Source organism: Microcaecilia unicolor, chromosome 11 (genome assembly GCF_901765095.1).
Source record: "Microcaecilia unicolor chromosome 11, aMicUni1.1, whole genome shotgun sequence".
Taxonomy (NCBI): domain Eukaryota; kingdom Metazoa; phylum Chordata; class Amphibia; order Gymnophiona; family Siphonopidae; genus Microcaecilia; species Microcaecilia unicolor.
In genome coordinates this window covers 165,653,137-165,708,406 of record NC_044041.1, presented here as the reverse complement: position 1 = coordinate 165,708,406, position 55,270 = coordinate 165,653,137, and the positions used below count along the sequence as shown (strand labels likewise).

General features: G+C 44.3%; 1 protein-coding gene across 1 annotated transcript; it reads right to left on the bottom strand.

Moving 5' to 3' along the window:
• Positions 1 to 13,043: 13,043 nt before the first annotated feature.
• LOC115480864 lies at positions 13,044 to 54,404 on the bottom strand. Its single transcript, XM_030219822.1, has 4 exons — positions 54,313 to 54,404; positions 44,122 to 44,434; positions 37,032 to 37,231; positions 13,044 to 14,052 (listed from the first exon to the last, which is right to left on the bottom strand). The coding sequence occupies exons 2-4, from the start codon at positions 44,417 to 44,419 to the stop codon at positions 13,942 to 13,944; spliced, it is 609 nt and encodes a 202-aa protein (XP_030075682.1). The 5' UTR covers positions 44,420 to 44,434; positions 54,313 to 54,404; the 3' UTR covers positions 13,044 to 13,941.
• Positions 54,405 to 55,270: the final 866 nt, after the last annotated feature.

The window sequence follows — 55,270 nt, the reverse complement described above, 5'->3', positions numbered from 1 at the left end:
AGTTGTCTCCTTCTCGCCCAGCGTCTTACTGATGGTTTTGTAGCCCATTCCAGCCTTGTGCAGGTGTATGATCTTGTCCCTGACATCCTTAGACAGCTCCTTGCTCTTGGCCATTTTGTAGAGGTTAGAGTCTGACTGATTCACTGAGTCTGTGGACAGGTGTCTTTCATACAGGTGACCATTGCCGACAGCTGTCTGTCATGCAGGTAACGAGTTGATTTGGAGCATCTACCTGGTCTGTAGGGGCCAGATCTCTTACTGGTTGGTGGGGGATCAAATACTTATTTCCCTCTGCAGAATGCAAATAAATTCATATACTTTCCACAATGTGATTTTCCGGATTTAATTTGTGATGTGCTATCTCTCACTGTTACCAATAACCTACCCTTCAATTATGGGCTGCTCATGTCTTTGTCAGTGGGCAAACTTACAAAATCAGCAAGGGATCAAATACTTATTTCCACCACTGTAACACAAATTACAATAACTTAAAAGCAAATTAATACATGTGCAGTAAGTAACCAAGGATTTAGACTATCTCAAGGACAAACAGCTATTAAGTGTGGAAAAGTGAGAGCATAATTAGGCAGGACTAGATGGGAAAAAAAAGACGAAACAAGATTGAGAAAAGGATGTGGGTAAAGTTCAAATAGAGTTCTTTGTATTCAGGAAGGCCAGACTGGAGAAATGTGTTTTGAGAAGATTTCTGAAAGTTTGGTAATTATCTGTAAACTTGATTGATTGATTAGGAAGATAATTCCAAAGTTTGGTACCTTGATATGAGAAATTAGCAGAGTGAATTATTTTATATATCACATTCTTACAAGTAGGGAAATGTAAGATAAGATATTCTTTAGATGATGAAACAGCATTACAAGTGGGTAATTCAGTAAGATTATTCATATATGATGGGGCTTGACCAAACAGGATTTGGTGAATGAAAACACATAATTTGAAAGATATTCTCTCTCTTTTTTGGTAACCAGTGTAGCTCATATAAAAGAGGAGTGGCTTCGGCGAAGCAAGGAGATATACATATAAGACGAGTAGCAGTATTTTGAGCTGTTTGTAATTTTTTGAGAAGACCACCTTAAAGTCCAGCATAGATGGAATTGCAATAGTCGAATTTGGTGAGGACAAGGGATTGAACGAAAGTACAAAAGACAGATTTAGAGAAAAATGGCCTCAATCTCTTTAGCTTCCAAAGTATGTGAAAGACACTCGAGGTCAACTTTGAGACTTGGTTTTCAAGGGTGAGGAAACGATCTGTTGTAACTCCCAAGATTTTCATTGGTGACTCAAGGGAATAGGTTTTGTTCTTAATGGTAAAGTTACTAAGATTCATAGGATGGTGAGGGTTAGTTATTATTAGGAACTTAGTTTTATCTGTGTTAAATTTTAATTTGAAATTAAAAGCCCATACTAGCCTGTATGCCTAGGACTATACCAAGTGAGAGTAGAGAGGAGGTATCTGCCATCTGGTAACAGCATTCCCCTCTTCAGATGCAGGGGACACACCCAGTCAGTCAGGTTAGATCAGGGGTGTCCAACCTCAGTCCACAATGGCCTCCATTGTATGCAAATAGATCTCATGCATATTCATTGCAGAAATCCTGAAAACCCGGCGCTCTAGAGTATGGTCTGGTTTTCACCACATCCAGTCCATGGTTCATCACCGCTCCAAAAGCAAATTGTTTACTCTCTGTGAATTATTAGATGTGCAATCTTGTTGAATTGACCCCCGAGGAGGGCGTTGTTTTATGCCGAAACACGGCCCATGTTGGGTCTTAATAAAGCACATTCGTACCTTTTCTTGAGAGCCCGCTGTGCTTTTTTCTGGATTGGAATTTCAATGTGAAATTTTACAGCCTTAGTTGTTATTATGCTTATCTACCAAATGGAATGAGATTATCTTTAAACATCCTGAATTTATAGGCTTTTTAGCATAACCACCCAGTGATTTTCACAAGTGTTTGCACTGTAAAACTACCATTATCTGAAGAAAAAAAAGATGAAGTACTAGCTTTCTGTTAATGATGTCACAGTGACACAGAATTTTGCCTGGGGAGCAATGTTGGAGGCTGATCACAAGCTCCACCTAAAGCAGCAAACAAATCGCTGAACTCAAGGAAGCGCTGGAGATCATCTGGGACAGCCTGCCACAGGGACCAATCGACAAGGCTGTTAAGAACTTCCCAAAGCGACTGAAGGCCTAGGTTAAAGCTGGGGGCTGACACTTTGAACATTCACAGTGACTGCGAAACTCTGACACATTGTTAATTGTATTGTTTGAATGACATTATTTTACTGTGTTTTAGCTCAAACATTTTTAACGTGCAAAAATCGCTAGGTAATAACACTAAACTGTCAGTATCAACATAGCTTAATATAATTAAATGTTTAATAGTAAATATGATGACTAAATAAGTACGTAAAATTTCGATTTTTATTGATGACATTCCTAAACAAAATTTCTCATCCACATTTAGAATATACAATAACACAAACATGTGTAGGTGAACAATCAAAACAGTATGCTGCAAACAATAACATTGCAACAACGAGTTATCCCACTTAGAGTCACATAAGTTGTCTATCACCTTGTCTTCTCTGTGGGTACATTTTCAACCTGTCATCAATTTTTATATATAAATCACTCTTTTCCCCTCCCTCCCCTTACCCTTCCCTCCTCTCCCTACTAGTGTGAGAATAATCTATTACAATTCTTGTTTGTTTTTTAAAAAATACCAATTCTATCTACCTTCCTAAGCTCTCATTGAAATTTAAAGTGGTTGCTGAGAAAACAGCAAAAAAAAACCTTTAGGGGATTACTTTTTTTTTGGTCTCACATTGTAGTGTGAAGTGAATGTGACAGGGACAGTGGGTTTTACCCACCCCTATGCCTGCTATCTATTCAAGGAATGGCCTTAATGCAACAGCACCAGCACAGAGATGCCCCACTCAGGAGCTGGACTAGAGGAGATAGGGGATAATTCTCAAAAGCTCTCCTAAAGTTACATGCTGGGATGATGTGTACTATGCGCCAATTCTATCATGGTGTGTCTTTTGTATGCCTTGTAGCGCTATAGAAATGATAAGTAGTAGTAGTGTAACTGCCATTTTAGAATACTAGCTTAAGTCCACAGTTGTGTGCCTAACTTTAGATGCAAGCAGTTATGCCAGCTGCCTGGTGTAAAAAATGCTTGCTCCTAACTGTAGGCAGTTAGGCATGTAACTGGAGGAGTGGCCTAGTGGTTAGGGTGGTGAACTTTGGTCCTGGGGAACTGAGGAACTGAGTTCGATTCCCACTTCAGGCACAGGCAGCTCCTTGTAACTCTGGTCAAGTCACTTAACCCTCCATTGCCCCATGTAAGCCGCATTGAGCCTGCCATGAGTGGGAAAGCGTGGGGTACAAATGTAACCAAAAAAAAACCTGTTAGCTCTGGAACTTGTTTGCCAGAGGATGTGGTAACAGTAGTTAGCGTATCTGGGTTTAAAAAAAGGTTTGGACAAGTTCCTGGAGGAAATGTCCATAGTCTGTTATTGAGATGGACATGGGAGAAGCCACTGCTTGCACCAAGATTGGTAGCATGGAATGTTGCCACTAATTGGGTACCTGCCAGATACTTATGACCTGGATTGGCCACTGTTGGAAGCAGGACACTGGGCTACGGATCATTGGTCTGACCTAGTATGGCTATACTTATGAAACCCTCCCAGGTCCACACTCCACGCTATGGGATTTTCTATGCACAATTTACAGAATCCTAAGAGCAGTTATGTGCTAATTAGTACCCACTAATACCAATAATTGGTAGTTAATGCCAATTACACACTCAACTGACCGTATGCTATAAATTGCACATGCAACTTTGTACCTAAGTGTACACTTGTGCACACAAGCTTAGAATTATGGGGATAGTATGCAAGATTATTCCTCTTTAGAAGTGTGGAAGTGGATCCCAAGAACGAGAGACTGTGTGACTTACCCCCAAAAGATTGCAGATTATACAGAAAGAGCTCAGAGGAGACACAGATAGAGGATGAACATGGAGTATGACAGGGTTTATTTAATGCTGTACAACCTCAGGACACAGACTACCTTGCTCAGAAGCAAATGCTGGCGCTAGAGGCCCTTAGCGCTAGACTAGCGCCCGCATTTAATGCTGAATGATCGGAGGGCTCCAGCATTGGGAACGATCGCGGCACAGGTTAGCACAATTAGCATGCAAATCACATTAAAATTAGGTCATTCTTGATGCACCATGATGCTCAAAGAAGAGCGCCCTGAATAAGGGCGCTCTTACTGCCCGGAACCTTACACTAGCTTGGAGCTGGTGTTAGGTAAGTAACCCAACAAATTCCTTTGAAGAGGTAGTTTTGCATATTTGTATCACAAACAAGAAAAACCCAATAATAACAAGGCTTCGGGGCTTCCTAGTAGAAAAAGTTGCATTTTACAAGATAGCAGAAAAAAAGAGAGACAATGAAACCACCTGAATTCTGCACCGTTGCTGCCTTTCTTCCTGTCTGCTGAGGAGCATCACAAGGAGGTTTCCTTGAGGCCTCCTTTCAGTACCCTTCTCCACCACCGCCAACTCTAGGCTCCGCCCTTTCTGCCTCGCCTCACCCCATGCTTGGAACAAACTCCATGAGCACATACGCCAGGCCCCCTCCCTACCCATCTTCAAATCATTGCTCAAAGCCCACCTCTGCAATGTCGCTTTCGGCACCTAATAACAACACCTCTATTCAGGAAATCTAGACTACCCCAACTTGACATTTCGTCCTTTAGATTGTAAGCTCTTCTGAGCAGGGACCGTCCTTAGTTATTAATCTGTACAGCGCTGCGTAACCCTAGTAGCGCTCTAGAAATGTTAAGTAGTAGTAGTAGGCCAGAGGTGAGCCTTACATCCCCCCAATCCCCATTCCCACTGCTGCTTTCCCTCACATCGGGGCTGGGGCCTCCTTCTGGCCATGCAGGACTCCCTTTTGTGCACATGTGCTGGGCAAATACCCTCCCCCCCCCCTCCCCCCCTTTACTTCTCAATGATCAGCACTAACAGCATGTAAGCTCTTTTGCCGCGCTGTAGCGGTGGCATTTTCCAGCACTGTTTTGTACAGCGCCAGAGTTTTGAGCATCTGGGTTTTAAAGCAGTACTTATCTTGCATTTAAATTCAGTAAAGAGCGGTGCTCACCCCCCCCCCCCCCCCCCCCCCAATATCTGTCTCAGAGTTATCTTTTGGAAGGATTTCTACTCTTCCCCTCCCTGAGCCTGCTCCCTTAGATAAGAGTTTGTGTGCTGAGAGCAAAGTGGGGAGAGGACCTTGGAAGAAATAAATGTTTTGTGGGGGCCCTGGGATATGACTCCATAATGGACCACCCCATGAGCAGGATACCCCCCTCTTTTTATACTTATTCCCACTGTACAGCACTGCATAAAATGATAAATAGCTGAATTATTAAAGAATGAAAGGTAAGTATTCCCTCAAGGAATGATTAATTATATCACAGTCTAGCTCTCTACATGTGGTATAGCAGAATTTACAGTTTTGCAGTGCCAGACCTCCTCGCTTACATATCAGAGCCCATGTATTGTACATAAGCTTTGACTTGATTTCGCAACAGAAATGTGATTAGAATTAGAGACTGTACTAGCCTTTTACTCCAAGGCACATTTAATCATCTCTTCCCAAAACAAAACTATTCCATTGTAGTTGGGACTGGCATGCCCGTGTTTTGGAAAGAGGCAGTGGAGTATTTTTAAAGGTCATGGACAGCATTTAAGGGAATGCTAGTGGGGGAGGGGGAATCCCTTAAGGTTAACTGGGGCAAGAGAGCTTCCTGTTAGCAAGGGTCTTAATTAAAACCAGAGCCCTGCATCTGTCTGTTCTAAATATCACTTGGAGAGAATGTTGTCGCATCTTCCCACTGCTACAAAGGTTGTTCTCTCAAGAGAGATCTTCAGATCCTGCACTTTAGAAAGTTCTGTGACTGATGGTCTCCACTATGCAATATTTAGGGGGTACAAGTGACAGACCTAGACTGTCCTTCAATGGTGTCTGCTGAAGAGGAGCTGATGACGGTGGTATTGAATTTGCAAGAGGAAATCGTACAAAAAGCCTGATCCAGTTGCCTGCATAAGGCTTTAAACATTTCCTGTAATGTCAAAAATCCACAGAAAACCTGTTTGGGATTATACCAATGAAGGAAGAATTACCAAGGGCTGATAAGCTTTTATACCCAATGAAACACTCTATAGCACTTTCCGTGTATTGAGCAGAACTATGAAGTAGGAAATCAACCAGTGCAGGATTACAATGGATGGGGGAGGAAGATGAATTAGCTGAAGATCCCAGAGTGTGTGTGTGTGTGTGTGTGTGGGGGGGGGGGGGGGGGGGGGGGGGGGGGGGGGAGAGCAATAGCATAGTGATAAACTGGAGAAGAAAGAGGGATTTTGGTAAAATATTTCATGAGATGCCTACCTCATACAAAAGATGGTGGAGGGCCAGGAGGGGGGCTAATGCAGAAAGCTAGGGATAGACCGTGTGTAATGTCAACTTCTTCTACCAGTGTAATACTGTTACTTGCACAGACCTTATATTCAAATAGGGAGGGTGGGGAACTTATCGGACACAGTCGCACAAAGGTTTTGTTTTAAGTGCGGCTCTTAGTGTGTGTTTGTGTGTGTGTCAGGACAAAAACGAAAGGATCTACGGTGCCTATTCTGCATGTAAATGAGCCTCACAAAACTTTCTAGTACATAAAAACTTTGCGAGACTGATTTTATATGCACCAGCTCTGTTACCTCTCATCAGTCTTAAACTTGCAGGCACTGCTGGCTGCAGAAGACACAACAAAACAGGCACTTAAATCTTAAGTCCTGGAAGTCACTTTGACTGAAACTAGCCATGCGCAGGAGCAAGTGGGGACGCTACTAAACCCATTACCCACCAGACAAGTTAGGCCTTGCCGTTGACCCTTCTACCCTGTGCCAGACCTGGTAAAAATATTTTTGCACCATCCATGCAGAAAAAGCCACTGCTCCATTCTCTGCCTAACATGAAATACTTAATAGCCTCATTAGCATACATTGTAACACAAGCTGCAGCCATGTCTTCTGGGCCAGTTAGCAGCACCTGAACTTAGCTACTCTGTGCATTGCTCGGACATTAACCATTAACGGGCGCATACAACCCCATGGCTAAGCTTGCTGCAGCATTCTGCATCAGACCCAGCCGTATCTCCCAACAGAAACTTAAAGGCTGAAAAGGTGATGGGGCTGGTGTAATATGAAGAGGGAGGGAGCTTCAGTTGCCCATCATATAACAATAGGAGTCATTCTGCCTCACTGCACATTGGAGCTAGAGGCAGGGAATGTTCAGGCAGCTAATTGGCCAGTGGGGCCACCATGCCCTAGAATGAGAGACAGCTGTCTCTGGAGCAAGGGTTGTCCTGAGATAAACTTTGTATCCTGGGTTACTGAGGACAAGGCAGCGAAAATCCAGCCTCCTTCCCCCACCTTTTGTATTCTATTGCATAAGATGGCTAGGAGTAGGCCCCCCCAAAAAATGGAAATAAGCACGAGCTAAGCTGCTTTTACACAAATTCAACCAAGTGAGAAAAGAAGGAGAGAGTTCCAGCCTACATAGGGCAAGGACGACAGTCTTACAAGCGCCTGCCTCAGAAAAGGATCTACTCAGTGTTACTGTTTTTGTTAATACCAGATTTAATGTTAACAGGCTAGCAGGATATCTGCGTAGCAATGGTGTACCATGTCTCCAGTACCTGGGGGCCAACGTTTACATTTGTCCCCCTCTCCACAACATCCATCACCTGCTGCACCCCTCCAATACAAGCTTGCTGTGTCCAGGGCTGGCCCAACCATTAGGCAGGATTAGGCTGTTGCCTAGGACTGCAGCTTCTGGCGGACAGCACACAGCATCTGCAATCAGAGCAAAAACAATACATTCCGACAGCCACTGAAATGCAAAGAACACAGTGCACACTTACTGCTGGAAGAATGGATAATTTTCAAATAGAATTCCTTAAAACACTCTTCTCAAAGATAGCAATAATTTATCATTTGTAATATAAGCAATAGTGTAGCAGAATAGGGTGATCAATGTAAAGGGGAAACAGGGCCACCGAGAGACCAAGCCGGGACAGGGCTACCTCCGGGCCCGGGGTTGCGCCACCGCCGCCCTCCCCCAGGATCGCTGCCACTGCCGCCTCCCCTATACCTTGGCTGGCAGGAATCACAAGGCCCCACCAGCAAGTCTTTCTCCAGCACTGCTCTTCACTCTCCGCCGCCTCTTCTGCTGGGGGGGGGGGGGGACTCCCGCCAGCCAAACCAGAGGCCCTGGCCCGAAGCCCTGCTGTGTCCGTTCCTCCCCAGCCTCCAAGGAGGGGCCAGCACCAGAGTTTTCTTCAGGAGCAGGAGACCCCGGTGCTGGTGCCGGGCCCCCCTTGGGAGGCCAGGCCTGGGGAATTTTGCCCCCCCCCCCCTCTCGGCAGCCCTGGGGGGAAAACCCTCAGAACCCAACCTGCCTTTTATAGCAGGAATTAGAATGGTTCCAGTCATTGGTACAAGAAAAAGAACTACTACTACTACTACTATTTAGCATTTCTATAGCGCTACAAGGTGTACGCAGCGCTGCACAAATATAGAAGAAAGACAGTCCCTGCTCAAAGAGCTTACAATCTAATAGACAAAAAATAAATGAAGTAAGCAAATCAAATCAATTAATGTGAACGGGAAGGAAGAGAGGAGGGTAGGTGGAGGCGAGTGGTTACAAGTGGTTACGAGTCAAAAGCAATGTTAAAGAGGTGGGCTTTCAGTCTAGAAAGAAAAAGAAAACCCTTTGCCAATCAGATCACTAAATCTATCTGCTATAACAGCAGCGGCTGGTTACCATATAAAAAGTGACTAAAAAATGTATGGAAAAGTGCAAAATAAGTGTAGCTTGTTCCAAAGATGTGTGCCGTTTTACAAAAACATATGCTGTAAACCACATCATTTTTCAGTTGTCCATTTACACTTGCTAAAGGGCTTGTAGGTTTAAAACCCTTTAGTGTCCAATGTTCCCGTAATAAGCCAAATGGGGACAGATTGATGGGAACATTGGACACTAAAGGGTTAATATTTAGTATAAGGCTAGATTCAGTAAATGGCTCTCAAAAATCAGCAGTGAAAAAAATTGTCTCTCAACGCTGTTCTATAATGGCCACTCAAAGTTGAGCGCTCATTAAAGAATAGGATTGAGTAACGATTTTGGTGCCCAAAGTTGGGCATCAGAACTTATGCCTGCTGAAACCAGGTGTTATTATTGGCGCCCAATTTAGGCACAATCCCTGGTATTCTGTAACAGTGTGCAAATTTTAGAAACTCCCCTGACACACCCATGCACCTCTCATGGCCATGCCTCCCTTTTGGGTTGCATGCTATGGGATTTGGCACACGTTGTTATAGAATAGCATATAACAAGATATGCGTACAATTCTAAATTAATGCTTTGTGCCAGTTAACACCTAGTTATTAATTGAATTGTGAGCCAGTTCAGTTGGGCGCATATCATAAAATCAACACTCAATTTTGGGCTCCATATAAAGAATCTGGGAGATAATATCCAATATCAGTTTCTAATCAGATTGTTCCCGGAGGAATGGTGTTGAGATGATCATGATTGTTGAGGTTAGTTATCAAAATCTTGGGAAAGGGGTCTAGGGGTATATAAGTTAATTGAAATGGGGGCACAAGACTCATGATTCACATCATCATCATTACTCCCCATAGTCTTTATGGACTGTAGGCGCCAACGATGGGGAGCCATCCTTGTCTGATGTCCTTTCCTGTCCTGTGTACTACACTTTGGATGTCCAGTTCAGTCCACTTCACTCCTGGATATCATTTAGTCATCTTTTTTTGTCTTCCTCTTTTCCTCATTCCTTTGGCTTTTCCAAGCATCATTGTTTATCAACCTGTTTTTTTCCCCTACAAATGTGTCCAAACATCACCAGTTTCTTTGCTTAGATCTTGTCCACAATCACTACTTTCCTGTTCAAATCCTCTTGGATCTCTATTGCTCACCATATCCTTCCAACTTATTTTTCTTATTTTGCTGTAACACTTCATTTGAAGTGAATTCAACTTCACAACAAGACTCACATACAGACCTCACGCATGCATCCAGTATTTGCAGTTTGGTTTTTGTGTTAATGTTTTTACTCTTCCATATTGTAGTCAGATTTATGAAAGCACTGCTTGCTATTCTGAATGTCCTTTATATTTTCTTGCTCTCCATTATCTTAAATATCCTTCCATCTGCACTGCCTGTTTCCAAGGGGTGGATACACAGCAGGGCCTTGAGCACGTGAATGGTTCAAAAGTCCTATGATTACTTTTGATTTCAGCAGTGCTGGGGTCTCCTTGAGCGTTCCCCTCCCTTCAGGCCTCCACATGAGGCCATGCCGCCATGCCCCCATTCCCCCCCCCCCCCCCCACACACACACACAATACTCCTGCTGTGTATTATTGGGGTTGACTGAAGCCATTTTGGGCAGCCCACGGACACACAGAGTCTTGAGGAAGAGTGAACATGAATGCCTTTCTTCACTTCTGGAAGTTTCCATGCATTCCTAATGCCAGATTATAGGCTAAAAGCTCATCTATCCTAGAAGTGGCGGTGTGCACCTTTGATGCATTAAACTGCAAAGACCTAGTGGTCCTGTTCAAAAGGGCCTCGGGGTCTCAACCCCCCAGAGAATCTGGGGCTTGGAATGTCATGGTGGCAGTGTTCATAGCCCTGTTAGATGAAAGGGGTGGGTGGGGAAGAAGGTGGTAACTTCACTCATTGCATACAAGCAGCAACTAGTGCCTGGATTTGGGACCCAGGATTTCAGGGGTCCAGATGTAACTCTGGTGCAGGGTCCCTGACTGAGGTCTGTCACTGAAATGAATAGACTGAGGGCGGTGAGAGGGGCCATAAAACCAGGACAAAAATCCAGATAACTGCCTTCAGCCAAAAGCCCAAACAAGCAAGGAAAACCCTCCTTTGTCCCTTTCCACTCCTTAAAAGAACTATTCAAATCCCCAAATTAACCAGAAAACCAAGTGGTGCTCCCCTTTTTAAGTGGAGAGAAGGTGCAAGATTCCTCTTCAAAAGACAGCAGTAATGGATGTGCCCAGTTTTCTGAAATCCAGTTTTATTGAAAAGCTATACAAAAACAAAAATCAAAATATGTACAGGAAATGTATATACAGAAATGTATGTACAGTACAGAATTATACAGCTTAAACACAAGAGCCTGCTCCTACCCAAATTGAGTGCATTGTCTTGTCCCAGATTTAGGGAACAGTTCCCACAAGGGTCCAGCCCTTGACAGGCCATTAATAACTCATCGCTGTTTCCGCCAGGAGGAAAGGGAGGGACAAAGCCCCAGACCCATCAGAGTAAGCTTGAAGCAACAAAACCAGCTTCTGTCTCACATCCTCCCCACCTCCTAGTGCACTCACATTTAGAAACATGGGCCACTTATGTTCACGTTTCTGCTGCTACAGACATTATCAAAGGAAGAACATTTTGCCAAATGGATCTTGGGGGGGGGGGGGGGGGGGGGGAGTGGAGATATCACAGTTCTACCAATATATTTCTGCTTTTCCTGGAAAAAAAAATTCCACCTGAAATTTTGGTCTCTGTATAGGCAGAGCTCTCCTTGAGCTGTGCAGTCTACAAAAAAGCGCTAAGCTCTGGGAGAGACTAAGGAAAGAGACATATCTTGGGCTTTCTAGTCCATATTATCTGTGTAGTAACTTAACATGTCATTAGAAAATAGGGAGGGAGGGAAATTTTAAAACAGAAAACTGCCAATCCAAAGGAGGTCAGGACGATTTAGATTGACAGTCTAGTTTCATACAGCATCATCTCTCTCTGTCTCATTAATAAATGTGATATGCATTTCCAAAATTCATTGGTGCACTATCCAGGCAGTAATCAATACCCTTCAAAATGTTGAGCTACTGCTCCTATCATATCAGTTCTTTATTCCCCACAGAAACGAACACAGGATCTATTATCTCTCCATTTCCTTCATGCAGTTCATTTAATTTCAGCCACAGACTACCTTTATTTGGTTTGTTTCTCCATTTTTATAATGGTTTTGTCTTATTGAAGAGGGCTGCTTATAAAAAAAAAACAAACAAACCCAAAAACAATGAAAAAATGCTTTCAAAACCCTTGTCATTACCCCAGGCACAGATATTGACTTTTGCCTTTACTGCGATAGTTTTTAATTTCAGGATCAAGCTTGTCCAATAAAAATACATGTAACAAAACCAAAACAATAATAATTTAAATCCCTCACCCCCCCCCCCCCCCCCCAACAAAAAAACTTTTTTTTCTTTGCAATAAATTACAGAGAACATGTGGAATGTTCTCTTGCATCATCCGCCAAGTCTTAAAGAAAAATTTCATAATTAAAAGAAAAATGCACTGCAGAGTTCCAGGGGATAAGAGATCCAACTGTGTTTCTTTATTTGTTCAACTTTCATCTGTTTTCCTTTCTGTGTCTTGTCTTTTAAAATCACTGTTATTGATTTCATCTCCCTGTATGATCACTAGTTCTACAGACAGCTTTCTTCCCAGCCTCCATCTACCAGCACTCCAATCCAAGGACCAATTCAGCAGATTATTGCATTTTTTACACATATACCCCCAAATTTTATAAATGGTGCTTAAAAATGACGCACGTGTAATTTAAATGAACAAGCTAATTAGTTCCAATAAATGAATGGTAATTATTGGCGCTAATTGGCATTAAATTTTAAATGCACATTTTTAGTTGTGGAGATCCACATGTAAATTTTACATATGGCTCCAAAAAGGTGGCTCGGCCATGGAAGGGTCAGGGGCATTCCTACAATTTATGCGTGCCGTTATAAAACAAGGGTGATCCGTGCCTAATTCGGGAACGAGGATTTACACCAGGGTTTACTTGGTGCAAATCTTCATGTCTAAAAAACACTATTCTATAAATGGCGCCTAACTTTTAGCACCTCTTATAAAATAGCACTTAGCGTGTTTTTTTTCAGCACTATTTATAGAATTTGGTCCATAATGCATGTTGTTATATGTGTTCTTACAAATTGCGCCTACCCCCTGCGTACTATACCGGTGTATTTTTACCAAGACACAAACTGCAAAATTAGCACATTTATTTTTCTAAAAACACACTAATTACAAAAATTAGTGTTTTTTAGGCATTTTCTTTTTAGGTTTTTGCAGTAATTATTAGTGCACAAAACCTGCAAAAAAGCTAAAAAGAAGAGGCCTTAAAAACGCACTAATTTTAAAATTAGTGTGTTTTAGAAAAATAAATTAGTATAGCGCTCGTTATACGAGTTTATTTTTACATAGGCATGCAATTTGCGTGTGTCATATGTGCAAAAATACAGTAATTCTATACCATCCAGTAGCAGAAAAAAAATAGCCCACAAGTATAGAATAGATTAACTGGACCATGTTTCAGTCCTGGGCTAAACCAAAATGCTGCATTTTGTGATTTCACTTGCAACCAGCAATAGTGAATTTGAGGTACTGACATGGGTGATAGGAAAAAAAAACCCTCTCAACCAGAGTCTGTAGTGCCAGGGTGCCCTTGTGCATAAATATGGCTCTAGGTGAAATGGTAGGGCAGGATGGCAGCTGGCTTCAGAAACCACTAGCCCCCCCCACCCCGGAGTCCCCAACATCCAGTCCGGCATATGCAATTTGCCTTTTCTTCTGCTACAATTGTCGCTCGCTCCTGTCCAGCAGTAATGACGGCATGAAACCCGTTCTGTCCGTAGCACCAGCTGACGTGGAGCCATCCATGGCTCACGCGCTTATCTTCCAGTCATTGGAAGGATTCTTAGTTCAGTCTTTTTGCTACTTGGGCTTTGTTTACTGTGCAATGTCCATTTGAGGGTCCCAGAATATGGCCAGTGCCTCCGAGATGACATTGTACAAGTACCGCCACCAGGGATCCCAGTGCTGCTCAACTGGTATTGGTCTCTGGGGAGAAATAAAGCAAAATGTTTAAGACTTTCCTCCCTTCCACACACATTGTTTTGGCGTAACAGAAGAGACAGCACCAATCATATGTAATATGGGTTTTAATAAGATCATAGTATATGCTAATAAGCGTGCTATGCTAAGATAGAAATTGTTTCCATTTTCTACATTACTTTAGGTACAAATCTTTTACTGAGTAACCAACACAATTAAAACAATAGAAGGCATTCCAACAGGTATAAGGTATCAGATATAAGTCTGCATCTATGACTAAAATGTGTGTCTTTTTAGAATGAGATTCTAGCAGTAGTCATAATATCGAGCATAGAATGAAATATAACTAGCAGATTTTCCAAAAGTAAAGCAAGGGCCAAGCATTTTCTCTCTGTTCTCCTTCCCACCCCTACACCCCACGAAGTATACCTTTGCTGGCGGGAACACTCAAACCCCCACCAAAGAGTTTTGCAACGCGAGTCCCTAATTGTGCTGCCTGAGCAGCAAGAAAGCCGGCAGGGCGCTCTAGCCTCCAACACTGGTACTTCTGTGCATGCTCAGTTTAAGGCATGCACGCCGGAATTAGCAGCTAGAGCACCCGGCCGACTTCCTGCTGCTCAGGCAGCACAGGCGGGGGCTTGGGTAGCAATTCGCTTTGGCTGGCAAGGCTTCAGCATCCTTGCCAGACAGGCATCCGGTGCTGCAGTTCTGGAGGGGACCACTGAACCCATTTTCTGTGTAAATTCAATCTGTTTCAAAACCTTCCCCCTCCCCCCCCCCCCATCCCTTCCTTAAACCAAATATGTGAGGTTTTGGTTCTTATAACCCCAAACAAACACCTACTGATCCCATAACCCTCCCCACCCTCAACCCCCTTCTACATTTCATTAAACAGCTCCTTAATGCTTTGAGAAATCATTTTGGCTATCAGTACATGGGATGTCACTGGCAGCAGACTGGTTTGTGGACTGTGTACAATGGTGATGCCATAAATGGCACTCCAAAGTGTCTTACTAGCAATTTTGCTTTATTTTTACTCTAGAGAACTGACTTTAAGCTTGAGGGAGATTACTGAAAGGCTTATGAAAACAATTTAGAAAGAAAGAAAGAAAAAAAAAATCCCCAACCATAGCTTTGTACAACGCATCCCGTGTCTCTGCTCAGGAGGGTAAGCGAGTGCACATGAGTTTCAGGACTGGAAAAACAGGCTTTGTGACTTAAGCCTGAGGTACATTCAGGGATAGACAATGCTGAACCTCTTATGGTATGACTAAATACAACACATACACACGTATTACCTGAACAGAGACACATACACTCAACCTTTAACACAACTGTTCACTTCTATTTTACAGAGAATCTTTCATGTCTGTCTCCCTAACTTTTTTAAATGCCAAAGGTATGCTTAATGTGAAGGCTTTTTTTTTTTTAATATTACAAGATGTAAAGGATTTTTTTTTAATACACAAACAACTAGAAGGAAAGGCGGGTTAAGAAAAGTTTCCCCACTGTTTAGTTGGGGAGCAACAGTGCTACACCTAGATATTAAAGGGCCTATAGACTCAATGGGTATTAACTTAACTACCAAGCCCATTACTGAATACATGTTCCATCTTCCTTACTAGTGCCAGAGTTCCCATAGTATATATTTAAATTAGTTTATTAGGTACTAATGCTGGTTAAACCACAGATAGCTGGATATTCCTGAATATTCAGCAGGATATAACAGGTTACCTCTGCTGAATACTCAGTTAACACATAAACGCGAGCTGGCTATCTCGGGGGGGGGGGGGGGGGGGGGGGGGAATCAAAGTTATGTCCTGACATTTAACGCTGACCAGGCAAGGTTAGCACACAGTTGTGACAGCATAAATAGCTGTCCTATCTTTATGCGCTAGCCGATGACCGGTTAAATACTGAATATCAGCTTAACTGGGCATGTGCTAGCCAACCAGCGAAAACTCAGATATTCAATGCCGGTCACTGGAAATGGCCCAGCATTGAATATCTGGGGTCAACGCCAACCCCAGCACTGATGCAGGCTGCCTCCCGCTGGCTGAATATCAGCTCCAGTACCTTTAAGGATTAGTTATAGTGTTGTAAAATTATTTACACTTCCCCATGAGCACAAGGAGTTCAAAGTACAAGGTGACAAGACAAGGGGACTGGTAACACAGCAGAATGCAATTGGGCTAAGGTAGGGAGTAGCACCTTACTTTTGGGCTGGCTAATGTGAGAAGACAGCGCCTCCTACTGACATGCAGTACTGTTGTGTTAGAATAGCTGCTCTCACTTTAGTGCATTTAGTCATACAATTATGTACATCTGATGTTTTAAACAGGTGATGTTAGCTATTAATTTTGCTGCCTACAATGAATATTCAAGAGAGAGATTTGCATGCACTACCTCCAGTGCATGCAAATCTCTCTCATGAATATTCATGAAAACCCGACTGGCTGTGGTGCCTCCAAGATCAGGTTTGTGAACTACTGCCCTAGTCAACATTTCTTTCTTTCTGTTGTTCCCTTCTCCTTCCTTTTGGTGGCTTGCTTACTTCTCTTCATCTACCCCCCCCCCCCCCCCCCCAAATCTATGCCTCACCTCCTCTCTGCAGTGGAGCCATGGTCAGGGAGAAAGAACTGGAAAAGAAGTGGAGGGAGGGGGGAAGTGCCCACCTTCCATGCAGATAAAGTTACAAGTGTTCATAGCAACATATGTACTTCTACCTGCCTTTTCATGTGGAACGAAACACAAATCCCTGTGGGGAATTTTTCCTTGGCCGATTTTCAAAATGGAAAGTACGTTCACAATATGTAAGGTATTGACTGATTCTCAACCCAGTCCGAGTTTTTAGGCTATCCACAAAGAGTGCACATATGAAAGACTTGTATGCAGTCTTTCTTATGTATCTTCATTGTGGATATCCTAAAAACCTGACTAGTTGGGAGTCTCCTGAAGACTGGGTTAAGAATCCTTGCTACAGGGAGACAATTTTGAAAAAAAAAAAAGCCAAAACACTTACATATTCTGCATCTTTTAGTAATAACTTCTGAATTGCATTTTAAAACATAGTAACATAGTAGATGTCGGCAGAAAAAGACCTGCATGGTCCATCCAGCCTGCCCAACAAGATAAACTCATATGTGCTACTTTTTGTGTATAACTTACCTTGATTTGTATCTGTCATTTTCAGGGCACAGACCGTATAAGTCTGCCCAGCACTATCCCTGCCTCCCAATCACCAGCCCCACTTCCCACCATCGGCTCTGGCACAGACTGTATAAGTCTGCCCAGCACTATCCCCGCCTCCCAACCCCCAGCCCCGCCTCCCACCACCGGCTATGCCACCAAATCTCAGCTAAGCTTCTGAGGATCCATTCCCTCGGAACAGGACTCCTTTATGTTTATCCCACGCATGTTTGAATTCCGTTACCATTTTCATCTCCACCACCTCCCGCGGGAGAGCATTCCAAGCATCCACCACTCTCTCCGTGAAAAAATACTTCCTGACATTTTTCTTGAGTCTGCCCCCCTTCAATCTCATTTCATGTCCTCTAGTTCTACCTCCTTCCCATCTCCGGAAAAGGTTTGTTGGCGAATTCATACCTTTCAAATATTTGAACGTCTGTATCATATCACCCCTGTTTCTCCTTTCCTCCAGGGTATACATGTTCAGGTCAGCAAGTCTCTCCTCATACGTCTTGTATCGCAAATCCCATACCATTCTCGTAGCTTTTCTTTGCACCGCTTCAATTCTTTTTACATCCTTAGCAAGATATGTCCTCCAGAACTGAACACAATACTCCAGGTGGGGCCTCACCAACGACTTATACAGGGGCATCAACACCTCCTTTCTTCTGCTGGTCACACCTCTCTCTATACAGCCTAGCAACCTAGCTACGGCCACCGCCTTGTCACACTGTTTCGTCGCCTTCAGATCCTCAGATACTATCATCCCAAGATCCCTCTCCCCTTCGGTACCTATCATACTTTCACCACCTAACACATACGTCTCCCGTGGATTTCTACTCCCTAAGTGCATCACTTTGCATTTCTTCGCATTGAATTTTAATTGCCAAACCCTTAGAACATTCTTCTAGCTTCCGCAGATCCTTTTGCATGTTTTTCACTCCCTTCCGGATTATATTTTGTTATCTGGCCCAATCACATATACAGATTATGCATAGAATTTTCCCAGGAGTAAATATATTAAAAGGTAATGTGCACAAATGCTCAGTATGGGCTACAACACTTCAGACATGCTAATCCTAATGGCAGAGGCAGGTCTAGATACTGTTGTCACAAAAATGTGGTTAAATGAATTTGGTGACTTCTAGGTATCGCAAAAAGAGGATTTTTTTAAATTAAAAATAACTGACCTTGTGAGACCTATACACTACAAGAAGCACTGAATGACCCCAGCCACAAGCAATACACCGAAACATCGGGTCACCAATAAAGTTGCATCTTTCATCCCACCTCATAGCCTACTGGGACATGGTCATCTTTTCAGAAAGAATGGGGATGTCCTGTCAAAATGTATGAGCCAGCCTGGTGACTCAGTGGCTCCCCAATTTGGCTGAGCTGGTGAGTGAAAAGGAGCCATATGCATCATGCAATGACGACACCCAGTGGTGCCCCCCCCCCCCCCCCCCGAGTCAAAGTCTGTCAATATAATGAGTGGACTTTGGATTTACTTACTCACCTTCTCCAAATCTGAGCTCCAGGCGAATTGCAATCAGATACACAGGTTACTTCCCTTGCCAAATCTAAGGTGTATCTGAGGCAATGGAGAGTGAAGCGATTTGCCCTAGGATTTGAACCCTGGCTTCCTTGGTTCTCAGTCCAATGTTCTAACCCCTACTACCAGATCCCAGCCCTAGCCCTAATTGAGCTAGAAATACAAATGTTAAGAAGTAAATAAAGGTAACTAAAATGGAGCAATTATGGGTTGTCTAAGTAGTAGTATGAAAGATGGTAATGTGGATTTAGATTTAATTCTTTATCTTTCCAAATGCCAACTCAAGAGACAAGTAAAAACTTAGACTGTACCTACTATATCTGAAAGTATCCAAGGCAACGGAGCATGAAGTGACTTTCCAAACTCACAAGGGCCCCGATGCTCAAAGCTCCAGCATTACAGCGAATAGCGCCTGCCCCATGCCGCAGGAACAGTGCAGAAATATAGCCCTCCAATGCTCAAAGCTAATGGCATTAAAATTATATGTAAGCTGTGAGACAAAGTAAGGGGGAGGAACGTTTGCCTGGCACATATGCAGCTCTTGTGCGCATGAGCCAGGCAAACCCTGAAGTGAAGTACACAGCAGCATCATTCTTCTGTGTCTTTAAATATAAGCGTTTCACATTTTTTCCCACTTGAAAGCAAAGGCGCCAATTTGTGCTTTCACTTTCGGGTTTGCTCGGACTCGCACACACTTGTTTCTCAGTACTGGCACTTTGAGGCTTGCATTGCCTTTCTTCCTCTGCCAAAACAAATGAAAACTAGAAAAACTTTAAAAAGAATCTCACAAGAAATCTTCTGTTCAACCCCCCCCCCCCCCAAACACCACTGAGGTGGCATTTTTTCTAGCAGTAAGAGCAAGGTTTGTTTACGCTGTTCTCTGAGCATTGGGAGGGCTGGCATGCACGTTGTTTCCTGCGCTAAAGCCCTCTGAGCATGCTGTGCAGATTAATGTTGGCGGTAGTCCAGTGCTAAATCGGCTCTAAGGAGTATGTGGGTAAAGCAGGCTACTTTTCCATTCTTCAATCAGCACAGAGAGACAAAGCTGGACAGAGATCTTATCAATGCCATTTATAAGACTAGTAGAGGGGGTAGGGTGGACTGTGTAAGCAGAATCCTTCAGAAGTAAAAAAAAAAGATCCTCTGTTCACAAGCCTCTCTCAAGCTATTGGTTTGGGAACCAGAAAAAAGGTGGGGGTGCAAGGGTGGTGCTACGAGTGAATCTGGGACTCACAAATGGGAGTCCAGCAGGGGGATCTGGTTAAGGAGGTTTAATTGACATGAGATCAGCTATCTGACCTGAAGCCAGTAGGCAGAGCTTGCCGCCATACAAAGTAATGTATTTTGAGTGTATCAAGATTGAGTGTATCAAGATGGCGGCTGCTGTATAGGGAAGCAATTAAACCTCCTTGGATCAGGTCTTGGATACTGATTTTTATCAGGATGAGGGAATACCTTAAAGAGGAACTGGCAGGGTGGAGAGATATTTGTGAATTAGTAGAGTGGGCTAAGTTAAGGAGTTATGTATCCAAACCTATTTGCTTAGAATTCTCTATATATTATTTACTTAGGGCTCCTTGTACTAAGCGGCAGTAAGCCCGACGTGGGCTTACCGCTCTCTAAACAGGAAGCACAGCCCGGCGGTACTTCCCACTCCTAGCGCGCTGTCATTTTTGTTGCGCTGGGGATAATTGGCGATAATTGGGAAGTGGCGCACACTGCCCGGTTACCACTGGGTTAGCACTGGAGCCTTTACCGCCAACTCAATTGGTGGCAGTAAGGGCTTCCTCCCCAAAATGGCCACACGGCAAGTGCTTTACTTGCCGCACGGCCATTTCCTGCAGGAAAGAAAGACTTCCAGACACCAGAGCTGGACCCCTTTTGCCACAGCTTGGTAAAAGGGGCCCTTAGTGACTTTGAAGTAAATGAAAGTAATAAAAGGAGGCCACTGGTTGCTCAGTGAAGGAGTAAAGAATAAATGGTTACAGCAGCAGGCTAAGAACCAGGGAAGCCAGGGATCAAATTCTACCAACTTTCCTCATTACCTTGGACAAGTTACTTAGTCCTCCCTGCCTCAGGTACAAACTTAGATTAAAGCCCTCTGGAGACAGGGAAATAGCTATGGTACTTGAATGTAATTTGCCTTGAGCTACAAGAGAAAAAAAAGGTGTGAGCTAGATGAAAAATCTTTACACTCAGGAGTTGGCTGGAAAAATAGGGGCAAGGAGACCATCATTCAGAAGGTACAGGGGATCTCAAACAGGAAGACAGAAAAGAATATCTGGAAAGCAGGGAATGTCATCATGATGGCTAAAGTTCAGATGGAAAGAAGAAATGCATGGAGAGCGAAAGGACAGAAGACAATGCTAGTGTCCAGCCAATACTTGTGGTGCAAATCAGTAGATTGCTTGCCTGAGTTTGAATCCCACACTGTGATTTCTGTGAGGTAGCCAGCATCTGGCCAACTTAGTCATCCATCCACTTCAGTCAGAAAAATGAGCCCCAGCCTTAGTCAGAGGTAAAGATGACTAGGGGACGAAATGATAAACTAACAGTCTACCAAGAAACCATCACAGAAGTAGTTGCCCCCATAAGTCATTCATCACTTGGTACTTGCTTACAGGGGAGACCACCTACCTTTTTACTTGGATTCATCATTCACTGGGAGGGGAGGACCATTGACACAGCAGGTGTACCTATGGTAATGGGCTAGATGCCACCATTTATGGGAGATGTTTATTTAGCTTCAGAAAAAAAATGGAAGCGAACAAAGCTATGAGATGGGATGTTTCAGAATTCGAGAGACCTAATCCTTTGATCATTTGGAGACAGACATGGTTTGGCACGACTTAAGGAAGATGGATGTTTCTTTATACATTGTTAAAAAAAAAAAGGTTGAAAACTAGTCTGGTTAGTCTGATCACAACAGAAACAAAATTAATGACACCTGCTCTAAGGGGAAAGGGTAGGGAATTATCTTGACTCCAGTGGCTGCACAGTTTTACCAAGAGATCATTTCAAACAAATCAGATCAATTTCTTTAACCTGGTAACAAGAGATTTAGGTCAGAGATGGGTGCTGGATGTGATCTATTGGATTTCAGCACAGCTTGTGATACTGACCCACATAGGAAGTTCAGGAGGAGCCTGAGGGTAGTTCAAAGGTGGCAAACTGGATTAGAAACTGGTTGAGTGATAGATGACAGAATGGGGTAAACAAAATTGATTCTGAGAAAGAACTATTATTAGCAAAGAGCCTAAAGGATCTGCCCTTCGGCTGATTTTGTTCGACAGCAGATGGGTTAGGAAAAGGTGTTTGTTTTCATGCAGCTAACACCAAGACCTGTAACGATGGACACTCCTGAGGGAGTAGACAGATGAGATCTAAGCAAGCTTGAGTTGTCCTGGACTACTGGGTTGCTAAGGCTCGATTCAAAAAAGTTATATATATGGGGAGCAGTAATCTGACCCAATACAATTCCTTTAATGAAGAACTCTGGTACTACACTTCAGATATCTCAAAAAGGTATAAATCCACTGTCCCCAAACTATAGCCTAGAGGCCAAAACCATTCCACCAAGCGCACTTCTCCTGTCTGCCTACTCTGCCTGAAGAAAGAGCCAGCAAGGGGGCCAAGCTGCTTTTATCACCAAAGGTGCCCAAATAAAATAGCCTGCATCATAAGAACATAAGCGTAGCCATACTGGGACAGACCAAAGGTCCATCAAGCCCGGTATCCTGTTTCTAATAGTGGCCAATCCAGGCCACAAGTACCTGGCAAGATTCCAGAACAGTTAAACCGATTTTATGCTGCTTATCCAGTGGATTTTCCCATGTGACCTGCAACTCCTATGTCCATTGCCACCACCACACTGACTCACCAAGGAGAAGCAGTTGAAGCCCAGTCTGGCCTGCCCCTAGAATGCCACCTGAAGTAAACATGCTGCGTTGCATGGCCAGCACAACAGGAGAATATAGGGTCAGGTGAGAGAGGAGAAGAAGCCAAATTTAAAAAAGGGAATCAGCAAGTTAAGAGATGGCCATCACACCCTCATCTGGCTGTCTCGGTAATTTGAAACCTGCTATACAGCCCTTCGCATGAAAGGCTTGGAAAGCCCTGGAATAAATGGACAATGCATCTTGTGCATTTTCTTGTGGCCAAACAAATTCTAGAACATGAGACTCAAAAGGGGGCAAAACCCCACAAATATCAGAAAATATGTCTTTGCAGAAACAGTGGTGAATATGTGGAATGGCTCTCAGTGAAGATGGGTGAGACAAAAAAAAAAAAAAAAAGTAAGAACTCCTGAGGGCCTGGGATAGTTCTAAAAGAGTGATGGGGAATATAGATAACTGGAACACAAGTCAATGCAACAGGAATTAAAGTGAACAGATTAGGAGGCCTTTTGCTTCTCATCCATCATCGTATTTTAATAATGTAACCAGGGGTTAAAGTTTTAATTTTAATTTTCTTACCTCACGGGGGGGGGGGGTCCTAGGCAGTGAGGAGGCCCCCAATGATGCACGCAGGCAGGGAGTGGGCACGTGCGAAGATTGCAGTCCCGCTGTAGGTGCTGCCAATCCAGGGCTTCGGGCTTTTTATTGTGGGCTGTCAGGGGCTCATTTGAGGGACAGGGTGCGCTGGCAGGAAAGGCCCAGGCTCTGCCTGATCTAGCAGCTGAGGGAGCAGAAAAATGTAAACTAAATATGATAGATAGGATAGGGGGCTCCACGGCCAAAATTTATATACATCTAAGCTCCCGCAGAGGCAAGGAAAGTGGGGGGTTTGTGCATGCCACAAACAGCGCAGTTGCACGATCGTGCCAGTTATTTTTAATGAATAGCCCTGGAGACTTCTGGGAGCTTTAGGGGTGCAGGAGCCAATAGGAGCCAGAGTGCCAGAAGGTGCAAAAGCACACTAACTGGGTGTCAGGAGGCGGGATGGCCCAGAAGTGGGCTGTGAAGAGAGGCAGGAAGTGAAGAACAAGCCCGGTCTAGTGTAAGGCTGCAGGCTGGCTTAGAGAGAGTGCCAGTCAGAGCTTTTTTTGTGCCGGTACGGCGTATTGGCACCTTTTTTGTGAGGTCCGGCTCACCTGCCCGCTCCCTTCCGTTCGTGCACCCGTGCTCCCCCGCCCTCCCTCAGCTCCCCGACTTTCCTTGAAATCTTTAATTTACCCGAAGTCGCGGCGAACCGGCAGTAAAAACAGCTGGCAGGCAGGCTTGCCTACTCGTCACTTCCCTTCTCTCTCAGTGCATCCCGCCTTCCTCTGATGTAATTTCCTTTCTGCAAGGGCGGGACACACTGAGAGGGAAGGGAAGCGACGAGGAAGCAAGCCTGCCTGCCAGCTATTTTTACTGCTGCGACTTCAGGTAAATTAAAGATTTCAAGGAAAGTCAGGGAGCTGAGGGAGGGTGGTGGTGTGGGGGTGGGGGGGCTGGGGTTTGAACGAATTGCTGGACATGGAGGGGATGGGAGGGGAGGGGAGGGCAGTGGAGAAAGGAGAATCGCTGGGCATGGATTTGAGGGGAAGGCAGGTAACAGAGAATTGCTGGACATGGATAGGAGGGGAGGGCAGAGGAGAGAGGAGACATGCTGGACATGGATGGCAGGGGAGGACAGGAGGCAGAGGAGAATCGCTGGGACATGGATGAGAGGGGAGGTCAGGGGAGAGAGATTCACTGGACATGGATGAGAGGGGAGGGCAGGGAAGAGAGGAGACATGCTGGACATGGATGGAAGGGGAGGGGAGGGAAGAGAGAATTGCTGGACATGGAGGGGATGGCAGGGGAGAGAGGAGAATTGCTGGACATGGATGGCAGGGGGCAGAGGAGAATCACTGGACATGGATGAGAGGGGAGGGCAGGGGAGAGAGGAGACATGCTGGACATGGATGGGAGGGGAGAATCGCTGGACATGGATAGGAGGGGAGGGGGCAGAGGAGAATCACTGGACATGGATGGCACGGGAGGAGAGAGGAGAAGTGCTGGACATGGATGGAGGGGAGGAAAGAAAAAAAAAAAAAAAAGAAGATGCACATGGATGGAGATGAGGGAAAGGGAAGAGAGGAGAAAAACTGCACATGGATGGACAAAATAGGCAAAAGCTGGATCCACGTTATACCTCCTACAGTCAATTCCACAGAGGAGGACCCAGCTTTTACTTATGGATGTAGGGCAAGAAATGAAGAAGAAAGGAGGAAAGTAAAGAAATATATGGAAAGGAAGCCCTGGAAATTGAGTTAAGAGAACAGATAGAGAGCAGCAGAATCAGAGACTGGGACCAATATGGATAGAAAAACAAAGTCACCAGATAACAAAGGTAGAAAAATCATTTTATTTTCATTTTAGTGTTTGGAATATGTCCAATTTGAGAATTTACATCTGCTGTCTTATTTTGCACTGGGTATACTGGAGCTCTAACAGCTTACAGAAATTATTTATATTGAAAAAAAAAAATCATGTTATTTTTTTCTCCTATACTAGTATAATAATTTTCAATGACGCCTGTTTATATGCACCATGGCTGGTATAATGGGTGTGGCTAATGTGGGTGTGGCTATAGAGGTGGAGTCATATGTGGTGACGCTGCCCATAATGAGTACCAGCACCTTTTTTCTACTAAAAAAAGCACTGGTGCCAGCTAAGACTGCATGCTGGCAGCAGAGAACAAGCTGGCCAGGTGAGGCGGCAGGCTGGCTGGAGGCAGTGAAGAAACGCCCGAGGAGCAGGAGAACTGCAAGCTGAAGAGGCATGGCAAGCCTCCATAAAGAAGGAAGGCTAAAGTAACCTGTGAGTTTCCCCTTCCCAGTGAAGCCGTCATCCCCATTCACTCAAAAAAAAGCAAGCAAATCTACATTAGTACATAAGTATTGCCATACTGGGAAAGACCAAAGGTCCATCAAGCCCAGCATCCTTTTCCCAACAGTGGCTAATCCAGGTAACAAATACCTGGCAAGATCCCCAAAAAGTACAAAACATTTTATACTGCTTACCCCAGAAATACTGGATTTTCCCCAAGTCCATTTAATAATGGTGTATGGACTTTTCCTTTATGAAGCCGTCCAAACCTTTTTAAAACTCCGCTAAGCTAACCGCCCTTACCACATTCTCTGGCAACGAATTCCAGAGCTGCTGCATCCCTATTGTTGTTTTTTTTTTAATTGTTGGTCCATCTGTAACAAGTCTAAAGTTGTTTCAATTGGATAGGCAGTGCCTTAAAAGTGGACAAAAGTTTTTTTTGTTTTTTTTACTTATTGGACAGATTATTAATTTATTTGAAAGCTTCCCATATGAATGAACACTGCAAGTAAGTCTGGGGAAGTGCAGGGCACGGAAGAAGGCAAGTACTGGGGAGGAGAAGTCTGCAGGGACACAGGAGAAGCTGAGCTGCAAGAAGGAAGGCAAGCTGGGAAGAGGAGCCATAGCAGCCATTGCGGAGACTAGCTCAGTTGAAGAGCGAAGCAGAAGAGCCAGGTGGCTGTGCGGTATTGGGACTAGAACATCCCCATACTGGGAGCAGTGCTGGGCTGTGCTAGAAGCAGAACTGGCTGACAAAAGCAGTACAGCCCCAGGCAAAGCTGAGAGAGCAGGGTCAGAGTGAGAAGCCGAAAGGAGTGACACGGCTGGGGGCCCTATATCCCTGAAGAGTTTGGACTGTGTGTGTAAATGCAGCTGTGTGTGCAGTAGTCCAGAGGACCGGCCCTGCGGGAGTCTGCCCGGTAAAGGGGAGTTCGGCCCTGAAGAGGAAACTGCCCCGCCTGAGCTGTGTGTCCAGACCCCAAGGAAGCCCGCATTAGAGTGTGTCCCAGCTGAAGTGCACCTAAGAGACAAGCCTACTCAGGATGCATAAAATCCTTTATCGAGAACCCCCGCCCTTAAAGCTGGCCACTGTGGATGCTTCCTGCCAGATGCCCACCTCTGGGAGTCCCTGCCTACCTCACTAACAGTACCAGTGAGGGGTACAGTAAGGGCGGGATAAAGAACTAAAAAGAGAATTCAAGAGTACGGAGTAGGAACTAGATAGGAGACTCCCCTGTTTACCTTTTTTCTCTGAGTAGTTTTCATGGCCTTTGGCCAATGAAACCACTTACTGAAGTTAGGGTACACTCATCAGAGATAGAGAGTCAGGGTTTTCTCTTTTTGTGTTTTTAAAGTCAGGCTAGTAAGTACTCTGGAGTTCCTGAACCACGGAGCTGATGCCAACGCCCGAGGACTTCAAAGGTACCCATCATGAGACAGCTGTACCACTAGCAAAGACTCAATATAACTGTAGGAAAAAAGGTCTGCACAAAAGTTTATGCTAGAGGAGAAAAATCTCAGATCCAAGTACACTGACTGTCTACTTACCCACCTTAGGACCCCTATCTGACTGGGTCTGGGTCACGTTAAGGTGAAAGAGTTTCTTCTCAGATATGATACATGAGGGTGCATTTAGTTGGGATCCGCTTGCTACTGAGCTCCTGAGTCTCAATTGTGGTGGTACTGAGGGGAACTGAGCAACAACCCAGTTCTGAGAAAAAATGGCCTGCGATATTTTGTACAATTAGAGGAATTAAATTTGAAAGTGCTGAGATGTTAATTGCTGCTAAGTTGAACACCTTTTTGCCATGCTAATTTACTGTAAAAGTATTTAACACCTGGTACCATTCTGCTATAATATCATCCTCTCTCAACTAATGGTACTGTGTTAATGAAACATACGTGAATGCTATCATTAATTATTATTAATAATAATAATAAATAAAATATTTACTTAAATTTCTTGTCAAATCTCTTTTGTGTGTAGAGCTTTCCTTGGACACCCCATAGAATGGGATGTCTTCTGCTGCATTATTTATAAGTGTATTTCCACACTCCACCACAAGGGGGTATGTTACAATATCTGGCAAATTTTCAGTTGTAACCTCCACATTAGTTAAAACATGGCACAAGTGTTTACATTAATATCCATATTCAATGCCACTACTCATATATTCAGCAGGCCTATATAGCTTATTCACATAGTGGATGAAAATTGCTACCACCTGGACAGTTTTGCAGCACTGTCCTTGCTCCCCCTCCCTCTGCCCTTTCGGCTATTTGGATAGCAAAAGGCCAGTGAAAAAAAAATAACTGCAGCCTGATGTGTAGTAACATAACAGATGACAGCTGATAAAGACCGAAATGGCACACCCAGTCTGCCTAGTAATGTAGTCTGGTTGACCCCCCCCCCCCCCCCACCCAGCTTTCTTAAGCAGAGTTGTTTGTTCATAAGCTACCAGTTTGATTATTAGATCCTGTTACTACAGTGCTTCCCAGTCTCCTATTTGAGGGCCACATGAAGTAACATAGTAGATGACGGCAGAAAAAGACCTGCACGGTCCATCCAGTCTGCCCAACAAGATGAACTTACATGTGCCATTTTTTGTGTATACCTTACCTTGATTTGTACCTGTCTTTTTCAGGGCACAGACCGTATAAGTCTGCCCAGCACTATCCCCGCCCCCCAACCACTGGCTCTGGCACAGACCGTATAAGTCTGCCCAGCACTATCCCCACCTCCCAACCACCAGCCCTGCCTCCCACCACCGGCTAAGCTTCTAGGGATCCCTTCCTTCTGAGCAGGATTTCTTTATGTTTATCCCACGCATGTTTGAATTCCGTTACAGTTTTTCTCTCCACCACCTCCCACGGGAGGGCATTCCAAGCATCCACCACTCTCTCCATGAAAAAAATACTTCCTGACATTTTTCTTGAGTCTGCCCCCCTTCAATCTCATTTCATGTCCTCTAGTTCTACCGCCTTCCCATCTCCGGAAAAGGTTCGTTTGCGGATTAATACCTTTCAAATATTTGAACATCTGTATCATATCACCCCTGGTTCTCCATTCCTCCAGGGTATACATGTTCAGGTCAACAAGTCTCTCCTCATACGTCTTGCAACGCAAGTAAACTTAACAAGCCAGCAACGTGGTTTTTAAACTGGTTCTAGCCGGTTTAGCGCGCAAGTAGTAAACTGGGACATGCACAAAAGGGTTCTCAGACACCAGTGACAGCTAAATGCACTGTGATTGGCTGAGAGAGACTTGGAGGGGCATAATCGAAAGGGACGTCCAAATAGTTTTGACTGGGACGTCCTCGCACGTCCCTATCCCCGATTCTCTCCGGCGTGGTCATTTTGGGCATGTAAGAAAAACACGTCCAAGAGAAGGACACCCATCACAAAATCTGAAGGGAAAAATGTGCAAGTGCTCATCAGGAATGTCCTTTGGGTTTTTTTCTGAGTGAAGGATGTGTATGAAGCCGTCTTTGGCATGCGCAGAGCAGCCAGTCTAACGATTGGCTGCTCTGTGCATGCTCAGCTGGCCGACTGGCTTCCCCTCCTTAGGAAGGAAATCATGTGTAAATCAGCTAACAGCGAGCAGCTCATTTGCATGCGATTTCCTTCATGCATGCCCGTTTTTTACCGATTCGCTAAGGGATCGGTAAGGGAAGGGCTCTTTCTGTGGAGTTAATGCATCTGGCTGTGAGTTACTACCCTTCCCCACCTCAAGCTCCCTTTCACTCTGCACCCCACTACTCTCCTTTTCTTTATTGCTTCCCCTACTCACTCCTAATTCCTTTTCCTGCCCTCCCCCCTCTCTCTAACTGCACCAGTGTGTGGACTGCAAGACTGGAGTAGACTCTGAAGGAAGTGCTTTCCGCTGCTCCCTTAGCTTGGCCAGCTGGTGCTGAGTAGGCAGCAGGCCTGTCCTTAAACAGCTGGTGAGGCAGGAGTGAGTGTGGGGGAAGGGAGGGCAAGAAGAGTGGGTAGCGTGTTTTTTTTTGTTGAGGATGGGGGGGGGGGGGGGGTACTTCTCCATCCCCTCCTTGTGCACTGGCAGTCTATGCCCACAAATATTTATTGAAAGCAGGAGCATGGGGAGGTTGGAGGAGTGCATGAGCCGTTCTGCCAGAACCTGTTTGCTAAAGAGAAGAGGAGGCAGGGCCAAACGCTGAAGGCCACGAGAACGATGCGAGGGGCCGGGCACGCGAGCAGCCAAGCTGAGTCATGCGATTATAAATAGAACATGATATATACACACAGGCAGACAGACGAGAGGGCAGCAGAGCGCGCTGCCTTCTCGCTCGCATTGTTTCAGGCCAGAAAACAAGCTGTTGCTGCAGCTTCCCCCCCCCCCCCCCCTTCCTTCCCCAGCTCAAAGTTTCAGGCAGCTGAAATTTCACTTCTTCCTCAAGTCAAAAGAAAGTTTTTAAAAGCAGAGTATTTCCATAGGAAATCAGTTTTCCCTTGGTTTCCCAGGAAAGCTGTTTCTGATCTGTGCCCCTCCATGAAAACGAAGGGTTATGAGAAGGGCGAGAGGTTTGCATCTTTACACACTCATCATCTTGCATTCTCCACGTTTCAGTTAAAAGATCACCAGCAAAATTTACACAGAAATATGAGTGAAGTTCTAAGCAAACAAAAACTCGGTGGGGGTGGAGGCGAGAAACAAGTTCTCAGATTGCACAATCCAGAACCCCTTTACATTGCTGTGTCAGCAGGTGACTGCTCCCTGCTGTTTAACACATCTAGAGATGTTAAAAAAAAAAAAAAAAATCCACAGCTTGGGGAGGGGGGGAGGCACACAACTCTCTATGTATTTTTAGTCATTAACTTTCAAAAGCCATCAAGTCCAGTCAGTCCCTGAGCACTATTCAGCCCAACTAAACAAAAAGTCCTTTTGAGCTACTGCCACTCCTTCACCCTCCCACCCCGACCCAAATATTACTTTGGCAGACAAAGCTCCCTTGGAGAGATTCTGTATTTCACCCTCTGCTTAAATGGTACATAATTGCAGCCCAGGAGGCATCTTGAAATTTTGGTAATATAAGCAGCATGTTTTAGCTCTGTGGGTGCAGTGTGCACCCGAATACCCCAATAAGGTGTAACTGCTTTAACCAAGTTCACAGAGAGGTACTCTTCTGCAATTAGCAGCCTCCTACACCTCCCCTTAAAAAAAAAAAGTTGATTTCTTTAATATACAGTGGAGAAGTGAAGGCATCAGGTTCAAGTTAATTGCCCCAGGCCTTTAAGGGCAAGAGGTGAATGGGGGGAGGGGAGGAGAAGGAGGAGTTGCACAGATGATACTACCCATCCACACCCTGGGAGTACCAGCACAACAAACTCAGGAGCAGAGTGCAACTGCCCCTCTCCCACCCTTTTCTAAGAATATTTCATGTACAAACAACTTTAATTTGATTTATTGCAGAAGGTAAGGGGATTCTCTGCACTGCTGTATTTACTGGCCCAGATATTGATGCAGGCCAGTTCCTCTTCATACATGGTTTATATATAATTTATAAATATATGGGTCAATATTTAGAAGGTGTTAACCGGGTAGGAGCCATTCCCACTTGATTAACTCCCGCTGACTGGCTCCTGAACGGATATTCAGCAACACTGGTTGGACTATCTCAGCAATATCAGAGTAGTGTCGGAGCTAAAAGTTATCCAGACACTGCCGATTTTTCACTGCTGGTGGCTGGATTTATTTATTTATTTATTTATTGTTTGCATTTGTATCCCACATTTTCCCATCTCTTTGCGGGCTCAGTGTGGCTTACAATAAGATAAGGATAATGAAAATAGCTACTGGGCTACCGGTACTGATTTTCAGCAGTACCCAGAGAACTTCTGGTGGCTGGAGAAGAGCCGGATATTCAGCCCCGGTATGCAGTTACAGCCTGGTGCTGAATATCCATACCTAGAAATACTTCTGTTAGTGTTAAAAACAAACAACCCCCCCCCCCCCAAAAAAAAAAAATACGAATGCCGCAGGCTGAATAATATATATTTTTTTATCATTTAATTGTATTATATTTATTGATTTCACACACTGCAATTTCTAGATACACCATGACAGTTTACAATAAGCCATTTAAAAAACCCTAAGAACACAAATTAAAAGCAAACACACATGAAAGGAAGGGGAAAAAACAAAGTTACAACTCAGTTGCAGCAAATTACAAATAAAATGTTTTAGGGAGGAGTGGCTACAAGTATTTAGCCAGTAAAGTTACCCTTGGCCAAATTATATATTTCAAAATAAATGACCAATTAATTCTTCAAGCCTGCTTTAAACTTGAGATATGAATCCCCTAACTAAAGCTGTGAGTTCAGTAGAAGCAAAGTTATGGCACAGGTGATAGTAACATAGTAGATGACGGCAGAAAAAGACCTGCACGGTCCATCCAGTCTGCCCAACAAGATAACTCATATTTGCTGCTTTTTGTGTATACCCTACTTTGATTTGTACCTGTGCTCTTCAGGGCACAGACCATATAAGTCTGCCCAGCACTATCCCCGCCTCCCAACCATCTGCCCCTCCTCCCAACCACCGGCTCTGGCACAGACCGTATAAGTCTGCCCAGCACTATCCTCACCTCCCAACCACCAGTCCCGCTGCCCACCACCGGCTCTGGCACAGACCGCACAAGTCTGTCCAGCACTATCCCCGCCTCCCAACCACCAGCCCCGCTGGTGGTGCCCCCTACTAGTGAGAAAAAAAAAAAAAAAGAGGAAAATAAGACATTTACCTAAAATAAAAACAAGACACAAACAATAACCCACCAAACCAAAAATTATCTGTTAAAAACAGCAAGCCTCGGTCTCAAATTTTTAGGATTTAAACCTATTTTTTATTTGGTCAAAACACACACTTTAACCTTTCCTCCATCTTAAAACCATGGAAAACAAGAGCCATATAAGGACATGAGTCAGTATAAGAATATTCAGGGTGAATATTTTTGGGGGGAGGGGCACTGAAATGATTGCGAGTGTGCTGTTCCACAATGCCCTGTCTCCAAGAGCTTACAGATATTGTAAGCCCCTACGATCACCCAAGAACAGCTTGTTCCTAGTGCCCATACATTGTAGAACCACCTTGAGTTGAAGTGCTCGTGAATGAAAGTAAACCTCTCCACCTCATAGCCGTCAGCACTCTAGAGTATGTTCTTAACTCAGAAAGGCTACAAATAAACCTTCCCTATGATCTCAAACAGTGGGATGCACCAATGAACATTAGAACTGGATGTTCTGCTCTTCCATCTTGCACATCAGGACAGACTAAAATCAACGTATGATCTCATCACCTAAAGGTACCGATATATATGCGGAGATAGGCTAGAATGTGCTACTGAAAAAGACTGGAAGGGAAAGTTCCAAGGGACTAGGCTCAGGAGAACCTCAGACTATATTTCTCCACGTAACAGAAATAAAACAAAACAAAGAAAATAAAATAAAATAAGAGGATACATTTTTTTTTCTTGGAATAACAATACATTTTTGATGAGCTTTCAAAGGTAGCCCTTCTTCAGATCACAAATTCAGAAGAAGGGTTACCTTCAAAAGCTCATCAAAAAATGTATCATGAATCCAATAAAAAGGTACCTTATTTTCATTGATTTGTTTTATTTCTATTGTCTTTAAAAGTGGACTAACACGGCTACCCTACTACTTCTCTAGGGAAAGCTTGCTGAATGCATGGAATGGCCTCCCGATTTGGGGGGATGGGGGGTGAGCAAGGGCTGGAGGTAAGAGAAAGCCTGAATAGACACAGAGAATTCCTTCAGCACTTCCCATCCCTCAGGTGGCCCTGTCCCTGCCTCCCTGGTCAGAGCTGCTATTACATGGCCAGTTTTCCAGCTAAGGGCTTGAATAAACATGCACCTTATCGCAATCAAAACACTATTAACTCATTTCTTTATTACCTGAACTCAGCAAAAAGGAGAGAAGGATAATGAGTTACTTCTCTTCCTTCTCCCCCACCCCCTCCACATAAACACTCTTTCTTATGAAATGTATTAACCCTATGCAGTAAAACAGAGCTCAGGCTATGGAAAAACTGCTACCAGAAACAGTGAGAATAAAGGGCATTTAGCCCAGAATGGGGATTTCCCAAGTTGGTGCAGGCCTGGGAGATTCTAGCTTTTTTTTTTGGGGGGGGGGGGGGGTAGGGGCTGGTCAGGGGCGGAGAATGTGTATAGATGCATAAATCAGCTAGCAAGTGATAATGGATCCCAGTTTAAAGTACAAAGAACCTCCAAAGTTTTGGGAATGGTACTGGTTGCACCATTGACAATGGAGCCACAGATCAATGGCTTGATTAGAAAAGCCTATTTTAAATTAACACAACTACGTTTGCCAAGATCTTACTTTCTAGAAGATCACTAACAATTTTATCATTATAAGATTATGTAAATTCATTATATCTGGGTCTGTCCTCCAAGCAACTTTCTAGAATTCAAATGAGGTTGCCTGTAAAGACGCTTTTTAAAGCACTTTGTTTAGTATTCAAGTTTTATTCAAGATCCACCTTCAGGGTACTTACCCTGAAGGTGGATCTCAGTTGGTGACTGTGGTAAAATCTAGGACAATCTCCAGAAGATTTATTTATTTATTGCATTTGTATCCCACATTCCCCCACCTATTTGCAGGCTCAATGTGGCTTACATAGATACAGTTACTTACTGTTAGCTTTTCCTTCAACTAAAAACGTACGGTTTAAATCTGCATTTTCTCATTTTTCTTCTTAGCTTTCGATATTGGAACAATCTTCCTTCTGAATTACGCTCGACAGGGAGTTATATTCTATTTTGCAAAGCACTGAAAACATACTTATTTGTTAGGACTGGGGGGGTTCTAATATTGTTATTTTTATTGTAATTTTTCTTGAAACTGTGTAATTCCTGACGATTGTTGTCAGTCTCTTATTCTAAATTGATTGTAACCCGCCTTGAACCTTATATTAGAGAGCTGGTGAGAGATAAGTCCCTGATAGTATAACATAACATTACTACCATGCTAACTGGTTAACACATCCATAACAGACTTGATCAACCTACCAACTAGAAACTCATCCGAATCAACACGTACATTCCTACATTTGCACTACCCAAGCTGCAAAGGACTTAAATACAAATCAACTTACGCATCCAGTTTCTCCTACATAACCACGCAACTGTGGAATGCACTACCAAAAGCCTTGAAAATGACGTACGACCACCTAAACTTCTGGAAATCACTAAAAACCAACCTGTTTAAAAAAGCATACCCTACTGATCCAACTTAAATACCTGATCTCTGCAACACAACAAAACTAAAGTATGTATGGACATAACTCTTCCATGGCACAATTCCTTAATATGGCAATGCTACAAGAACTTTATCTTACCACAACATCACATTGTATTTGTTCACACCGGTGTCTGCAAAACGCCTTTCCGGTATTATGTAAGCCACATTGAGCCTGCGAATAGGTGGGAAAATGTGGGATACAAATGTAACAAATAAATAACATGGGAACCCTTAACGCCAACTAGAAAGGAGGCGGTGAGTGCTCCTGCAGTAAATTTTTTTTTTTAAATGGCACACGCTGATACTAACATTAGTACACGACCACTAAAGAAACAAATTGAAAAAAAAAGTCCTTTTTGATGGCTGCGTTAGAAATGGGCTTAGTGTGAGGAAAGGACCATGTAAGGGCATGCCAAGCTCATTTCTTAGCACAGCTTAGTAAAAAGACCCCTTAATAAGCAGTAGAGCCAAAGTTGTTTTTAAACCAATTCCTTCCAATCTGTGGCTTTAGGAGTTCTATAACTCTGTTTCTCACATTACCAGCATGTGTGGACAGAAAGATAGCCAAGACCACTCTTCACTACCTCCCACCCCCATTTCCTCCCCCACCAGCATGCTTTCTATTCATTCAAACTGAAACTCTTGTTATAGAAGTGTGTAACCGTGCAGGCGGAAGGAAGGGATTTGTTTTCCTGCCTTCTTAACCCAAAAGGATGGTAAAAAATTATAGAGCCTTTTGCCAGTGGCGATGACCAATGAACCAAAGCTAAACCACTTCAAAGCTAGATAAGGACAGACAGGTATGTGTGTGTGAGGAGTAAGAGCAATCATTGTAACTATGATAAGAGCGGGGGGGGGGGGGGGGGGGGGGGGAGTGAGTGCTGGAAAGAACAGACATTAAAACAAGAATAGAAAGTGTACAATGAAAATATTAGGAGGCAAGTTCAAAACAAAAACTACAAGGAATCTTAATTCTTCATGCAGTGCAGAGTTGACCTGTTGAGTTCCTTGCCAAGGAACACAACGACAGTTAATAGTGTAACAAACTGCCAGACAAAATTTAAGCAGGTCAGATTTCTGAAAGATTTACATGGTTGCTGAGGATCATATAAATCCTCCATCCGTACATTTTCCAAACGTTACATGGACAGTATGAGCTGAATCTTCACCCAACTTGTCCCAGGCAGAGGGAGGATGAAACAAAATCATCCATACAGCAGACATATTGACATATTGAGCTACTACACCAGTGGTTCCCAAACCTGTCCTGGGAACTCCGGCCACTCAGATTTTCTGAATATCTATACTGAATATTAATAAGAAAAACCTGAATGCAGTAAAAATATTTATTGGACTTTGCTCACATCTTTTTCAGTAGTAGCTCAAGATGAGTTACATTCAGGTACACTGGGTATGCAAATTAATCTCATGAATATTCATTATAGATATCCTGAAAACCGACTGGCTGAGTTTCCTACAGGACAGGTTTGGGAACTACTGAGCTACACAGATAGCCTGTATGTTTATTTTAGGATTGCTTTTCAGCAGGCTGGAGTAAACCACATATTCAGAAACTATACAGGTAATACTGTATATCATTGCTATACAGATAATGGACAGACCCTGGTGATAGCATATATTCAGCACTGATGACTATCCATATAGATTTCTTTTATTAAATGCCACAGCTGGCACTTAGAGACATGCTGAGCACCCGTACTGACACAAAGGATAAGTGATGCCTCGGGTTAATTAACATACCAGTCAGAGAAGACATCCCTCCTCCCCCAACGTCAGCACCTCCTTAAAACTATGAGGGCTGGAAATTGGCATGGCATGAAAACAGATGGCAAGGCTGGTTTGGGGGTTATTAGGGACAACATCCATGCCTGCCCCTCTCCCCCAGTACCACAAATGGCCCCTAGGCAAAGTAGAACAATGTCACTGACTAGCCCCACTCCTTTGTTTCTGTCCTGCCCTCAGCAGTCTAACCCATCTCTGAGAAATACAGGACTCTCCAAGTGGCCTGCTTACCAGTGTCAGAGATGGGATACTGGACTAGGCAGACCTTTGGTCTGGTCTAGTGCTGTCTCTCTCAAGTGCTCGTCTTTATATTCCACTATGTGACTGATTGCTGCCATGCAACTCACCCTCCGACGAAACATTTCATCCATCTCGTCACCAATGACCCTCAGTTGGGCTGCGATGGCACCTGCAGCCTGCTCATCCATCAGTGGCAGATCTGCCAGGCCCCTCCCATTCGCTGTGATGCTCTCCGTGTCCCGGGCTGCAGGGTTCACACTAATGTGGTCCTCTTCTACAGACTCTTGCCCCTCTCTGGGTCCTGTATCTGAAGCAGGAAATAAAACCAGAGCAGATGTCAAGCAACTAATCGCCCTTATGTGTCAATTTCCTTCAAGTTATGCACATTTCTTGCAGGTTTTGACACTTTGTGCTACATCAAATGATAGTGTATTATTATTAGCATTTGTACAGCGCTACCAGACGCACGCAGACCTGAACACCTGACAGAGAGAGACAGTCCCTGCTCATTAGAGCTTACAATCTAAAATAATACAGACAGACAAGACAATTAAGGGCGAGGGAAGTACTGGGCAAGAAGGAACAAGGGGGGAGGCAAATGAGTAGTGGCTAGGAGCCAAAAGCAGCAGTGAAGAGGTGGGTTTTCAGCATAGATTTGAAAACAGGTAGAGATGGAGCTAGATGTACAGGCTCAGGAAGTTTATTCCAGGCATAAGGTGCCGCGAGAGAAAAGGAGCAAAGCCTGGAGTTAGCAGTGGAGGAGAAGGGGGACGACAAGAGAGATTTGTCCAGCGAGCGGAGGTCATGGGGAGGAATGTAGAGAGAGATGAGAGTGGAGAGATAATGGGGGGCTGCAGAATGGATGCATTTAAAGGTCAAATATGTGTAAAATATGAGCTGCTCTGGAGACCACCCAGGGTCCCTTTTTCAGTTGGGACCATGTGGCTTGAACAGAACAGCTGCTACACACACACACACACTGGGGAAGACATGCGGAGCACAGCTAAGCTCATTGAGTTCTTTCCCATAAACAAGAGTGATACCTTTTTATTGGACTAGTGCCTATGTTTACTAAGGTGTGCTATGGGCACGTTAGTATTTTTAACGCGCGTAAATGGCTTACGCGTGTTAAACGCCAACGTGTCCATAGAAATATAAAGGCGCATTAGTGTTTAACGCACCTTAAATTTAAAGGTGCATTAGAAACGCTAACACACCTTAGTAAACATACCCCTAAGTTAACACTTCTTTAACTAGCTTTTGGGAGCTACACACCTTTCCTTAGGTCTAACAAACCGAGCAGTCAATTGGAGGAGTAGCCTAATGGGTCGAGCAGTGAACCTAGAACCAGGGGAAACCCAGTTCAAATCCTACTGCTGCTCCTTGTGATTGTGTGCAAGTCACTTAACCCTCCATTGCCTCAGGTACAAATTTAGGGGCCCATTTACAAAGCTGAGGCATCCCGTAGTAATTTTGCCATGTGCGCATGCTACCCACATGCTAAAAAAATATCAAATTTATATTTTGTATCTGGAGCACAGAATGGGTGTGTTCTGCGCTAATTGGTTAGTGCAGCTACATTGCCATGTAAAACAAACAAAAATAAATCAAAGCTTAAAGGGTTGCATATGTGTTTGTATATCAAGTGGTGCTTAGATGGCAATTCTGGCAGTAATAACTAAGGCCGGTGTTGGGCTGGCTTGTACGGTCTGAGTGCCGCATATAGCAATCTGGTTTAGGTTGGGTTGGGCTTTCTAATTTCATTTTCATTGAAATTCCATTAAAAACTGTTTTTTTTCATATACGTATCTGCTTTGTCTGTTTTCCATCTTGGAGTTTGCAGATCGGTTACCCTGTTGTTTATTTGGAACACGAGGACAGTGCCAGGCAGACTTTCACAGTCTGTGTCCCGCAAATGCCAAGACAGATTCAGACAGGCTTTAACGGCAATTCCAGTAGTTGGAACATAGAGCCGGGCGGGCTTCTACGGTCTATGTCCCAGAAACAACAAAGAAAGACCATGATCAAATAAATAATATCACGTTCATTGTTGATTTAATCTAGAATTGAGAATGAATGTGACTGTTGGGCAGACTGGATGGACCATTCCGGTCTTTATCGGCCATCACTTACTAACCAATTAGCGTGTGAGCCCTGACCCCCTACATAATAGAGGGGGTGGTAAGGGCTCGTGTGTTAATCTGTTTTAATGGCCACGCACTAATGGCAAAATTAGCGTGTGGACATTAATACTAAAAATGGGAATTTCTGCCATTTTACCTCAGCAGTAAAAATGGCTTTAGTGAATGGGAATGACCCATGTAAGAGTACGCTAAGGACACCTTTTACCACTGTTTGGTAAAAGAGCCACTTAAATTGTAAGGCCTCTGGGGAGAGGAAAACAGTGGAGGAGTGGCCTAGTGGTTAGGGTGGTGGACTTTGGTCCTGGGGAACTAAGGAACTGAGTTCGATTCCCACTTCAGGCACAGGCAGCTCCTTGTGACTCTGGGTAAGTCACTTAACCCTCCATTGCCCCATGTAAGCCGCATTGAGCCTGCCATGAGTGGGAAAGCGCGGGGTACAAATGAAAATAAAATAAAAAATAAATATTGTACCTGAATGTAACTTGTCTTGAACTACTGAGAAAGCATGCAAGCTAAATCCAAATCCCCTTTACCCTTTAATACCAGAGCCAAGGTTAGAGAGACTGGGTTCCAGTGCAGAAAACAAACAACAGGCCGGCCCAGCTGCTCCAAACCCTTTCAAGCTCTGCCTTCCTCAGCGTCACCAACACCCTTAAGATGCTGGGAGCCCCAGGCAATTGCCCTGCTTGCCTATCCAACCTCCTGCCCCAGCCAACCCCCAGCTTAATACACTCCACTACTTTACATAAAAGAAGGAAAAGAGAAATACCAGTTTAGCATGTGGCCTAATGAACACAAAAGCTCCACAAATATGCTTGTATCAAAGCCTACCTTTATACAACTACCATTTAACATAACGCACAAAATGAAATCGATTAAAAACCACTACATTTTCTTAAGTGAACCACAGTGTTATCTCCTTCCAAATTCTGAATCCAGTCCAGGGTTGCCTCACTTCGAACACAATTTACTAAACCAGAAAGCAAAAGGTCAGGAAGATGCTGAGAAGGGAGCTGGCAGCAGAGAGGGCATCAGAGAGGCAAAGCCAGTCCTGTTTTTATTTTTTTACTCTTACTGCAGGCATGGAGCTGTCGTCCTTGCATATCTTAAGAGAAGCTGGAATAACAAGTCCAGAAACATGAGGGGGACCACAACAGGACTCTCTCTGCCCAGATAACACAGATTGGTGTCAGCTGGTGACATCCCCCACCCCAGCGTGGATCTGGGTAGCAGGTTTTCATCCTGGCATACAGCCAAGGCTGGCAGCATTGTTAAAGAAACGAAGGAAAGGAGAGGAGGGGGGACCATGCGGGCATGCCTGGGCATGTTCCATGCCACCCCTAAGGAGATTTCTGCCACTCAAACAATGCTGTATGCTCTAAGTAACAACCCTCAGCCACAATCTCTGGCAGCAACCGCTTCACCTGACCACATGCATCCCAGAAAGCCCACAGCTCACATGCACACAGGAATCTGCTGCAAAATAACCCTCACATATGTATGTGTATATAAATATATATTCACACACATCCCAGCTGCCCAGGCTGTCTGTATGCTAGAGAGGTTTGGGATAAGTCAGCATCACAAAAGGAAATCGGAAGAGACCAGTACAGTCTACCCTATAACCCAGGATATTTACAACGTAAGAGCCTTCTCCTACCTCACTCCTGTTGAGATTTATTCTTAGGGTGAACGTGTCACAGCTCATCATGGTGTGTGAACACCTCAATGTCTTTCAGATACTTCAGTCAGTGGTTAAAGATGATTGAGAATGGGAAAATAGCCGTGGTAAACCAGTTTCTAAGACCCTACCTCTATTTTAAGGGAGCTTTCCAATATGTATTTCATAGAAACATGACGGCAGATAAAGGCCATATGACCCATCCAGTCTGCCCATCCTCTGTAACCCCTAATTCTTCCTGTTCCTAAGCGATCCCACATGCTTATCCCATGCCTTTTTTAATTCTGGAACCGTCCTCGACTCCACCACCTCCACCAGGAGGCCATTCCACGCCTCCACCACCCTTTCTGTGAAATAATACTTCCTCAGGTTACTCCTAAGCCTATTCCCTCTTAACTTTGTCGTATGCCCCCTCATTCCAGAGCTCTCCTTCATTTGAAAAAGGCTCTCTTCCTGTACATAAATGTCCTTGAGATATTTAAACATCTCTATCAAGTCTCCTCTCTCCCTACTCTCTTGCAGCATATATATGTTGAGGTTCATAAGCCTGTCCCTATAATTTTTGCATTCAAGACCACTTATTAATTTCGTGGCCACCCTCTGGACCGACTCCATCCTGTTTATATCTTTCTGTACTCAAGAAACATTAAACAGTGTTACCAGCTTTGGTAAAACTGCCAGGGCCAGGCACTCTGCTCCACCAACCTTCTCTTTCCCTTTTCTTCCTTGAAAACACCACTCCCAATTTCTCTCCACAACTTATTCCTCCATTCACCTTCCCTTGCAAACGTTTCCTTCAGGAGCAGTGTTGGTTAAAGGGCCCCAACAACGGAGAAGACAGCAGCAGTAAGTTTTGAAAGCATTTGGGCCAGAAACTAAGCCAGAACATGCGGCCCTGTCACTACCCCTTTCTGGCATCCATCAAAGTGGAGGAGTAGCCTAGTGGTTAGAGTAGTGGACCAAGAACCAGGGAAGCCAGAGTTCAAATTCCACTGCTGCTCCTTATGGTATCAGGCAAGTCGCTTATTCCTCCACTGCTTCAGGTAGAAAGGCAAGGAAACTACTTTACCTGAATGTAACTCACCTTGAACTACTACTGGAAAGGTATGAGCTGAATCTAAAAAGAAAATATGGGGTCTGAGGCAGAACAGATTCTGGCTCCAAACCTGACCCGAATATTTTATCAGCCTCTGCTTCAAGAGACAGAGAAAAAAAAAAACAACCAAATGTCTGTGGGGAGCTGGAAATAAGTGAGTGTGGCGGACAGGATGAGAGCAGTTGAGGAAGGATGGTAGTGAGTGTGGAGGAGAAGATGAGAGGAGTTGGGGGAGGATGGTAGTCAGCAAAATAATCCCAAACCCAAGTCCTGCCAGCTTCTTATCAGCTGAACAGGCTGAGTATCGGCCAGTTTCCAGCAACAATATGAAATGCATAAACCTTTTGAATTACTGGGTCACTGCCACTCTTATGAACCTATGTAAACTAGGGGTGGGAGCCATCACTGTGCCAACAGTACATAACATTACAGCTTAACAAAAAAACAAGGGGAGAGGAATTTATTTTTATTAGTAATAAAAACACAAACATAGAAATACATATTAGGATCAAAAGCAAAGATAAGACACTAAGGAATAGATTAAAAGAGGTTGCAGCAAGACACCAGAAACAGTTAATTTTCAGGGTAGCCTGGCTGTTCTTGCCTGCTGCTTGAAGTGCTGGAATTAGAGATTGTCCCAGATATGACAGATACTAAACGAATTTAAAAAAATAAGGATGATAAATGATACCACAGGTTCATTAACATCCAGAGCGCCCCCATTCCCCAGCAACTTCATTGCCAAGGCAGAATCTGCTCCACAGTCCCCTGGGACCTCTCTACTATTCATGGATCGTCCTCTGCCATCAACATCAGGGTTGTAACTAGAACAAAAGAAATTTGCCAAAATGGTTTCTTTCTGAAAGAGGTTTGTAACTGTGCACAGAACATTCTTTGTAAACACCTCCACCCCACTACAGTCCTGTCAAAAAAAAAAAGCAAAACAAAATTTGCCCTGATTTCCCCTAATGTAGGAACAAAGTTGCAAAAAGGCACCCCCACCTTCCTTTGTCCCAATATGACATCCAAGAGCTTTTGCTCCATGTGTTCTGGTATTCTTATCTGGATCGGACCCCTCCAGATTAGGATATCAGCCTTTTCTGATAAAGAACCTCCCAGCTACTGCTGTGCTTGTTGCTGCCCTGTTTTAGAGTGGACTGAGACATGTTTGGAGGAGGGGAGGGTGGTGGGAAAGTGAAAAAGCAGGACAGCAGTGGGTAAGATAAAGACAGGGTAGGAATAGCCATGAATAAGTGCTGCAGTCACATTTAAGTGTCTGAATCTGAAATTATCCCATACACTCTAGATCTGGAAGTTATCCAGGCTGGCCTTAAAGAGGGACAACCAGGCAATTGCCCTGGGCCTTCAAGCCTGCCTAACATTGAGGATTAGTCTGAAGGTAGGCTTCAGGATTTCCTCCCTACTTTCTGACCTGGGCCCCTGCATGTCTGACACCAGCTTTGAAGTTATCCTTACATTTAGAAAAGAACAAGTTACTTAAAAAAGCCTTCTAGAAGATTTTTTTTTCTGAGGCAAAAGGAACTCCTTTCTTCAAGGTTGCTCTTCTGTTTGTGCTGTAGTCCTGCTTTATCTGCATTAGTCTGCATATGAAGTGTGTATATTAGGGGAGGGGGTGGAAGAAAGGAAGAGTTTTTGATGATCCAGCAATGCAGCATCACCTCCATGATTTTATCAGATTCTCCATGATAGGAGAACCTAAGCAGAGTGTGTTAAAAAAAAAAAAAAGAAAGGAATAGCTTCAGGTGGTATAGCAGCCAGAAAAAATAGCGACCTTCTACAGTTACAGTCACAATGCCTCACCAAATGCAAGTCTGAAGCAATGATATCGTGATACTTGCCCTCCAAGCATAGGAAGGAATTACAGCTACCCAATAAATTAATAAAGTATTTCTTCAAACAGAAAACATAACTGTGGCTCTGAAAAATTCTAAGTTTAAACCCCATCCCTGAACACATAACATGATGCAGTATAAAAGGGGCGGGGACAGTTTTCATTCCCCATATGTTTCTATCATAGAAAATGTAATAGTTTCATTGCTGTATAGTAGTTTAAGCCATTTCAGGTTTTATTGAGAGCTTAAACAACCTCACCCGAACAGGTGAAGCAGATCTGTTATACCTCAGCAGTGCCCAAGGATACCCCTAGTAAAACTGGAAGGGCTCAAATAGCCTGACAACCAGTGTCTTAAAACATCCCCTGCACGTGAATGTAATGAGTCACAGGTCTGGAAGGCTGGCGGTAAATTTAGCCTTACCGGAGACGGTGGTGCCTCTGCTTCTGATGCTGCCTGAGAAGGCGCAGGACACCGTAGAGGCAGTACGGTGAGCCTCCAGGCCACAGCAGACAATAGAATGATGCAGGGGTAAGCCCCTGTGCTGTGGAGTTCCTGGGGTCCGCAAGACGAGGTCAGATGTGTTGTGCCTGTAGCTTATGAAGGGCAGTGCACAAGGGGAACCTGAAACAATGTCCGAGGGTAAACAGTTGGTGCCCTCACCCCGGGTGCTCTCTACAGGTGCTGCTGGTGAGTTTCCCTCTTGCAATGGTCTTGCCATAATTATCTCAGGTTTCTAAAATATAAGAAATAAATAACAAAACAGGCAGAGGTTACTTGATGTTAACAGGAGCAAGCAAAATTTTTAAAACCTGGACTCACAAGAGCTGGAGACTGCAGGTTCTTACTCTTAGCTTCCCAGAAACCTTCCTCATTTATCTTATGCTTGGAGGAGGGGGTGTAAATTGAATACACCCCCTCGGCCACTGCCCTACTTTTTCAATTTCATTTCTCACCACTGATTGCACCTGGCATTAAAAGTTCTTGGCAGTGGATAAGCCGCACATCATTGGCTGGCAGGGAGGAATGGTCACGTGTATATCCTTCCTGGGGTGCCTGTAAAAATCCCCACTAATAGACCAAAGCTTTGCTTTCAGATATAGGAGCCAGCTTTGTGGGTGTCGGGCACCCCAATTGTTGAGCAAGCTCCTTCTGTGTATCCAAGGAGGGGTAATCTGAGGGCATAGACACCACAGGGTTTTGTGGAGAAGCTATGCACAACGCTGTAAAGTAAAATCAATAGTAATGAGGCTATTAGCTATTCAGAGACCTGTACAGAAGACCAAGGCAAGCACAACCTAGTCTGAGGAGGTGTAGAAGTCTGTGAGGATTTCATGCCTGTTTCCTCCTTTTGCTGCAAGTACAACAGTGCCCACAACCTTTTAAGAAAGAATGGGGAAAAATGAGTGTTCCGTGCACAGGTCTGAACAGAAGATAAAGTGTATCTGTGCATGTATTTTATGTAAATACTCGGAATTGCAAAAACTTCAAGAACCAAAAATTTTGCGATGCCGACATTTATGCGCAGAATAACTTTCCAGCACATGTATACCAATATTCTTCTTTGCTCGGTTATGCGCACAATACTGGCTATTCTGAGTGCAGAAGCTTGTGCGCATATGTCCAGTGTCCTCTCTCTGATAAGCACACAAGTTCTGTGTGCATCAAATTTGCATATTTAGATTACTGCATCAGAAAGCAAACTTTGGTGTTACATTTACATTAGGAGCCCTGCAGTCATCAGCACACAGTTCTAACACAAACTTTTCTGCATTGCCCCCTGCTCCCTATTTTAAACAAATAACCCCTCCCCTTTTCCCCTCAAAACAGATCATCCTTTGATGTATGCTTTTTATTATCAGGCAAGGCCACAAAGTGAAAAAGAGGCATTCCATCTGACTCCCAGCAAATGTGCTCCTTAGTCAGTACAAGCGTCCCGTGCCTTCTATGCCTCTGATCTCCTACTTGCTCCCCCATGCATCCGTTACATTATATATTGGTTTTATAATCTGCAAAAGCCTATGTAGTACGTACATGCAGATCAAAATAAAAAAAAAAACTTGGCATAATAATCTGGGAATTACAGCATTACATCATAATCTAAAGTATAATTCAACCCACATATTTCTTAAATAAGGAAGTTTTGAGTTGTTTTCTAAATTTTAACTTACATGTTTCTCTAGGGTTCTCAGTATTTTATTATCCAGGAACATAGTTCTCAGTATTTTATCATCCAAGATTAAGAGACATTACTTACCCCAGGTTAGAGGAACTTAATTTTTTTTTTTCACAGCAAGATCCACGGAATCAATGTATCAACAAACCAAACATCCATACATATCCAACAACCTGCCTAACCACTGGCCAAATAAATGTCCAGAGGTGAGAACTTCCCTAGGATTTCGCCTGTAGCACAGCCAATGTAGTTTTTAAAGTAAATAACATCCACTATCCACCACCTAACTGCTACTGAACTAACAAGTTAAGTGGGCTCAAGCTCCATCAGCACTTTCTGTCTCATTTTACAACATCTCTCATTCTAATCTTAAACCACCAGATGTATGCTCAAAGCAAACCGGGCTTGCAGAGTTTCATTTAGACTGGTTTTAGCCAGTCTAAATTAAACGTTATTTTGCAGGTAATGCACACAGACTTTCGGCCACTGCTTTACCATACATGGACGCAGTGACCGAAAGTCCTATGCTAATGAGCTCGCTAGTATTAAAACAAACTCATTAGCAATTCCCTCCAATGCTCCAAAAACCTGCTCACAAAATTCCCCTGCCCTAATGGCTAGAGAAATTACCAACAGCTCTTGAGCTGTTGATAGTGTCCCTGCTAACTTTCCCATCAGTGCTCAAGCGCTGACTGGCTCAGGCACAGACAGTAAAGTCATGGTGCAGTCCCTTAACCCACACCCTTCCACGAGCCTTCCCCCTCCCCCAAACCCAAAAAAATCCCTGATGGTCCAGTGGTTCTCCGAGCACAAGCAGGCATATTCTCACATATGGGTCCAATGTGGAAGCTACCAAGTGCACTGTAAATTTAAATCTTTTGAGGCAGTGCCCCCTCTGCGCACACGTGGGACCAGCAGTCTTTTGTTTTCCACTGAGCAGAGAGGTTTGCGTTTTTAATCTCTCCTTAGCACAAAAAACTCTTGCCATTTTGGTGCATTCCATTTTTTGGGATACTTTCTCTTCATATCTTAAACTTTTTCAATAGTAATTTTACAGTTTCCTAATTTTTTATATATTTTTTTCAATTTTTAGCTCGAGGAGCCTCTCTCATTCCCAGGAAGCAATGACCTTTTTCGGGTACGCAACTACTCAAGCTCCCCGGGCCATAGAGCTTTTCTGATATAGTGCCAGTCGTTTTCCCCTCCATGTCATCGAGGGTGCTGAGTGGCTTTAAGAAGTGTACTCGATGCAATAGGATTATTTCAGAAACAGATCCCCATAACTAGTGTGTTCAGTGCCTAGGTCCAGAGCACTAGGGTATTCACTGTAACCTCTGCTAGCACATGTAAGTGAGGGCCCTTAAAGCCCGCATAGTCCAGTGTGAAAAACCTATTGGCATCTGCATCAAGCATGTTGGGGGACTCGGTACTCAACACAGAACCTGCATCGACATCAGGTGCATCCATGCAGCATTGTGAGGGTGCCACATTCGACTCGGTGCCATGAATGCATCAGGACTCTACATCCTTGTCATCGGTTCTGCATGCATCAAGGGACCTGCATCGCCATCATTCTCCCCCCCCAGACGCTTGATCCACACCTCCCCTGCATCGACGTCCTCGATGCATGGGAAGCATCCGTGCTACACTGACAGCTCTCCTCCCCTCCAGCTCATGTCACATCAAGAGCCTTTGAGGTCTTTGAGATCTCCTACGCCTGCACAGACTACATCTCAGGCTATGTCCACACTGTTTTCTCAGCCGGTACCAACACCTACCCTTCATGAGGAAATCCAGGCTATGCTTAAGGAGGAGGTTTCAGAGCTACTGTATTCACAGTCTATATGGGCTTACAGGGTACATGCAAAGGCCTCAGCCAAGCCCACTGATACATTGGAAAGTGTCACAGGAGAGGTACCGCACACTGGCTAAACAGTGTGCGGTTGGGGGCAGCTCACACCCAACCGATGCATGCGTTATTGGCAACTTCAGAAGCTCATATGCCTCCACACAAAGCAGACACTCTTTTTGACACTCTTCCATGTACTTCTCATGAACAGTACTTTGAAGTGTCAGATTCAGACCGCTCCTGGGAGGCAGATCAAGACCCACAGGAACTCTCAGAGGAGTCATCCTACAGCATTCCGCCTGATCCTTTTCCGCCACCTCAGAGGCATAAGTCTCCTCCAGAAAGTATATCCTTTCCATTTGTCCACGAGATGGCTCAACCTTTTAAACTAGAAACAGAGGAAGAACCTCATTCAGAATTTTTGAAGTTCTAGATTATGACTCACCACCTAGAGAGGGTATTACAGTTCCCCTCCATTATTATGAAAAGTACTTTACTAAAAAAAAACAACAACAAAAAACTGGGAGACTCCACTGACAGTTCAGATTGCCCCTAAGAAAACTGACACAATGTATAGGATACAGAAATGTGCAGGGTTTAAGAAATCACAACTACCACACTATTCCTTAGTGGTAGAATCAATTTTAAAGTGCACTTGCAGTGCCAGATCTCATGTTTCTGCTCCTCCAGGCAGAGAAGCAAGAACATTAGACTCTTGGCAGAAAAAATTTTCAAGCTTCAATGCTAACCAATCGTAACTTGGATTATCAACTTTATCTGCATGATTTACTTAAAGTCTGTAATAAAAAGTGCTCTGTCTTTTGCAGAATTCCTTCCTTTTGACAAACAAGAGGAATTCTATAAGCTACATAGAAAGCTTTTAGACTGTCATGAATATGTTGCGAGGCACGCCTTTGATGTCTTTTTATGTATCTCCACCTCAGCAGTAGCAATGTACCAATTTTCCTGGCTCAGGATTTCCGATCTTGAATCTGCTGTCCAGGAGCATCTAGCAGATGCTGCTGCTACTACTTATCGTTTCTATAGCGCTAGGCCTTATAGCGCCATACGCTTGAACATACAAGAGACAGTCCCTGCTCGACAGAGCTTACAATCTAATCAGGACAAATAAGGGATAAGGGAATTACTTAAGTGAGAATGGCACAACACACATGGGTACTGAATAAGTGAATAGGGGTTAGAAGTTAAAAGCAGCTTGAAAAAGGTGGGCTTTTACCCTAGATTTGAAGATGGCCAGATGCCAAACAAGTTTTCTCTGCCACTAGGGATGACAAAGTCAAGGAGATGGGCGTCCTAATTATAAAACATACAGATAGGATAAAGACTCTGGGGTTGAAGCTCAAAAACTCCCCATTAAAAACTGTGTCAATTTAGATCCACGGTAGAAGTTGCCAATTTTGAAATAGTGAGTGATGTTCAAAGGAAAATCATAAGCAAATGAGATTCATGTAAATTTAGCAAGCAGCTCGGTAGGGATCATGCTTAGCACATGTACAGAACAGTCTCTCGGTAAGTGTCCATGTTCTGCGCATGCCCAGGAATCCCGCTGCTGTATTCTTGCCTTTCCCTTGCAGTACACGCTGGCTTTACTGTCCCCATCTCCTTTCCCTTGCAGTGCTCTGATTCTGGCTCCACCTTTCTCCTGCAGCTTAACTTGCCTTCTCTCAGGCTGGCTCCTGATGATTTTCACTTGGGAATCTCCTCCTTGCTGAAAGACCCTCCAGCTGATATCATAGGGGCCTTCCCCCAGCCAATTGGTTGTCTGCTTGTTTCTCCGTTCCCAAGCTGATAACAGAGGGGCTTTCCCCCAGCCGATTGGCTGTCTGCCTCTATGTCATCAGCTGGGGGGGGGGGCTTTCTGCAAGGAGATTCCCAAGCATATTGGGGGGGCAGCATGAGGGAAGGCAAGTAAGCTGCACTATCAATACAAGGTCTTACTGTTTGGCTTGGCTCCTTGAGTCTTCACAAAGTGTCTAGTAGTGGCAGCTACAATACTTTGCAGGTGGGGCATCCAATATCTTCCCCTATCTGGAAGGCTGATTAATCAAAGCAGCCTCTCAGGAGTCCACCAGCGCTTCCAAACAGTCCACAATATGACTCCTAGAACTCCTCAGATTTGTCATTGACTATCCCAAGTCACATCTTCAGCTGGTACAGACCTTAGAGTTCATAGGGGCTCTCCTTGATGCAACTCAAGGTTGAGCATTCCTTCCTCAACCGAGGATGCTCAAGGCCGAGCATTTCTTCCTCAACCGAGCATGAACAATTTATTACATCTCACCACTCATGTATCCCAGTTGTCTCATATCTGCTCGTCAGATGCGCTACCTTCTCGGTCACATGGTTCAACAGTCCACGTAACGCCATTGGCTCATCTTCACTTCAGAATTCCTCAATGGACACTCTCTTCTCAATAGTCCCAAGCCACAGGATCACAAGGTTCTCGCCACAGATGTTTCCATAATGGATTGGGGAACACACCTCAACAATCTATATACACAGGGTTCTTGATCCCTACAAGAGCAACGATATATCAACCTCCCAGAATTTCAAGATGTTTGGAATGCTCTCAAAACCTTCCAGAATCATATTCTCAATCAGGTTATACTAGTTCGCACAGACAATCAAGGAGCAATGTATGTTACTATGTTACTTGAACAAACAGGGAGGAACTTATTCTTACTTCTTCTGTTGACAAGCAATCCAAATCTGGACTTGGGCGGCTTCTCAAATCATCTTTATAAGAGCTGTTTACCTAGCCGGCAAGCAGAATGCTGTAGCAGACAAACAAAGTTCTTCAGCCACACAAATGGTCTCTCAGCACCTCAGTCATCCCTCTTCACCCAGACGGCTTGGTACCTTACGACATAGATTGGCATTCATCGACTCTTCCTCATGCAGTCTCTAGAATACTCCTTGCCTTTAAGAAGCCTTCCACAAGAAGTGGAAGAGATTCTCTCTCTGGTGTTCAGCTAGGTCATGCGACCCTACTACATGTTCTCTACCTACTCTTATGGAGTACCTCCTCCATCTCTCGGATTCTGGACTGAGTACATTTGGGTACCATCAAAGCTTTCCATTCTAAAGTCGATAATAAGCCAGTTTTCAGTTAATCCCTTGATAGTTAGATTCATGAAAGATTTATTTCACACCAAACCTCCTATCAAACCAACTCCGGTGGAATGGGATCTCAATGCCATCCCCGCTGCTCTCATGAAATCTCTGTTTGAACCGCTTCTTTCTTGTTTTCCAAAGTTCTGTCCCGCATAAAGTAGTCTTCTTAATAGTTCTTCTGCCAGTGAGCTTCAAGCCCTTGTATCAGACCCATGCTCTACCATGACAAGGTTGTCCTCCGAACCCACCCAAAATTCCTCCCTAAAGTAGTTTTGGAGTTCGATCTCAACCAGCCCATTGTACTACATGTCTTCTTCCCTAAGTCACTCTCATCCTGGAAAAGCAGCACTGCATACCTTAGATTGCAAGAGTACTCTAGCATGCTATCTAGAACGAACAAAACCTAATCGGAAGTCGCCCAGCTTTTTGTATCTTTTGACCCTAACAAGTTGGGAACTCCCATCACCAAGGTACAATCTCTACTTCACTGGCTGACTGCACCTCCTACATGTATATTCAGGCTGGGCTGACCCTCCTTGGTCAGGTCACCGCTCACAATGCGAGAGCCATGGCAGCTTCAGTAGCCCATTTCCGCTCTGCCTCTTTTCAAGTCATTTGCAAGGCAGATATACGGTCTTCTATCCACACCTTCACTGCTCACTACTGTTTGGAGCAGCATTCCAGGCGGGATAGCTGGATTGGACAAGCAGTCCTGCAGAATCTTTTTACTGTTTAAAATTCAACTCTGTCCTCCGGCCTGATAGTTCCACCAGGCTCGCTATCATTTTAGTTACAGAATTGATGTTTATTGTAAGCCTTGTAGCTGGTTAAGTCCCACATGTGAGAATATTATGCTTGCATGTCCTCAGAGAAAGCTAAGTTACTTACCTTTAGCAGGTGTTCTCAGAGGACAGCAGGCATAATATTCTCACATCCCTCCCGCCTCTCCTTGGAGTTCTTCTTAGCTTTAATACTGTACTGCTGGCACCCTCACATGCATGGTGGAGGCACTGCCTGAAAGATTTAAAGTAACAATGCATCTGGCAGTCTCTGCACTGGGCTCTGTGGATGACATCACCCATATATGAGAATATATGCCTGCTGTCCTTGGACAACACCTGCTACAGGTAAGTAACTTAGCTACTCCTCCTGCCAGGGGTGTAGAGTAATTTTTTTTTTTGTTTACACAGGGGGTGCTTGTCCTGCACCTCCCTCCCGCCTGGGCAGCGGCACCAGCACTCATAGGCTGCATGCGGCCTGTACCAGGACTTCCTCTCCAAACCGTCCCACCCTTTCTGAAGCAACTTCCTATTTTATGAACAGCAGGACGGTTCGGAGAAGAAGTCCCTGTGCAGGCTGCCTATGAGTGCCACTGCCCAGGAGAAGACTGCAATTGAGATTATTTTTAAGGTATGGGCGGAGGGTCAGGTCCGACAGCGGTATGCAACACACACACCTTGTATAAATAGGCCACTGCCTCCCAACCCCCACTCCAACATTAAAAAAAAATCCCTGGTGGACCCCTCCTGCCCCCCCCCCCCCTTTGTCAAAATGGTGGCGCTCAGTCCCGTCTCAGTGCATCAAAATGCAACAGGCAGGGGCTGGGAACTGCCATTTTGATGAGGACAGGCCCAGAGGCAGGAGGGAATAGGCGCTCCTCCTGCCTCTGAAGAAAGGTATGTGGAGGGGTTTGGTGGTCCAGCGGATTGGGTTGGTGGGCCTTCTGGACCACCAGGGGGCCACAAGGGTATTTGGGGGGGGAGGGTCAGTCAGGTCAGCACCAGACTTTTGGGGGGAGACAGAAAGGAGGTATCCACTGGACCACCACGTACTGTTTTAGGTTGAGGGATGTCAGGAGGGGTCCACTGAATCACCGAGGGATTTTTTCAGATTGTGAGGGTCAGGAGGTGTCCACTCACTGGACATATGCACAAGAGCCTACAGTACAGCTCTTGCGGGCATGCACCAGGATCATTCGGTCCCCTTTACCAACCAAAGCTCAACACTAACACTGTGCATATAATTTGCAGCTGTTAGTGTTGAGCAGTGGTTGGTAATTCTGAGACAGTATTTCAGCTGGTGTTTTCCTGCGCTGTTTCTTACAGCGCAGGGGTTCTGTGCATCTAGCCCTCAGTCACCTCTGGCTGTCAATCTTTGTTATCTGCTCCGTATGAGATTTTTCAACGGGAAAGGGGAAACAAGAGAAGAAAAATAATAACTTGGAGATGAGTGACTCATCACCAGGGTCACACAAGGAGAAGCAGTGGCACAGCGAGGACTAGAATTGAGAGCAGGACAATAAATGATTTGTCCCAAGATCACATGGCGACAAGGCAAAGATTAGGACGCTCCAGCTCTTCTAGTACATTGCTGCTAGAATTAAATCGCACACTCGGCTCTATAAATGTATAGAGAGCTATCATCATCAACTACTGTATTATCAAGTTCCCAACTCTAGAGCTACTTTGTCCCAGCAGCTATAGGATCTGGGATTTTTCTCAAGTGCAAAAAGCAAGACAATCCTTAAAAACTAAAAGAGTATACTATGAAAAACATTTAAACAAACAAAAAGTCATCAGACATTTCACATGGCAAGTATGCATTAAATGCAACAAAAAATGTTCCAGCAATAATTCAGCAGTAAATTAATCACGTATTTACAGACAAGAAAAACTGCAAACAAGAAGCTATGATCTTAAATGTTTGGTAAACTGAAGTAAGTGGAAATGCTTTGGGCACCGGGCAAAGAATAGGCTGTTTTTGTTTCCTCCGGGAGTGTGCAACGCCAGAAGGTAGCCGCTGGAGGTCAGGGCAGAGCACATCGTGCCAATGTTTGTAAACACAACCCAAGAACAGCGGCAACACTGAACTGAAACACGAACTTTCAAAGAGCTTACTACTTCGATTAAAAGCAAGAATACTACTATGAACAACCCTTACATTTTCAAATTGGTATTTATCTTCGTCGGTAAGCGACCAAAACACTTATAAGATTAAACTTTTAAAAGGTTTATTAAAAAAGTTTGCATTAAAACAAAACCAAGTATCGATTAACCAGTCGTGACATACTTTGCAATGGAAATATTAGAATACACTGCAAACGTGATCTGCGGCGTTAACCACTTTAATATCTACTTACACTCCTAGTCTCAAAGCCCCTCTACTTATCTACAATTAAACGGGAAAAAAAACCTGTGTACCCCGCAATAAAAGTCAAACCCCATCCTATGGACATCCACGGACATAAGTGAAAACAGAGGGAGCCTAAACCTTGTACTATCACTATTTCTGATCTCTCGAAGAACAGACAGTTTACCCAGCTCGGCTTCCCAAGCCTACACTGGAAATGCCTGTTTTGCACTTTAGGATAGCATTTTTGTACTTTCCCCTGCCTTGCACTTGTTAATTGCACTTTTCCTCTCCGCCCTTCGGTGAATGGTTCTCGGTACTTTACCTCTGGGAACGGCGATGCATGGGTCCCGTCCCAGACCGGCTCGCGCTCTCTCACTCACTCGCGGGCTCAATTCGCGCTCCGCTCTCGCTCCTCCCGCGAACAGACTGGCTTGCTCTTCGCCCCGCCCACGTTGACGTCACACGCGCCCCTTCCCCCTCCTGACAAGTTCAGGCTTGTCCCGCCTAATTCTCGTAGCGGCATCTTAAGCTCTTGCTCCGCCCCCTATATGTAAGTCCCGCCTTTTCGGACTTTCCCTGATCCTCTGCCACACAGGGGTGGGAGACCCACACTGTGCAGCGTGGCCTGAGCTGAACTCCACAGGAACCGGCGGCTGCCACATGTAGTCTACTACTATTACTACCAACTTTTCCAAATGATTGCGTGTGCTACGCTGAGCACAAATGATTCGACTGTGGACACAGTGAAGCAATCTTGCTCAGTGTGTGCTTCAGGCACTGCATTTATACGGTTGGCACCTATGACGACTATTACTACTATTATTTATTTCTGTCTTTAATCTGTGACTCTTGAATTAGAGACATCTGTATTCCAGGAGGAGTTACTACAGATGTCTCTTATCCCTTACCCAAGAATCGCAGGTTCAAGGCAGGCTTTTGCTTGATAGTTTTTTTTAACAGGGGGAAAAAAAAATAATGACACTGAAAAAAACCCCTCACGTTTCAGGGGTTCTTTTTTTAGGGTAGTGGATGATCTCCCGTGGGAGGTTGTGAAGACCAAAACAGTGATGGCATGCAAGAACGCGTGGGAGAAACATAGAGGAACACCAATTAAAACAAAACTTAAATGGCCCCATAACTGGAGTGAACTTTGAGGGCAGCTTCAGAGGCTGGCCGCATTGAGCCTGCAACTAGCGGGAAAATGTGGGGTATAAATGTATTAAATAAATAAATGATGACCAATGCTGGGCAGAGTTTTACTGTCTGGGTCCCATAAATGG

Coding starts and splice junctions, on each gene's coding strand:
- LOC115480864 (XM_030219822.1), bottom strand. CDS start 44,419: ATGGCAAGACCATTGCAAGAGGGAAACTCACCAGCAGCACCTGTAGAG. Junction 37,232..44,121: donor CAGAGGCACCACCGTCTCCG/GTAAGGCTAAAT, acceptor TTCCTGCTTCAG/ATACAGGACCCAGAGAGGGG. Junction 14,053..37,031: donor ATGAAATGTTTCGTCGGAGG/GTGAGTTGCATG, acceptor ATTTCTCCCCAG/AGACCAATACCAGTTGAGCA.